Here is a 68,159-nt window from a genome sequence, read left to right on the forward strand (position 1 = left end):
GTTGAAATTTAAAAACTTTAATTGCTGGAAATTACAGCTGCTTATTTTATGATGGATACAGCTTTTCTTCAGATAAGGAGCAAGTTGGTCATGAATGTGAAAATTAATGATATTCCTCTCGAGTCGGTTTTAAAGTGTTTAAACTCACTTAATGTTTTTAATGACTTTAAATTGAACATTGGGCTGTACAGTGACTTGTGACAGCTAACCTGTAGTTATATTTTATGAATGACCGAATAACAATGTATAATTTCATCACATCTGTTAGAATAGTGATCATCAAACCAGCCTTTAAATACCTCAACAAGGCACTTGAGGACACCTAAAAGTGAGGACAGGTGGAAAAAATAGATTTGGTTTATTCATCGGGGCTCAATAATGGGTATCCTTAAAAGTAATGCCAACACATTCCATGAGGACAGGTTTTATGGCAACTGTTAATGAAATATGCATCAGGCTGAAAAATACCAGATTTTTCAAAGAAAATACAAGCTAGTTTAATTCACTGATTGAAAATCACAAATCCACTAAAGTGAACTCACATTAGAACTTGCAAAAAAAAAAATCAGTCACAACTCACCAACAGGACAGCCAAGTGGATATGAGTTGAACAACATCAAAAACTTGGAGATTATTTAACCTGCAAGCTGCCCATGAGTCGTGAATGCTCAGGGTGATGGGAAGTTAAATTGTATATCTTTACCCTATGGGAGTGTGACGAACGCCCTGTACGCTGATTGTCGAGACACCAGAGGTCAAAACAGGGTTCAGTTTAGGGAAGACAGAAGAGATATTTACACACAGAAACATGATAGGATTAGGGGTTTAATCCCATCAACTACCAGACAGCCCGGCACCTCCATACAGTTACATGGACAGCAATGTCCACCTGACAAACTATTTCAGGGTGATCCTGAGGGAGCGGTGTCAATACCGGGGCGGAAACGTCTCCAGGAATAGTTCGCACGGTATTCCCAGGTTCCCAAATGAGCTCCCTCTCCATAACCACGATCGAGTGCTTGCCACCACGAGCATAGTGTAACCACAAAAGAGCGACGTGGTGGGACACAAGGTGTCCTTAGTGATGCAGTTCTAATTGTCGGCCGGCATCTCTGCCGTTTCTAGCCGCTGCACAGTTCCATGGATTTTCAGCTAGGGCCCGGTCAGGTGTATGGAGCGTTTTTCGGCCATGTAAAGCCCTTTGGAGTGTTTCTGTGGGAAGTTTCACCCATTCATCCAGTAGAGCATTTGTAAGGTCAGGCACTGATGTTGGATGAGAAGGTCTGGCTCACAATTTCTGTTCCAGTTCATCCCAAAGGTGTGTGATGGGGTTGAGGTCAGGGCTGTGTATGGGCCAGTCAGGTTCTTCTGCACCAAACTCATCCAACCAAATTTACATTTTTGCAAGTTTTGTGTGAGGACAGACTAGTTTGCATTCAACTTGCTGGCATTGGCTGAAACCTGTCAAACTTAAAGTCGCATGTACTGGCCATAGACAAAATATCTCAAATGATATTGGAAATATTTAGATTAAAAATACTGATTTGCAGTGTTTTTGTTTTTTAAGAATATCATCAGGATTGTGTTGACTTTCCAACAATAGGATTGCTTAATTATTCATATTTAAGATTAATGAATAATTAGCAATTATTAATAACTATAATTACATCAAAATATTGTTAGATTAATATGTGCTTTACGTATAGCATACAGTCATGGGAAGAGGCTTTAGAATGCTTGAACTTACAACTGATCCATCAGCAGATATACCCGAACATACATCAGCGAAACCCAGATGTGTATTCAGATATATCTACTAAAGGCTACTGTGTTTTTCTAGCTACACTAGCTAAACTTATTCAGGAGAATTACTCTATTGATACATGTATAAAATGGGCACTGATAGACACACTCTCTGGTTTATTTCTTAATACAATCCATCAGGGGGGGTACAAGTTTTCCTGAGCCTGGCCAGGTAGGGGGCCCAGTCGCCCAGTTCTATTACCTGAGAGGGCAGGGAGACCAGACCCCCTGCTTGGCTGCAGTGTCCCTACTGCAGCGGGGTCATGTAGTGCATGTTATGGTACCCTATAGTAATAGGGAAACTGCCCTCCACAATGTACCACTAGGCTGTAGTCTGGAGTGTCAGGGATGAGCCAAGGGTTAGTGGTGCCTGGGAGCGAACAAAGGACGAGCAGGAGAAAGAATGTGTGTCTCCGTAGGTGTACGGTGGTTGAGTGAGTGGGTGTTAAAGCGAGTTTGGGTGTTATTATGTATGTGTGTTAGTTATAGGGGACCTTGAAGAAATATTGCACCCAGCCGCCACCAACCCTAAGCTTGCCCCTGTTCTCATAAGGTGTGGGAGGATCTTAAGGCGGAGTGATGGGGGAGCAGTGGGATGGACATGGGATGGACATGGGCAGGTATACGGGAGGGCCATGGGAGCGAAGTACTGGGCCCCAACATTTCTGATGTGGCCCTGTGTACACAAATTTCAAACCTTTACACCCAAACATACATAATTTTCCCTCTAGCACACCTCATACATACTCACACATTCTTATTCAATTGAGATTCCCATAATTAATTTCCATCTATCAAAGACCAAGGTTTGTGTAACACAATAGAATATTATGTCACATTTTCTTTCAAATATGCTAATTTTCTCAATTTAGCCTAAGAATTCACCAAATCTAATTTTATTTTTTAGGACCTCTGAGAAAAAAGTAAATTTAATTTTTTTTTAAAAAAACATTAAGTTTCTTAAGATTGTAAGCAAAAGTATATATTTATAGTAAATAAGTTCAAAAATTATTAGATTAAAATGGGAAACAGTTGGAGAAACAGTTCCTCTAGTTCAGAATATTTATAACATGTGTCATTAAAAAGGCACTGTACAATTTTTCTTTACATAAATCCATAAATAACTTTGGTGTCTTATTTGTATTAATGCTTACTGTATCTAATTTGAAGTCTTACATGCTTGTAGAATTTCTTTCTATTTTTTTGTTGCTAGGCAAGAGCTTATTAAAAATGCATTAAAAATGCATTGCCTTCTACCACAATATCAACGAGAGAAAAATTGAAATGAAAAGTCACATTCCCCATCAAATTCCATATGCTTTAAATTTAGTACATGCACATTGTTATACTTGTATGGCCTTACTGAGTAAAAATGTTTAATTTCATTAATTATCCACTAACTGCAATCTTAATTCATTGATATACATTTGCTTTACATAAATGTAGAACGTTTATCACAAAAAAATATTTTTGGTTGATTCATCATCTTGTATTAAGTATCCTTTATTATTGTCATTATAGTCCCTGTTAAGTATTTTCCTTGTTTCTAACACCTTTACTATTCATGGAACTCCCATTCAGGAACCTGGTGCAAAAATTGCCCCATGGCGCGCCAACTCCACCAAGGAACATGTCCCACAATGCTACCCTTGACCCCAAACAGCTTGTGAGTGCCACCTTTGCCCAAAAGCAGCTTATCAGTGCCATCCTAACCCCAAACAGACAGTTATTGCGATCTTTGCCCCAGCTTGTCAGTGCCCCCAAACAGCTTGTCTGTGCCATATTGTCTCTCCTCCACCATGGACTCTGGAACACATATGTAGACACACTTACACAAATGTACACATGATAACACACTCACGCTCACTAACACACTCCATCTTACACCACTCATGCTAACACACATTCCATCTCACACCACATACATGTTCACACAAAACACTTTTACATATATAGACATCCATGCTCACTTGCCCTTATACATAGACATCCATGCTCACATACCCTTACATCCATGCTGATATACCCTTATATATAGACATCTATGCTCACATACACACTAATGCTCACATACATAAAGACATACATACCCCCTCCCTGTCCAGGCCCTTTCTAGGTGTATACTAGATGTACACTTTCCTGCTACTGAACAAACAATTGGAGCTGCCGCACTACATGAATGTAACATGAATGATCCAGAAACACCCATAAAGTACTTTTAAGGTCGAAGTAACTTACTTAATGTAAGTTAGTGTTCTCTTATTGGAATGCTGCTCGTATTATTCTGTCGCTGAGAGGCTGCGTTGGTCTAAAGTTATCTGCAAGTATTCCGTCAAAGCCATCTTCCAAATCTGCTCCCTTGACATGCATTCTCAGACGTCTAAATTCTTCAATCTGTACATAACAAAAACCAGACAGTCAGCTTAGATACACAAAAACATATTATCATATCTAATGAATGGCAAAACAGATTCGTAGTATTTTGGTGTATGTAACAATAAATTATATTGAACCATCACGCATCAACTGTGGAGTTTTCATGGTATACAAAAGTATCCAACTGCGAAAGGAAAATACTGTATCCAAGCTTATGACAGCAGGTAAAAATGAAATTTCCTACATACCAGCCACTTACCCTTAAATAACATTTCCTTCTTCAGCCATGGGAAATGTTGGGAGTAATACCATGCTACCATGCAGCATTTAAGGTAAAATATCAGGTGTTTCTACATCTTCATCCTTCCTCCTATATTTACGAACATCTAGCTAGCTCCAAATGTCAAAATAAATACTCCCCATGTAAATAAACAGACAAAACGAACACTAAAGTTTTAAAATACTTCTGGAAGACAAAAGATGCTGAAATACTCCAAAACACAGTGAGTCTATCGAGATACAACATGTTGTCTGTACTCCTCACCTCTTAGATCAGTATCAAAGCATGCCTCAGCCAATAGGCTGATAAAGGAAGGGGGACAAGCATACGGTTCTTATTTTTCCAACCCAAATTGAAATTCCTTCTATAAATAGTTAAAAGAAAGACAGCTGATGTCTTTTGCAAAAGGAATGGCTGACTATTAATGACTGAATCGATGTCTGCATGCAGACAAGCCCTGTAGCTCAGATAAAGCAGTACAAGCTGCTTTCTAAAAATCCTTGGTGTATCATAAAATTAAGTTTGATTTCTTTTAACAAAAACAAAGTTATTTTTAAATTAGCTGCATTCAAAGTCACCTGAATCTCAGGGAATTTTGAATACAAAGGGGAACTGTACTAAAAGCCTTGGATTGTCTCGAGTCTGGTAACAGAATGTTGCTTGGATTTATAAATCTATAATAAAGTAATCTGCTTTATTTGCAGGTCTTTTGGGTAATTGGTAATGTTAATTCTTGTCACCAGGATACAGCAATGTATTTTATTTGCATGTCAAGGAAGATGTGTATGTATACAGCTTCAAATATAAAAAGGTTACACATATGAGTCGCCACCCATTATCAAAAAATTATCAAAAAGCTTCAAAACTAGTAGAACGTGTGACGGTTTCTCCTCTCTTGCCGTGTTTCATAAAAACTAACATTGATTGGTTGAATATTCCTATACGTGGAATGAAGAGCCATCGCAAGAGTGTATCGGAGTACATTTAGTTTTAAAAATTCCCGTTACAATAAAATGTCTGCCCTGAAGCTGTGATATTTTATCATTACATTAGATGGCACCACCATGTTGCATTGTGCACCAATTTTCACTACCGCAACACGTGTACAAAAATGTGTAGTCTTTAGAAGTAGGTGATTTATAATATATAGAGTCACATAAGCTTTTACGATCTCTGAAGTCTCTTCTTCAGATAGTATGCTACTTAATCTCTACATCCTACAGTCTTTTTTAAAAACTCAATTTTCTCTTGGACCACTATGGCTACATCTATTTTATCCATTTTCATTATTAAAATGTGTGCGATCATTTGCCTGTTTAGGAGAATACGCTACTATATCTGTTATAAAATTTAAAAAAAACAATCCAGTATATACATAAGTCAATGTCACAGCAAATAATTTAAACATGACTATACACTGCTGAATTTTTTAGAGTATTCTAAGAAAAATATGAAGTTGTTTGCTGCTTATATGAGCCATGTGTTCAGTAAGGATTACAATTTTCTATGACTCTTTCCTTTGCTATGGCCATGAGCAAGTCACAAGGCCAGCTTTTGACCCTGTGAGTATTTATATATATTTTTAAAAAATCCAACTTATTCAAGGATAACTGAATGTTGCATCATCATGTTGCCACTGAAGGCATTCAGATTTGTTTAATGGTTGCAGGATACGTCCAAGAATTTTACACGTGTCAATGATGTGTAATCGAAACAGAATGTAAATATCTGTGTGATTTACAAAAAATAAATATGCAGAAAAATTGGCAAATAGGTGTAAGATAAATAAGTGCAGACCTACAGTATTTGTGATACAACCTAATTTTTCTCCATTGGTGATTAGCCCCAGCATGTGTTCTTTTTAAACATATGTTAAGTGATAATTTTACTGCTATCTCTGAATAACGGGCATACTTAAGGTATTACAGATGAAGTAACACCTACTTATACCCCCTTTACCTAATGTATTGGTTTGTCTGTCTTTGTCAATTCTAGATTTGTTATACACTTTTAATCTATGTACCATAAAATGTGCTATATAAATAAAATCTAATAATAATGATATATACATTATGATAAAATCTAAATGTTTCAGTCCTCTGTAAAGGAGAGTAAATCACAGTTAATATCTAGGTATAGAGACTGTAATATTTAAAGCAATATATGAAAGAGAACCACTGGCATTCTGTAGGCTGTTCTCTAAATGTACATATGAATTGCTTTTGAAGATGGGAAATACGTGTTTTCTTTGAGGAGATGTCAGGTGTGGCATTTTAGTGACCCGATTCATAATCTAGACCATAACCTTTATTTGTTAAAAAATATATCTGCTCAAAGAGAATAAGAGATGAAATGTTTATGTGTAAAGAGCAACATATTTATATGGAGTAAAAGGTTTAGGGCCATTGAATTATGTAGCGGAAAGTGGTTTTTTAGCTTTCTATGTAGACTTTTTTTCCCCAACTTTTTGTTTTTAAATGCAACTCATGTGAAAACACCAAGCTATTATCTCGAAGACCTCACAATCACTAATGAGACGTCTTATGATAGCGCTCAACCATTAACCTTAAGGTCCACAATATACAGATAAACTGAATCTTTATGAGGATTGCATCTACTTCTACTAGAGTTAACTAATGTTCTAAATAAAGAACACGCGGTATAAAAAAAAACACTGGGCATACACATTTTCACCAACCTGTGCCTGAGACACTGTCAGAGGGTATCGGAATAGTATCCAAGTGACACCTTCACTGCATGGTGGCATTGTAAGAGAGCCCTCATATACCCAGTAGTCGCGGAGTAGAGGATCTAGGTCAGAAAGTGTAGATATTTAGGCAATTTCTGCTCTCCATTTTCTATAGGAAAAACACCAGCCCATAAACAGTTGAGATGGCCCTCAATACATAGTTACACTGGCGAAATGAATACCATGGAGAGAAGTATAGAAACACACTGAAAGGTAAAACATATGAGAAAGCAGAGAGACACAGACAGGTAATCACAAGCATACAGATATGAACACAGTAAGTGACTTAAAGTGCTTTTAGGAAAGGAGGTAGTGGTTAATACAGCGAGGCAATTTAAACATGCAATCACCATATTAGAGTTGAGGTTTTTACAGAAGCAAAAAAAAAAAATATCTTATCTGCCATAGAATTTTATGTTTCTATATCAGGCTTTTTAAAGATCAGAACTATATGATTTGACCATCATAGAATTTCATGAAAGAATGCCAGGTCACATCGAGTTTAATGCTCTGTGTCAGGCACCACCAGGATTCAAACCTGCAACCCTGTGGATTCTGGGTTTATCACCTATCCACTACTCCACCAGGTGAATCTTGGACTGCAGTGTCCTTCTACCTCTCCTTGGACCATGCTGTTCCCTAATGCTCTTGAAACACCTGCCCCTCGTTTGGTCAATTAAGGCTTAATATAAACCAGGCATCAGCTTAGCCTCATTGCTAGAGCATTGTGTTCCTGGCCCTGTATACTGAGCTACTGCTTTGCTGCATTTGATCTGTCTCCTGTGTATGACTCTTGGCTACGTCAACGATCCAGTTTTGTGTACCAGACCCCGGCGTGTTCCAGACGTACCTACCTGTCCAGCTGCTTCCAAGCCTTGTGTCCTGCCTGAGGGCTTCCTAGCCGTCTGCCCTGCCAGTGGGCTTCCTAGCAATCTGCCCTGCCAGTGGGCTTCCTAGCCGTCTGCCCTGCCAGTGGGCTTCCTAGCCGTCTGCCCTGCCAGTGGGCTTCCTAGCCGTCTGCCCTGCCAGTTGGCTTCCTAGCCGTCTGCCCTGCCCGTGGGCTTCCAGTTTCCTGCCTGTTTTTCTCCTGCTCTCTCTGAACACCTAAAGATGGCGCCTAATAGAAAATCTAAAGCTAAAGTAGCGCACAGCCCTGAACTGGACACATCAGCCGGCCTACATCCATGTTCTGAACCTGCCCCTGCATTGAGACTCCTACCTGATCCGGCACCGAGTGTCCTGACAGAATGCTCTAGCCATACTATGGAGTCCGCAGGGGTGCTATCAGCTTTAACCCAGTTAACCGAACAGATCATGCTAATGGCAAACTGCATAAAGGAGCAACACAATTTTTTTGTATTGATTTTCAAGGACTTCCAACTCCTAAAATCCATGATTACGTCCACAGTAAAACCTAGCCAAGACAAGCTTCCTAGATCTGCTTCCACCCCTGAATTGAGGTACGTGGCACAACCTTCTGCACCTGCTTTTGAAAAAACCACCCACGGTCCTGGACTATTCACTGAACAAATGCTAGCCCAGCAAAAGAACTTTAAATTACTCCTAAATTAGTTAAAAACGTTGAAGACTATGTTATTGCCTGTTTTGTGTCCCACACAGCAGCCTACACACAGGGTGGCCTCAGCTCCAGAGGGTTGTACCACTATTAAAGCCACTAAGCCCTCTGTGGTGGCAACCATGAACTCTAAGCTACAAGTTTGTCCCGTGCCCGCTTTGGCATCCGTCTCTACAAGGACCCATATTTCCTGGCCCAGAGCACCCCTGTCTGTTGACGAGTGGACCCGAAGACGGGAGCAAAACCTTTGTTTCTATTGTGGGGAGCAGAATCATTATATTAGCTTTTGTCCTATTCGGCCCCCAAGAGCTCAGCCTAACCCTGAATGGAGGAATACATCTCCACAGGAATCGGATCCACGGAGAACACTCTTAGTCCCCAACCAGAAGGACTCCTCAGGTACCTGCATTACCAAGCTGCCTTCAAGTATGGACTGTGTCCATTCATCCTCTGTTCATCAGGACCTTGGGTCCTATACATCCCCAGTAGAGGATGCACCCTGTGTCAAGCATGGTCTACTAACTGGTACCGTTCTGACTTCGCCTCTACAACATGGTGTCCTCACTGCAACCCACAGTAAACCCAGCACAGCTATACAGCAAAATCCATCCACTCCTGTGACCTCAGCTTACGCAGAACCTCTTCAATTATCACCTGATCTCATGGTGGCCTCCAATGGGACCATCATACGGAGGAAAGACCAGGCTATTTTTGAGCAGGCCCTTTGTGCCCAGACACAAGGCCACAAAAAGAAACCACTCTGAAACAAGAGGCTGTCCAGAGGCCAGCCTTTAAGGGAGGGGTTATGTCAGGCACCACCAGGATTAAAACCTGCAACCCTGTGGATTCTGGGTTTATCACCTATCCACTACTCCACCAGGTGAATCTTGGACTGCAGTGTCCTTCTACCTCTCCTTGGACCATGCTGTTCCCTAATGCTCTTGAAACACCTGCCCCTCGTTTGGTCAATTAAGGCTTAATATAAACCAGGCATCAGCTTAGCCTCATTGCTAGAGCATTGTGTTCCTGGCCCTGTATACTGAGCTACTGCTTTGCTGCATTTGATCTGTCTCCTGTGTATGACTCTTGGCTACGTCAACGATCCAGTTTTGTGTACCAGACCCCGGCGTGTTCCAGACGTACCTACCTGTCCAGCTGCTTCCAAGCCTTGTGTCCTGCCTGAGGGCTTCCTAGCCGTCTGCCCTGCCAGTGGGCTTCCTAGCCGTCTGCCCTGCCAGTGGGCTTCCTAGCCGTCTGCCCTGCCAGTGGGCTTCCTAGCCGTCTGCCCTGCCAGTGGGCTTCCTAGCCGTCTGCCCTGCCAGTGGGCTTCCTAGCCGTCTGCCCTGCCAGTTGGCTTCCTAGCCGTCTGCCCTGCCAGTTGGCTTCCTAGCCGTCTGCCCTGCCAGTTGGCTTCCTAGCCGTCTGCCCTGCCCGTGGGCTTCCAGTTTCCTGCCTGTTTTTCTCCTGCTCTCTCTGAACACCTAAAGATGGCGCCTAATAGAAAATCTAAAGCTAAAGTAGCGCACAGCCCTGAACTGGACACATCAGCCGGCCTACATCCATGTTCTGAACCTGCCCCTGCATTGAGACTCCTACCTGATCCGGCACCGAGTGTCCTGACACTCTGCCACTTTATTTCGCCAAACATAGATTATATATTTTAAGAAAAACAAAAGTATATAAAGTTTTTTTTTGTAATAGTTGCCTTTTGTATTATACCCAAGAAATAACAGCACTTACCTGGTAATAAGGTATTAGGATTAAAGCAAGGAATTGTTTTTGTCTTTGCCTGAAACATAAGAACGGTGACAAATTCTAACAAAAAAATTTACGACACATTTCACAAACAGATTAAAGAATAACCAAGCCTTGGAATGAAGGACAATTATCTCCACAGAGTTTCATAATCTAATGCTTTCTTTTCAGCACAGTATTGTTTAGGATTTTTGCATCTGCAAGGACAGAGAATTAATTTATTTGGCTACAATGATGAATAACAAATTCCCTTCTATTCTCCCTACTAATATTCTCTATTTTGTTATGTTGAGGTTATTGTGAAAGAATCATCTGAAAATTATGTCTGTCTGGCTCTCCTATGAAAAATCAGTAATTACTTACAGATACGTAACACAAACAATGCACATACAATTATAATATCATAGGAAGACAGCAGACAGACAAAACTATCTAGTGCCATGTCCTTAATTAAAAACTTATGCTCAATGTTAGATTTACATAATGCTTTGTCATCTTCTGAGAAGATGGAAAGTTTAATCTCATATTATTTATCCATAATGGAGGAATAACCCACGAGTTAACCAAAAAGAAGAACATGGCTGGATATACACAAAGCATAGTGAGGTCTTCTAAGACATCTTACAATTTTAGCCACAGTGGAAACCTTGCGGAGATGTACTTATTCCTACAAAATATTCTTTTATATAACATAATACTTATTTCAGATGAGAATTAAAACTGCCTTCTAACATTTCCCAAAGAAAGCTCTAACAAAACTTTTTATGTGACTTTGTCTTGCTGTTTTCATTAGTGATTTTTATAGGTGTAGATATCATCATGGGGGGAAGAAGGATTAGGGATTTGAGTCACAAAGAAGGACTGTTACTCCTAATTAGCATACCTGGGAACTCATTAAGAACTCATTATACCCATTCGGAAAAGGACTTACTTTATACTGAATATCTTGAAGAATGTCTGTTACAGAATTTAGGCCCACATGTTCTTTTCCTATCTAAAACATAAAGTTGCCATAATTAAGATAGGACATTATAAAACAAAATTACTCTTCAATAAGAATGGATGATGCTTTAAACCTGGGGTCCTCAAACTACGGCCCGCGGGCCACATGCGGCCCGCGGAGCGCATTTACCCGGCCCGCCGGGTGTTTTTGCCTCAGGACATCCATGTGTTCCAAAAGATGCTTTCGGAACACAAGGATGCCTCTGTGAAGTCCCTGCGGCACGCGTTTACTTTAAAAACGCGGGGACCGCCGGGAGCAGGCGCACGCAGCGACGTCACTGACGTCCCATGCGTGCACCCGTGGCAACCGAACGCGGAGGAGCGGAGAAGAAGCAAGGACGCGCGCTGGAGGTAAGTGTTTACCAGCGGCGCGTCCCTTCGGTGTTCTGACCACCGATCCTCCGGTCCTGCTATGGCCGGAACACTGAAATGGGGCAGTACACAGGCATACAGCCTCCAGCCATACTGTATGGCTGGAGGCTGTATGCCTGTGGGGGAACATACTGCCAGCCCCTATAGTCCGGCCCTCCAACGGTCTGAGGACCGTGAACTGGCCCCCTGTTTAAAAAGTTTGAGGACCCCTGCTTTAAACCATATTTATTAACTTATTAACAACATATCTATTAATTTATTAGTAGTAATGGTTTTGAAGTGTTAAGACCTATCTTAGATAAGAACACAAGCATACCTCCCAGCATTACATACAGTAGGTTGAACCAGTGGTTTGGCTAGGGGTTTGGGCTTTATCATGACTTTTTATGTACTACCTTGACCTATCAACAGTTATTGTGTACTTGAACTGGAAATGTATAAGAGAAAGAAGTTACTTCATTTATCCAAATAATTTCTAAACATTTTTTTTGTCACACACTGTAGCAGGGCTGTACTAGCCATGTCGACGCAGCGCTGGCACCTTAAGTCCGGCAGCTGGACATGCATGTTTTTATATGATTTTTAAGCTCATGTAGTGTGCAACGGGGCATATCCACCCATCTACCGAACACTGCTGCATCTGATCTGCCGCTGGGTAAGTATGGGGTAATGACGGCCAGCAACCCACCGAGCATTTACGATATGGCCTGTTTGAATCTGCATTATAGCAATTTAAAGGCTATAGAGCACTGCGATACAGTCGGATGCTTCAATCATGCTAAGCTTCCCCAACATAGGAGAGAAAAGAAGAATAAAGGGACATTGGCCCCAAAGAGGGACTGGCCTTCCTAAGGACGTACACTGGGAGTTATGTCATTTTTCCTTTCTTAATTAGAGAAGAAAGAATTTGACTAAACTATATTAACATTAATACAAAATATTCTTTTGTGACCCAAATACTGTTGCTCTTTCATTTTGGGGGGTTTCAGTACATAAGGACACGAGCATATTTGGCGGTAAAATCAAGTGTTATCATCACCTAAATGTACAATTAAAGGTGTTCATATTGCAAACATTTTACTTTTTCAAGGAGGGTTTATTGTTTATAATCTTTAAAAGTTTCTGATTAAAAGCATTACCTGTACAAACAAGGAGATAATCACAATCCCATGTACTTGGCCTATGGCTTCATCAATATTTCTGTATAAAGTTGCGTTCCAGTGAATCAGGTGCAGCTAAAATTATTAACACACAAAGTCACTAAACTATTATACAACAAAACTGTAAACCATTCAAGGATACTTTTATTGAACATGATAAAATGGAATTATATATAATAATATTTCTCTCGTAAAAGCTTGCAAAAGTCACTCCTTGCGCACCTCTGTCTGTGACAAAGGGCATAAATAAGCAACTAAAATTGACCTTTATAAGATCACTTTATAATAGAATTAGCCACTGTATTTCTTCTGCCTTTAGTGTTCTGGCGCCCTGTGCGGACTACTCCTCTGGCGCCCCCCCATCCCCCAAAAAAGAAAGGAAAAAAATCTCCCCCCTCTGCCCCTTCTCACTATCTACCACCTCTGCCCCTTCTCACTGCCTTTCCCCCTCTGCCCCTTGTCACTGCCTCCCCCCCTGCCCCTTCTCACTGCCTCCCCCCCTGCCCCTTCTCACCATCTACCCCCCTATCCCTTATCACTATCTACCCCCTCTCCCTATCCTTACTTACCTTGTTGCCGGAGTCCTGCGGTGGGAGCAGGAGGTGACAGAGTCACGGAGAGTGAGGGGCGCCGAGCGGTTGCTGAAAACTTCATGAGCAACCGCTCGGCGCCCCTGCCCGGGACTTAAATGAAAACACCGTTTTTTTTGTTTAACTTTATTTAACATCCTCCATGTTAAATAAAGTTAAAAAAACTTTATTTAACATGGAGGATGTTAAATAAAGTTACAAAAAAAACCAACAATGTTTTACTTTAAGTCCCAGACGGCGCCCCTGTTGCCATGGCGCCCTGTGCGGCGGCACTGGTCGCACACCCTTAAGGCCGGCCCTGTGCTCATATATATATATATATATATACATATATATATATATATATATATATATATTTCCCGTGCCCATTTATTTTGTGGTATATGAGTACTAAGAATCATGGTAAAAGTTGAATATTGCACCAATATTTATAAATCTCTCCTACTAAGAGTGCGGGTGTCCCCTCCACCTTAGTGCAACATCAGGCATCATCTTGAGAGTCTGACATCTTGAGAGAAGTTAGAAAGATCAGGACTACTCTGCTTTGGGAGCATACATCACTATATCAACACCATTGTCTCAAGAGAGTTAGCAAAGAACACAGTTACATAGGTATAAATATAAGAGGCTGCACTATTTTGGCACTGTGGATAACATTCAATGGGGCACATAAAGGAAAATATACAATAAAAATGTTTTGATTGGAAGAAAATAAAAGAAATGGCTACTACTGGCCATTCTACTCTAGTACCATTTTCGTCTAGCCAATAGTTATATACAGTAGAACTACAAAGTGCAAAATGTATAGTATATCAGGTATATACACCATGGTACTAGAAACAGCATATGTTTTAGAATAATCTTTAAATAAATAAGTTAAAATCCTGTTAACCCCGTATTAACCCCTTCTACAAAAAAACTGCAAAAATCAAAGAAAAAAACCAAACATGAAGAATGTACACGAATATTCGCCCGTACCGAACACAGGAACAGGCGAATATTCGTGGAATACGAAGATTTTTTTCCCCACGAAGACGAACACGAAGAGTTGGCCGGTGCCCAAGTCTACTAATAACCTTCTATAGTAGTTCTTAGAACTGGTTATACTCATATACACGTACCTCCATTGGAAATGCTTTAAAGTTCACTGTGTGCTCAGAGCCCCGCTGATTTTCTTTGCCCCAGTGAAATCTTACTTCATTAAGTTCATATTCATGACCTCGAGGTAGCGGACCACCTGTTAAGACTTGAAAAAAACCATGGTAATTCCAAAACATAATATTAGTTAATTATGCTATGTGGTGTGTACAAGATAACACACATTACTAGATCCAGATTTACATTGTAGGCGACCCTATTGGGTTTTTTTTTAAATAAAGATATATATTGGCAGTGGGGGCTACATTAGAGTATGAAAATAGGCATGTAATCAACCCATACTGAACTAAAAAACCTGTAAATGTGATATATAGTTTATTATAACACGGAGAGAGTTCCTCAAGCAGTTATTTGGATCATGGGGGTCAGAGAGATAAGGAAAAGTCGCATTACATTCTCTAAACAATATTTTTGTGTGTCAATAAAATATTTTTCTGAATTTTTCTTATCTTATTTACACAGAAACAAATTCTGTGCTAGCGAAACGCTCTCCGTGGACAAACGTTGAAGAATACTGCAGTGTAGGAAGTACATAAACCTGGAAGTAATCATGAAATCGAGTTTAGTACTGATTATAAGGGAAAAACAGTAGCGGCGTCAAAACACCCACTCTGAGGAAACCGCATTGGGTGAAACGCGTTAGTGGATTATGACAATATAAAAAACAGATCCCCTCATTTGGCAAAAACAGACCCATACGGACTGATCACATTTGATTCAGATGAACTCTTTTTTTTACATGTTTTATTTCAAATATATCAAAAGTACACTCCAATACTCAGGGCACACTATGATTTTTTTTTTTGTTCTTTTTTTCTTGCACCCTGAGAAAAATAAGATTACTATGTATCTGCAAAAACTTGGATCCATCAAATTGCATGAGATTACAAGGAGCCATTTCTGACCCTTTATTTGTTACACAGTTTAGGACACACTAATAGTATGCACTATTCATTTTGTTTGTTTTTTCTTTTTTACATATACAGAACCACCATCTAAAAAATCAGGTTATTTTGTTTTTACACCAAGCGCACGTGGACAATCGAATTTTGTATTCATTTGAATTTTGAAAGTGTGTTGTGAGGAATGGCACACTAGTCCCTATAGCAGCTAGTGTATTTCACTGGGCTCTCACAATATCTATTTACCGTAATGCAAGTGTGTGTTTGTGTCATCTTCAGCCTGTAGTTACAACTTTGACTTATGAAATCCTCAAGGAAAGTAGTATTATAGAGGGAATGGTGGTGTAGTGATCGTTTGAGAAAAAAGGAAAATATTTTTTTTTAAAAATTCACAATAGGAACGAGATTATAATGAGGGTTGGAATGGGTTGCACCTGAGATTATCCAGGCAAATGATTTGCTAATATGTTGGTAAATTCTTAAACTCGTATATTCCATTTACATGGCATGCAGGTTTTTTATATTTAATCAAAGAATGGTAAACAACAATAGAACAACTTTTTTCCTATTAGGACATCACTGTGAACAATGATTGCAATCCATGTGTCAGGAACCACTTTTTCGCTGCCTGAACCATGGCTTTTTTTATACCTTTGGCGTTTAAATCTGCTACCACTAGTGGCCACCCTCCGCCCTCTGGAGCAGTCAGAACTCATTACTAGGATCAGGTGTGCCTTGTTACCTGGGTTGAGCCCTAGTCAATACATGCAGCTGGGCCTTGTTACCTGGATTACCCTGCCTTTATGAACCTGCCCTGCCCATCATTCAGGGCCTTTGTATTGAAGTCTATGGACCTTTCTGCTGTGGCTCTGCACCTGCACCTTTCCTGGTTCCCTGCTTTGTGCCCTTCCAAGTGGGCTCCCTGCCAAAAGACTGATTACCAGTATTTATTTTGCCATACGTCCGGTTTCTTTCTTAGACTGCATTACCCTAATTTGCTGGTCCTGTTATATACATAAAATACACTGCATTACCTGGATTTCTGCTTGTGGTGTTTTTGTTTGCATAATCATGCACCGTGGGTTACATACTGAACCCCAAGTATCCCCTGCGCATGGGCTCCTACCCGACCTGATCACCCGAGTCCTGACAGAATACAAAGGCCATTACAAGGAGTCAGCGGGGTTACTTTCAGTCATCAAAGTGATAGGAGAATGCTTGCTTGAACTGTGCAAATCATTAATGCAAATCTGGGACTCCAACTCAAATCACTCTCATGAAGACCATTCACCTACACCTGTTACATCACCTAAGAAATCCAACAAGCCTGTTACCGGTATTAAAAAGGCATCTCCTAGGAAATGTGAACCCCTTACCAAAACCGAATTGCAACAATGGCGTGATGATGAATCTTGCTTTTACTGTGGCAAAAAGGGACACTGGATCACCCAATGTCCTCTGAAACCTCCTAAACCCTCTGTACCGATTGAGCAGTCTACGTCACAACCACAGAGCTCTCCTAAAAGGGGAAGTAGCTTTATTCCCCAGGACAGTGAACCCATGCAGTATATACCAACCCTGGTGATTCCTGGTGCTTCTCAAACTCCAGTGGATGTCCAGCTAGAGCCTGATGACTGTTCTGTGATGGAATGCAGCGTCTGTGATCCTACAGTCTGTGGCAGTGTGGGTTCCTCCCATATGGATGAACTTCCTATTGCTTTCTGTTAAGCCATGATTGCAACTCCTATCACTCCTTCCTCAGCAAAGCGTGATACAGCGGAGACTACCGTACCCCCCTAATATCCCCTCTGGACTGATAGCAAAGATACATGACCCTATTCCATCTCTGAGGAAGAAGGGGCCTTCCATCAGTGCTTCCCTTACCACGTCTGCCACTCCAGTTTTGAACCAGTGCAGTTCTGGTACTACCCCCTGCCCCAGAAGTGCCCACTTCTTGGGGAGGGGGTACTGTCAGGAACCACTTTTTCGCTGCCTGAACCATGGCTTTTTTTTATACCTGTGGCGTTTAAATCTGCTACCACTAGTGGCCACCCTCTGCCCTCTGGAGCAGTCAGAACTCATTACTAGGATCAGGTGTGCCTTGTTACCTGGGTTGAGCCCTAGTCAATACATGCAGCTGGGCCTTGTTACCTGGATTACCCTGCCTTTATGAACCTACCCTGCCCTTCATTCAGGGCGTTTGTATTGAAGTCTATGGACCTTTCTGCTGTGGCCCTGCACCTGCACCTGCACCTGCACCTGCACCTGCACCTGGTTCCCTGCTTTGTGTCCTTCCAAGCGGGCTGTGTGCCTTTCGTGCCCTTCCCAGCGGGCTCTCTGCCTTTCGTGCCCTTCCCAGCGGGCTCTCTGCCTTTCGTGCCCTTCCCAGCGGGCTCTCTGCCTTTCGTGCCCTTCCCAGCGGGCTCTCTGCCAAATGTGGTCCTGTTGCCCCTGAACAGCCAGGCAAAATCATTCATGTGGGGTATCACTGCGCTCAGGAGATGTTGCTGAACACATATTGGGGTGTTTTGTGATAGTGACATATACGAGAATTTTAATTCATACCTGAAGTAAAATGTGTGTGACAAAACAAATGCAAAAAAATGACTACCACAAAGTTTGACAAAGACTGGTGGTAGATATGGTGCATGGAAAGAGTTAAAATACTAGCATTTGAAATACCCTGGGGTGTCTAGTTTTCAAAAATATATAGCTTTATTGGGCATACTGAAATGGCCCGGCTCAAAGATGTACCAAATAGGGCATGGGCAGTGGATCCCCAAATGCCAAAGTTCAACATTGAAAAATGTGCATGCCCCAAATGTGGCCCTTTTGCCCCCAAACAGCCAGGCAAAATCATTCATGTGAGGTATCGCTGTACTCAGGAGATGTTGCTAAACACATATTGGGGTGTTTTATGATAGTGACATATACCAGAACCTGTTTATTCATACCTAAAGTAAAATGTGTGTGAAAAAACAAATGCAAAAAAATTACTACCATAAAGTTTGACAAAGGCTGATGGTAGAATAAGTGCTTGGAAAGGGTTAAAATACCAGCATTTGCAATACCCTGGGCTGTCTAGTTTTCAAAAATATATGATTTGATGGGGTAAATTGCATTGGCCGGCTTCAAAGATACCCGAAATGGCACATGGGGGGAAGAAATGGCTTTGAAATAGCAAAACGCTACCTGTACTTATTGCTCCATAACGTGCAGAAAAAAGCAAAAAAACATAAAAACATTGGGTATTTCTAAACTCAGGACAAATAGTAGAATCTATTTAGCAGGTTTTTTTATTACCTTTTATAGCTGAGTAAAAGATTTTTCAACTAAAAGTTAGAAACAGTCATTTTTTTCTAAATTTTTCACCATATTTTATACTTTTTTTAATAGTAAATAATATGATACAATCAAAATGTCATCTAAAGAAAGCCCTTCTTGTCCTGAAAAAAACAATATATAATGTGTGTGGGTTCAGTAAACGGGAAAGAAGAAAATTACAGCTAAACACGAGCAGCGCAGAAATGTTAAAACGGCCATTGTCACGAAGGGTACAAAAAGTAAAATCAGCCTTTGTCACGAAGGGGTTAAAGACATGTTCAAGGGTTAAGACTGTAACATTTCACTGCCAACACAGGCGTTTACAAATGGACCCCAAACACTGACTCTCCGAGAAGGCAGCAGCGAATGAAATGTGATTTGCATTCAAATCAGGAAAAGTCCTCTACAAGACCTCCCCCGGGTTAGCCCCCCCATATTAAATTTTTTTACAAAAGATCATGGCATTTGTTAGATCATTGTTAGATCAGGTTTGATCAACTGTTTTTTTCGTTAGATCTACTCTAAAATAGGCAATATTAACAATCTTTTTCAGGGGGGGCTAACCCGTAGCCAGCCCCCCCTCAACAAAATGTTACTGATTATGATAGCTCTACGTTAGATCAGGTTTGATCAGACAAAATTTTTGTTAGATCTAGTCTAATTACTGAGATATTGCATATTTAATGAGGGGGGGCTGGCCCCCCCTCAACTGAAATTTGGATTTTTTTTAATGGATCTTGGTAGATATTCGTTAGATCAGGTTAGATCAACTGTTTTTTTCGTTAGATCTACCACGCAGGAGGCGGTATTCACAATCCTATTTTGTGTGCGGGGGATGGGTACACATACGGTCTGGCCCCCCCTCAACTGAAATTTTGATTTTTTTTTAATGGATCTTGGTAGATATTCGTTAGATCAGGTTAGATCAACAGTTTTTTTCGTTAGATCTATCACACAGGAGGCGATATTCACAATCCTATTTTGTGTGCGGGGGATGGGTATACATACGGTCTGGCCCCCCTCAACTGAAATTTGGATTTTTTTTAATGGATCTTGGTAGATATTCATTAGATCAGGTTAGATCAACAGTTTTTTTCGTTAGATCTATCACACAGGAGGCGATATTCACAATCCTATTTTGTGTGCGGGTAATGGGTATACATAGGGGCTGGCCCCCCCCTCAACTGAAATTTGGATTTTTTTTAATGGATCTTGGTAGATATTCGTTAGATCAGGTTAGATCAACATTTTTTTTCGTTAGATCTACCACGCAGGAGGCGGTATTCACAATCCTATTTTGTGTGCGGGGGATGGGTACACATACGGTCTGGCCCCCCCTCAACTGAAATTTGGATTTTTTTTAATGGATCTTGGTAGATATTCGTTAGATCAGGTTAGATCAACAGTTTTTTTCGTTAGATCTATCACACAGGAGGCGATATTCACAATCCTATTTTGTGTGCGGGTAATGGGTATACATAGGGGCTGGCCCCCCCTCAACTGAAATTTGGATTTTTTTTAATGGATCTTGGTAGATATTCGTTAGATCAGGTTAGATCAACAGTTTTTTTTGTTAGATCTACCACGCAGGAGGCGGTATTCACAATCCTATTTTGTGTGCGGGGGATGGGTACACATACGGTCTGGCCCCCCCTCAACTGAAATTTGGATTTTTTTTAATGGATCTTGGTAGATATTCGTTAGATCAGGTTAGATCAACTGTTTTTTTTGTTAGATCTACCACGCAGGAGGCGGTATTCACAATCCTATTTTGTGTGCGGGGGATGGGTACACATACGGTCTGGCCCCCCCTCAACTGAAATTTGGATTTTTTTTAATGGATCTTGGTAGATATTCGTTACATCAGGTTAGATCAACTGTTTTTTTCGTTAGATCTACCACGCAGGAGGCGGTATTCACAATCCTTTTTTGTGTGCGGGGGATGGGTACACATACGGTCTGGCCCCCCCTCAACTGAAATTTGGATTTTTTTTAATGGATTTTGGTAGATATTCGTTAGATCCGGTTAGATCAACTGTTTTTTTCGTTAGATCTACCACGCAGGAGGCGGTATTCACAATCCTATTTTATGTGCGGGGGGATGGGTATACATACGGGCTGGCCCCCCCTCAACTGAAATTTGGAAAAACAATTATGGATTTTGGTAGATATTCGTTAGATCTGGTTAGATCAACAGTTTGTTTCGGTTGGAGGGACAACCCATATGTATTCCCATCCCCCCGCACACTATATAGGATTGTCAATACCCCCTCTTGTGTGATAGATCTAACAAAAAAAACAGTTGATCTAACCGGATCTAATGAATATCTACCAAAATACATGAAAAAAATTCCAAATTTCAGTTGAGGGGAGGCCAACCCGTATGTATACCCACCCCCCGCACAAAAAATAGGATTGTGAATACCGCCTCCTGCGTGGTAGATCTAACGAAAAAAACTATTGATCTTACCAGATCTAAAGAATATCTACCAAAATCCATTAAACAAATTCCAAATTTCAGTTGAGGGGGGGCCAACCCGTATGTATTGCCATCCCCCGCACACAAAATAGGATTGTGAATACAGCCTACTGGGTGATAGATCTAACGAAACAAACTGTTGATCTAACCAGATCTAACGAATATCTACCAAAATCCATAATTTTTTTTCCAAATTTCAGTTAAGGGGGGGCCAGCCCGTATGTATACCCATCCCCTGCACATAAAATAGGATTGTAATTACCGCCTCCTGTGTGATAGATCTAACGAAAAAAACAGTTGATCTAACCGGATCTAACGAATATCTACCAAAATCCATTAAAAAAAATCCAAATTTCAGTTGGGGGGGCCAACTCGTATGTATACCCATCCCCCGCACACAAAATAGGATTGTGAATACCGCCTCCTGCGTGGTAGATCTAACGAAAAAAACTGTTGATCTAACCTGATCTAACGAATATCTACCAAGATCCATTAAAAAAAATCCAAATTTCAGTTGAGGGGGGGCCAGCCCCTATGTATACCCATCCCCCGCACACAAAATAGGATTGTGAATATCGCCTCCTGTGTGATAGATCTAACGAAAAAAACTGTTGATCTAACCTGATCTAACGAATATCTACCAAGATCCATTAAAAAAAATCCAAATTTCAGTTGAGGGGGGGCCAGCCCCTATGTATACCCATCCCCCGCACACAAAATAGGATTGTGAATATCGCCTCCTGTGTGATAGATCTAACGAAAAAAACTGTTGATCTAACCTGATCTAACGAATATCTACCAAGATCCATTAAAAAAAAAATCAAAATTTCAGTTGAGGGGGGGCCAGACCGTATGTGTACCCATCCCCCGCACACAAAATAGGATTGTGAATACCGCCTCCTGCGTGGTAGATCTAACGAAAAAAACAGTTGATCTAACCTGATCTAACGAATATCTACCAAGATCCATTAAAAAAAATCAAAATTTCAGTTGAGGGGGGGCCAGCCCCCCCTCATTAAATATGCAATATCTCAGTAATTAGACTAGATCTAACAAAAATTTTGTCTGATCAAACCTGATCTAACGTAGAGCTATCATAATCAGTAACATTTTGTTGAAATTTTTGTTGAGGGGGGGCTGGCTACGGGTTAGCCCCCCCTGAAAAAGATTGTTAATATTGCCTATTTTAGAGTAGATCTAACGAAAAAAAACAGTTGATCAAACCTGATCTAACAATGATCTAACAAATGCCATGATCTTTTGTAAAAAAATTTAATATGGGGGGGCTAACCCGGGGGAGGTCTCTACAAGTGCCAGGTACTTAATCACAGTCGCTTCACTGATTTTATTCATACATATTTAGAAACTGCTAACATCACAAAAAATTGTTTTGGAAAAGTCATACTTGATATCTGATTGATTAATCTTGGTCAACAGCTAGGATAATTTACACACAGAATGCTGGTACACATGCATAACTTATTTTTGCTCATTTAGTTCACTTTGCTTTACTTAGGTAAAAGAAAAAGCTCTAAATGGGCAAGGATTTTATACATTTTCACAGTAAACTAACTATATCTACGCTCTTTTCTGGACACTTTTCAAAATATTTTGAAGGCTAAAAAGCGGTGAGAAAGCGTCACCATTTCAGTTGGCAAAAGTACAACACAGGAAAGCAATAAAAGATTCTTTGTTTGGTGCCGAACTCTGTTGCCATGCATACTCACTGAGCACTCTTCTAATTCTCTTTTCTCGCCTTAAAGGTTAGAGTCTACTGCTTAAAGTTTACTTTCAATGCTGCATCAGACCCTTAAACAGCAAAATAGCTAATTTCCGCTTTTCAAATGTCTTTTCATCGTGAAAAAATGCTGAATAATGGTACTACACTGGAATGGTTAACATACTCCCCAACATTTTAGGCATAAGCTGGCAGCCGGGAGGCATGTCCATGCACTTACCATTCGCAAAAGCAGAGGTTTCCATTTTTAGTTCACCTCCATGGGCCAGTCAAGGGAGATCTCCCCGACTGGCCTATGGTCACAACTGCCCACAAAAGTGACTAGAAAGTGCAATTTGTCAATAGAGACCTTGTTGCGCTATTTTTATTTTGATAAGTTTAGAATAAAATAAACTTTGTCAGGTCTCTAATAGGTGCAGGCAGCAGGTAAATTGGCTTTGAATAAGGCCTATTAAACGTAAGAGTCAATTTTTACAACTTTGGAAGTCTGTTTTTAACGCATTACACTATTCTTTTTCTATTTTTATTTTTTTCATGTTTATATCCGGCATACCATTTTGGAGTCTTTTATGCTATATCCTGTTGGTAGTGTATATATACATTTACACTTTGTTTTTCACACTTATTTGGTGTCACCGGTGTATGCCTTTTTTTCTGTTTTATATTTTGTGAAACAATATTGGGGTTTGTTTTTTACGGTGGACCGGCAGCATTTTTCATGTTTGTTTGGTTTAGTTCATTTATTTATATCTATATTTAATTTTTACTTTATTTTTTGTGCATCACTCATTTTTTAAGTAGCAGGTAAATGGCAACTGCTTTCAGATGAGATTATAATCCTATTGAGTGCATGTAGGGCAGGAAGCTTTTTATATGTTTTGACGCAATACTGTGGGGCTTCTCTCAGGACTGATTGTTGAGAACATGTATTGTGACATATATTCAATTGTTTCATACCCTGGTTTTTACATTTAAATAACATGGTTTTCTTTTATAATATTTTTCGGTAAATTCATAGATTTAACATAGCTATAACTTGTATTACTGTACATGAACGAGAAAATACATGCATACAACAACAATTATGTTAACACGCCATACCTGATTTGGACTTCATCATAATTTGAACAACATGGCCATCGTTAATAACTTCACAGTCACGGCACACAACATAATTTGGTGACAGCCGTACTTCTAGCAGTGAGGGGTCATATACAGCTTCTCTTGAATTAATGTTGATTGGAGACTGATAATCTCCATTTGCTTCTGGATAAAGCAGACCCCACTCGACACCTCCAAACAAAAAAAAAAGATATGTTTAATGCAATGCAATTATTATTATAATTGTGTGTATACATTCTGCTTTTGCAATTGCTCTGGGGTTTATTCACTAAAAGAAGAGTTGCCAGGAGTGTTTGCAGAAGTGTTGTGGTTTCAATGTCCTCACTTCATGAGTAGATTTCTCCACCAAGAAAGGCTGAACTGGTCCTGTATAATCTATAGTTTAATGGGTCTAAACAATCTCACCAATGTCACTATACATTATACAGGTTTATCCATGCTCTTCATGTAGCAGAAGCTCACTGGACATATCTCTCGTTTCTTTATAGGAACCTCAAGGAGATTAAATCATAACCCTCCTTCAAACCCTCCATTTAGTGAATAAACCCATCTGTGTTTACCCAAGAATAGAAAGTATCACTGGCCCTACTAGTTACTTTATTAGGTATAAGTAGAAAATAAATAACCAATTAGAGTATAGTACAGTATTCTAGTTTTTTTTTATTCTTCCAAGTCTTTGTATCAATCACAGCCCAAGATAACATAACAGTAAATAAGAAAAGTGAATTTTTAGTGACATGTCTAATTTAAACACTGTCCATAAAATATATTACATGTAAGTATATTGTTTTTTTATTACTAATGCATGTTTTATGTTAATAATAGTTCCAATAATTAGACTTTGTTTGTATTTTATTTTTGCGAAAGTATTTTGCAATGTTTAAGTCTCATCTTAATGGGCCCGTATAGACAATTTCTATATAAACTATTCTAAACGTGTTGCTTTCTGCTTTGTTTTTTATTTACACTAACCACATCTCAAGTGTATATATAACTTGTAAATTGCTGTTTCACTGTACTGTAGTTAGAACAATTATAATTTTTTTTTTATAAATAACATATCCCTCTTGCAGCTCTTCATATAGTTAACAGAGTGAGATGACATGGTTTTTTTTCTCTGAATGTTAGTGTGATTATAAGTATGTTACTGTTTGTGTGATTAGTTTGGCGGGTCCCAACCATATGTCTTGCAGGGGGCCCTTACATTGTTTGTTATGCCGCTAATAGAGAAGTGTGTGAGAGTGGTGTGAGTCAGTATGTTAATACTGTAAAGTGCAGGTGTTATTATATGTTATATATTTTTATATACACACTGGCTCTAGCTCTACACTGTATATAAACACACACTATATATATATATATATATATATATATATATCTCTGTAAAGAAGAGTGGGCCAGAGTGTTAAGCAAATAAATCTTAGCAGATCTTTTAATGTTTTCTTCCCTTAAGGGTTAAACACATAAAAACAACACAAAGTTTTAGGCAACTTTTTCAGTTTCAATGATGGGAATAAACGTTTTTTGTCACTGCTTTTGTTTCTGGCAAAAATTACGAAGAACAAATTTAACATTTTGAGAAGGGTTTGGGTATTCAACGGTGGTAGGAATACTACTGTGTGGTCCTAACTATTATAAAATACTACTCTCTAATTACATATACAATAATAACTATTACAACAATTATTATTGAAATACACACTTCACTATCACAGATAATGGAAAATACATAGGTAATAATATGATATTGCAATAGGTAAATTCTTAATGGCATACACAATTACTTTAAGGCTTGCCCTGGACATTTCTAAAAATATTGGTCTGACTCATCTAAAAACAAGCTAAAATCAGAAAAGAGATTCTTCAGGATCTCCTATGACCACCCTAGTGGCTGACTACTGTTACAGAGATCATGAATGCGAGACTATAGAGCCCTGCTTTCTGACCACTCTGAAGGTTTCTCCTTGTTCAAAAAAGAAGGGATTAGCTAAAAAATAACAATAAAATGAAAAATACATAAATAATTGCCCATCTCCCAGGAAAGTCAAAGTCAATGTCAACATCATAAGTGCTACCAACTGGTTAAAAGAGGGATCTAGAAGGTCTATAAAGACCCCAAAGGGGGAGTGTTTATATAATTTGTGTGTTATTATGCTGACTATGAAGAAGGAGCGTAATGGTCAAATCAGTACAAATCTCCTGCCAATAGAGTGGGAAATACCCTGGTCATAAAGGGGATACAAAAACCTTAAAAATAATTAGATCTTATTTCTTTGCAAATATTTTTCTATATAAATGATATATTCTGCTGTACATATCCTTCTGTTTCCATGTGACCATTATTTATTTAAAGGGAGGCGGTGTTTTGATAACAGCTATAGAAGCAATCTATTAAGCAGGCCTGCACTCAATAGTAAATAATTAACAAGACCACAGACACCATGACCAATAACACCGATACATCAGTAGAATTTCTTACATGTTTGATAACATTATCTGCTAAACATTACATTGTTTGTGCACAGTTTCTTAGACCTGGGTCTTTGAGTGCGACAAATTCCGCACAGAACACATTTTTCTTTTGAATTTTGTAATCAGTAATATTTATATGAGCAATATCTGCACTTTCAGAAAAAAACGCCCTATGATGACCTTGAGCATCTAATGAAAACTTAAACAGGCAAGAATTCAAACAAAGTTATATATATATATATATATAATGTTAAGGCTAATTGCATTAGCCGGTAGCTGTGGGAGGGGCTGTGGTTATTTAACCAATGCCTGGTCCTCCCACAGCTATGTTGCAGCGTCTCACGGTTGCCCTCCCTTTCTTTAATTTCTTTAACTCGGGGGCCCTCTTCTAGGCCTACCTGGTACATCGGTTTAGGTATAGCTCAGACCGAATGGACCCTTTTAATCTATATTTCTCTGTTCCCCTAATCCTACTTGCCCTACCACAAATATATATATATATATATATATATATTTTTTTTTTTTATTATTATTTTTTTTTCTGTATTAGCATATGTCCAGAAATAATCAGCCTAGGTATTGTTACTCTTGTGCATTTAGCCAAAATGTACACATGCATGACTTGAGTGGCCCTGACTCTTTAAAGGGACAGTATAATGTGCCAGACAGCCTCACCAAAAATAATTCATATCAAAGTACTTTATAAGTAGTAAAAACAGTTAAGTATTTACCTTAGGGAGATGCTGGAGCTCCCATCTTCCATGGGCCAACTATTCCTGCCATTGAAACCATTTGCAGCACTTTCTATGTATGTACACAGGAGGTCTCATTAGACCACACCACAATGTTCATCGAGCCAGTGCTGGAATTGATGGTGGGTACTGTATTCTCACAGGTATAGACTGCTCTTTCCTCCCCCTAATTTAAAGCTAACTAGGAGTGCAGCCTATAATCGGGGCTTCCTACCTTTGACACAGACAGCTACCATGCCCTGTCACCTTTCCTGAAGCTCTGCCTCTTCTTGTTCTTCTGTCTTTGTCTGCTTCTTCTTGGTGTCAGGAACCACGGCACCTGAACCAGCGACCATGAGCATTACCAAAAATACCATCTGAAAATAAATTATATGACCGAGTGACAAAAAAACTAGCCAGAAACTGAGACTGAGCAGGTGCCACGCACAGAGGGAAGTTCTACGTTTCCCTGCCAAGGAACCAAAGCAATATCCAGCTACATAATGCACAAAAATGACACGTTCGAATAAGACTAAAAATCTTGTTAAGAGTCAATGGCAGGCCATGTCAGTAAACATATGTGTTAATAGTGATCAAAATGCTCTCCTTAATTTATAAGAATGGACAAAAGAAAAACGGAAAAAAAGTATAGACACTAATCTATCTGAGTATTTCCTTTACATTATCATTTATGTCCCCTTGCAAATCCATGCAGTGGATTCATTGGAATTCATCAGCACCGTTTCTCCTGCTCCCCAACTCCTTGGCTTTCAGGGGAAGTTGTTCTCCTTTACACATCTCCTTCTTAATATGCATTCTTTGTATGTGAGGGTGCATAGGACAAGTAAACAGGTGGGGTAAAGTACTATGATGTCTGTCTTTTCTTGCTCTTACTGTCTATGAAGATGAGGCACTAAATGATTATTCCATTGGGATTGTGCATCTTCAGCATTACCCCTACCCTGGCTTCCTATAAAACAACACATCACCTTCTTAGCTTTAGCTCTCATCCTCCTGCTATGTTTCATCTCTAATATCCCTCCGTATATCCGCAATGCCCTCTGTGCCCCAAATGCAGCAGCTGTCTTTCTGCTCCCACATGTGTCCAGAGCAGGGGCCAAAATGGAGACCTTGCTATCACCCTACCTATGTCCCTTATCAGTAGACCTGCACCAAGCTTTGACTTCAAACTACAGAAACAACTTTTTATTTTAACATTATAGTAACTTGTTTTAACCTATACGTCAAAACTCCGGTTAATTGCACAATTACCCACAATTGTCCACCCTTTCCCTAGTACTACTTATTATTTAATAATTTATATAATGCCACCATATTCCGCAGAGCTGTACTATGGGTAAACAGGACAATACAAATAGTGTATCACATGTTTATTATACTGTGCAAAGCACTATGTTAATGCTATATATATATATATGTCCATGCTTGGTACACACATAAAATATTTTTTTAAAGGAACCTGTCACTAGTTTCATATACTGTATCTACAATGTTTGTACAGGGAGGACAGATACAGAGGGGGCAAGGTGCGACACAACTGATGGGGTTCACTATAGATGATTTAAGTAATGAACACAATACGCACCTTTGTTTTTTTTATATTAATTTGCATTAATAAAGAATGATTAACTTTGTTTCTATCCTTTTTCCATTCTTTGCTAGGGTGTTTAATAGCTCATTGATCTCTTTGCATGATGGCACCAGCTATAGATGAAAAGGACAGTTAGCCTGTATCTGTGATCAGCTCCTCCACCTATCATGCCCTCTCCTCCTCCGGGGGCTCCAGTCTTTGGAATATGTTTTTTTCCAGCCGCATATTGTATAAAGTTGCAAAATCCCTAATTCCACTTCTAAAGACAGGAAAGCTTTCAGGAGGGTTGTGGTTTTTAACAAGCTTACTTATAATGTATAGTGAAGGGTTAATTCAAACAGAAAGGACACAGTTGACTAAGTAACCAACTAACCCTTTAAAGTTACAAAAGGATGAGCCCTGCATTCCAGTATCACTAAAAGTATACACTTTCTTGTGTTTACTAACTTTCCTAAAGTAGGAGAGTGGGGAGTATTCTACATTGTCTGCAAATAAATCCACATTGACACAGAGCTTTGGCTTTAGGCACTATGCCACTTCCACAATATAGAAATGTGTATATGGTTTAAAGGTAATTTGGGTACATTTGCATAAATAACAGAAAATAATAATGTCAACAGGTGAGCACATGTGTTCCAGATCACAAACATACTCCATTCGAAACATTAAGTCTACTCTTGTCTAAGCAACAGTCCTGATTTCCCAATAAGTTTGCAGAAACACTATGTTTAGAACAAGCTGGGATCACTAACAAGACATTCAATACAAAGTCGCAGTGCAAAAGCCAGTGGTGATAGGAGTTGAAGTCTTCATCAGCTCCAGTATCGATAACCTTATGTGTAGCAGTGCATAGCAGAAATCCACTGACCTTCCTCATAGCCCCACTCCTGGTTCTCTTTGTCGGTAGGTTCTGTAGACCCATCAATATACGGTTTGCCTGCCATGCCAGGCTGCTGCTGCTGCTGCTGCGCTGTGCTTGCTTCCCTCTGGTTCCTTAACAGGATGTGTGAATCTGGGCAAGCACTGAGTTGTGAGTGTGAAGCAAGGCAGACATAATATGGCAAATACAAGTCTTATTCCCAGAGGCTCCAGGATCTGTCAGTCCAGTGTTTGCACAGCCTAGAGGAGGAGGTGAAAGTGTACTTAACTTATGCATATGGGAGGATGTCATTATACAGAAACTCCTAGCATAGTATTAATAGTGCAGCTCCAAAGAGGTGCTGTTTGTATATCTGGATCTCTGTAAGGTTACAGGAAAAAAGGCAAAAGTAATAATACGCAGTCCAGAATTCTGGTACAATTTCTCCTCTGGCTCAAATTTTCTCTATCATTTGTTTCTTTGTGTCTAAGGCAACTAGGAGCAGTGGCCTTTGTTGTTATACTCTATAGTCCGGAACCTCTGAAATGCCACCACTGATTTTTTTTAAACAGCCGCAGACTAAGGACAACCGGCTGTGGAATATGATGGAGATTTAGTGCAGAAACAAGGGAGAATCTTTAAAGGGGAAGTCCCAATAACTGTCTTTTATCTGCAGAGCTTGAGGCTACCATTGTTGTCGTGTGCTCTTCTTTATAACTCCCACTGCTTAAACACCACACTGAGGTGATTCTTTATGGCAATGCTAATGAAGTCCTTTCCTCCATAGACTTTTATTAGTCAGGGTTTTCACCTGGGTGATTAAGACTGAGCTATTTCACTGTTTACCACAGAAAGTATTATAAGTCATCAGGGTTTTTGACTAGTAGATAACACAGCATAAGCATACAAATGGCTAATATGCAGCCTTCTGAGAACATTCTATACTGCAAAAACTAGAACTTATTAGAACTTATTTTTAATCTGATATGGGTAATCGAAAACTTTTTTTAAAGACAAATCTAGTCTAGCTGCTTCTTAGTCTTATCTTTTATTACAGAATTGAGAAGTGCTGTCAATTATTCTTAAAGTTAATGAACACTGAATATTTAAAAACCTCAATTTTTCATACAATTGTAGTTTTATTTTGTAATTAAAATCAACAACTGATAATGTGAATTTGCATAAGCACTGTCTATTGTATTGGCGTACTGTTTGATATTGAAAACCATTATTAAAAAAAATATAATCTGTATCCTTCTTCGAAGGAAAAGTTATTTCATTTCTGAACAAGCCATTTAATTATCTGTATAATTCATCATGTCCCATAACCAGAATGAACTTATATTTATATCTAGGGGTTAAAGAGCTGAACTCCACCCAGGCTGAACAGAAAAACAGGATGGATGCAATTCCAGCTAGAACAAAGAACCACATTAACAGAGATTGCAGCTGTACCTTATCTGTTCTAGAATCATCCTTGTCATAGTCAAGAAAATTAACACTTCTATGAAGAACAATGCATGAAAGTACTTTAGTAATCATGAATTATCTGATTACCAGAAGATAAAACATGGCTAACAAAATGTATTATAAAGTTAACTGATGCTCATACTTAAGCTGATCAGACATTCATTTATTTTTTTAACATTAAATCCATATTTTTTATGCATACATGCATACATGCATTACTTTCCATGTTGCTCTGTGGTCTTGAAAGTCTATGACTCTACATAAGTGCTGCACAACACATCTGAACATTGGTCGTTAAAAATTAAAATATACAATTTGGCAATACAATTAACATAAATTAAGACATAAGGTACAGAAGGAGAAGAAGGTTTTGCTCCTGAAAAGGTATATTCTATTAGGTCCACTAAAAGGAATCATTAACTTCTTTGGACTATTTGCTTTGGGGTCTATATGACAATGTCAGTTTAATATTATTATGATGATTTATTGTTTTGTATAGCACCATCAGATTCTGCAGCGCTGTACAAAAGGTAGATAGGACATAACAACTAGTATATAACATAACAAGATGACATACCGAAACAGATTAGGAGGGCCCTGCTCAAAAGAACTTACAATCTAGAGGATAGTTTATGCATAAAACATAAACTATGGGTAGTCTGCTTTAAACTTGTCATGTTTTCAACAGGTGCAAAGTATGAGTCCCCTCTGCCCCTTTCTCTGTTATACAGTTTATAACATATATGATATTGGACAGAACATGGTATGACTTGTATTATTATATTATTATAATTTTCTGTTAATTGGCATCACTTTTAATTGGTCACATTGAAAAAAATGTATTTGTTTAACCAAACACTGGACTTTTACAGTATGTGGATTTAATATAAATAAATATATAGGGATGGAATTTTCCTCTAGTCCTTCCAGAAAAGGTAAAAAGACTCATTTAATGCCATATGCCATATTGCTTGGACTAGCAACTTTTTTCCAGTGGCTACTAAATTTTCTTTTGGTGGTTGGTAAAGCTTAGTGTGTTTCCATATTTCATCTAACTTATTCTTGTTTTTTTATGATGTTTTGTGTCTCATGAAGTCCAGGACACCAAACTACAAAATGTACCTATAAGACAGCATTGTTATAATTTGTATTGATTGATGATCCACCTACTGTAGTCATAAGAGGAAACAGTCCATTGTCTGTCTATATCAGCTTCCTTCTTATGGTCACAGGTCAGATGATCTGAGGTACTTGACCTGATGTGACACATGTGTTGATTGCACGCAGACACAGATACCACACATGCTAAATATAAATGACAAAGTAACCCAGCTGACTTTCATAATGTTCCAAAATGAAAAGAAAGAAAAGAAAGTTGTCTTTTCTTAATGAACACCATGCACAGAAAATCTGGATACCATTAGTGTTTTAATATTTAGAATATTATTTACCAACTAAAGGTTTAAGCAAACTCATGAAAGGGAGAGTCGACAGGAGAGTTTGCAGGAGAGTTGTGATTTCAACTCATTGACTTCAATATTCATTATGAAGGTGGAACACCAGTGAGCATCTTCTACAGGAAGAGCTTGGCCGGTCCTGTATAATGTATAGTTAAATTAGTGAGATTTATTTAACGTATGGGATTACTGGGTTCCTTGTCATTGTCAAGAAAATGAACGCTTCCATAAAGAACAATAAATAAATCACTGAATTATATGATTCCAAGAACATGCAAACTGGCTAAATTGTATTATAAAGTTAACTGAGGTTCATAATTGCTCCTAACTCATTGAATTATAGAGGGCCAGATCAGCCCTTCTTACTGGTGAAACTTGCCAGTGTGGGCCCTACGTAATAAATAGTGAAATTAGGGAATTGAAACCACAACTCTCCATTTAGTTTATAACTTCCACTGAATTAAGGTCATAGTCCATGGTTTTTGTCTTGGATCAGTCATTGTTTTAACTAATTTAATCTCTTTTGTAGTTTTTTTAAACTAACTTCTAAAATAAATACCAGCACAGCCACCCAGTGTTGGTTTAATATGTTGTACAATCAAGAATTGCACTGTAATGTTACTGATTTGTTTCATAGGGCCAAATAATCCAAAATATGCCAAAATAATATTAATATAGTTGCCAAATGTCGACACACACTGTATGCTGAACCTGTAACTAGGTAAACATCTACTAAGTAAACATCTCTACCATTTTAGCTTTTGGATCTTGGACATATTCAAAAACTTATTTTGTTTAGGTATTATGTGAATAGAAGAAAAACAGGTAGAGCATCTTCATACAAATGGAAGTATCATTATAGTAAACTCTTTAGTGCTGCTGCTTGTTAAAAAAAACTATCCAGGTACTACTTTGACTGTATAAGGACCTCAAAGCCATAAGCATTTCACTTCAAGGTATATTAATTCAAACTGCCTACTGAGGAGTTGGTACCAAAATTGCCTTGTAACCTTTAAACAGTTTTCTTTGAACATAATGTCAACAAAAAAATGGATTTAATGTGCATAAATGTTGCCCAGGAAGTAATAATATTTGAACAAGCTGATACATTTTGAAAAGTTAAAATGGATGTAAAAAATGTATTCAGTAGGTGTGTATGTTCTGTAAACTACAATGACTATACAGCAGATTTAATGCGGGCATTAAAGAAATGGTGGGATCAGCAAACACAGAAAAAGCTAAACCACAACATGGTGTGACATATACATTGAAAAATAGTAGCTTGAGAGTGGTGTGTACAAATGCCCTGAGTTTAGGGAATAAAATCCCTGCACTTACTGCCTTGGTAAAAAGTTATAATGTGGATTTAGTGGGGTTTAGACCTGGTACAATGAGCAAATTGATTGGGATGTTGTCATACAAGGACACATGTTTTATAGAAAGGGTAGAGATGGCAGAAAAGGAAATAAATAGCTTAAAGGCTAATCTTATACAAAGTAAGGAGGATAACCTAGAAACAGTATGGTTAACTTTGGTAACAAAGTGGTTGTTGGCATTGGACACACAGAGGAGCTCAACCATCTGCTATATGAAGAAATGACCAAGATGTCAACAAAAGGTGAGGCCATCATTATGGGGGACTTTAATCTCCCTGATGTAGACTGGAAAAAAACAAACATCTTTGTATGCCAGGAGTAGATAAATCCTAAATTTCTTATAGGGATTGTTTTAGGCAATTGGTAGAGGAGCCAGCAAGGAAGGAGGCTGCGAAATGGAGACTCGATTTTGGATGTCACTGTAGGATGAATCTGTAAATAAAATTTTAAAGTCGATATATCCAAAGTAATTACACTTGGTGAAAAACAAAAAGCAAACGTTATAGGTAGTTTTAATACAAACATATCAGTCAACTATTCCCACTTAAAGTATCTACACAAGCTGGCAATTGAAATCCTTCCATATTTCACCAGTGGTCAATTCTCTATTTCAAATTATGAGACTTCTTTTAGCATCTTGGTTAAAAATCATAAATGATTGGTATCTCACATGATCCTTAAAATGTAGACAGACTCTTATTCTAAACAGAAGATATAAAAAATGTCCTTTTTACAGAGTCTGTCTAAAAAGATTTCTAACACATACAATTTACACTATGTTGAATTTGGATAAATTAATATTTCATACACAATTTATTTAACCTAAAGCAAAACATAAAGTCTTAACATGTGAAAGAAAATCAAAGATTATATCTTATTTCAATATAGAAATACATTTCATTATTGGAAATATTCTTATAGCTTGAACCACAGTCATCTATGTTACTAACATAACAGATTAATGGCTGGTTTTATTCTCATATGACTCAGAATTAAATGGGCTGCAATGTTCTATCCTTCATCAGTATCCTAAAATAGAATCTTATCAGTAGTAGTAGATAAAAAAATAGAAACTCCAAGGTTTAAAGTAAAATATCTGTCTCAATTTGAATTAGATCTACCATTATTAATAAAAAAATGTTTCCAGTTATAAATAATGCTAAATGTCCTATTGAAGTAGATCAACAAACAAATAAAAAGTGAATGCATTTAAAGTGAATTTTATGGTAAAATACTTTTCAAAGGGAGCTTAGTAGGATTAAGAGGATAAAATGCCTTGAGATTTTTGAAATCCTTACATGTAATCTTAATACATGGGATTTGATTTTCTTAAGAGAAACTGTTTATTTAAAAAATGTTACATAATTATATAGTAAATGTGAAAAAGCCATAAATCACTCAAAATCTAACTTTTCAGGATATCCTTAATTATACAGAGAAAGGCAGTCCTTTTATGATCGCACGCCCATTTTTTCCCAGAAGAGGGATCTTCTTGTAACTCCTATTTATATTGAAAAGTGTTCTGATGAATATTCTTGCCTCCCAAAAAAGGGATCCTATTAAAATTTTAACATAGTTACATAGTAACTGTATCCACCACCTCCAGAGGCACTGCATTCCAGAACTTTACAACCTGTGATCAACAGACTTCTGTGTTTATACAGTAACAGCAGCGGTTTTACCTGTAAAAAGTGTTTTTACTGGAAAAAATAAGTCACAGGGCAAAATTTGGTTACATTTTTGCAACATGGGCTTCACCACAAATTGTGTACATTTACTAGATATCTGGGCATCTACTGAATATATATCTTTGCCCCATTCCCAGATTAGCATTACAAATGAAATCATTTAATAAAATAATTTTATTGGCCACATCAATTTAAAAAACTCTAGCCATTTTCATATATCACACGAGCACATATCAAATTTTTTCATATAATTTACAGGAAATAGTGGTTCTATGCAAATATAATGTTCTGTACTAGAAATACTATATAAAGTAGCGGCACACAGCTATTTTAATGATCTGTAATCATACCAGGCAACCTCTCGGGGTAGGCTACCCACTCCTAGAGTAGTCGCTTCATTAAGAGGCAAGGCTAGTCGTGTGTACAACAGAACTAGTAACACAGTTGGGGTAGGGCTAGCCTCAGATAGCCTTTGCTGGGGAGGTTGGGAAGGGAATGTCCAAAAGCACTCCCCTCCCTGGAGATAGAAGGAACTGATTCTTTTTTGTATGCACATATAACTGTAAAGAATCAATTTTTCACTGCCTGAACCATGGCTTTTTTTATACCTGTGGCGTTTACATCTGCGACCACTAGTGGCCACCCTCCACCCTCCACCCTCTGGAGCACTCAGAACTCAGGTGTGCCTTGTTACCTGGGTTGAGCCCTAGTCTACATCCAGCTGGGCCTTGTTACCTGGATTGCCCTGCCTTTATGAACCTGCCCTGCCCTTCAGTCAGGGCCTTTGTATTGAAGTCTATGGACCGTCCTGCTGTGGCTCTGCACCTGTACTGTTCCTGGTTCCCTGCTTTGTGTCCTGTTCAAGTGGACTCCCTGCTATTGTGTCCTGTTCAAGTGGACTCCCTGCTATTGTGTCCTGTTCAAGTGGACTCCCTGCTATTGTGTCCTGTTCAAGTGGACTCCCTGCTATTGTGTCCTTCCAAGTGGACTCCCTGCAATTGTGTCCTTTCAAGTGGACTCCCTGCTATTGTGTCCTTTCAAGTGGACTCCCTGCTATTGTGTCCTTCCAAGTGGACTCCCTGCTATTGTGTCCTTCCAAGTGGACTCCCTGCTATTGTGTCCTTCCAAGTGGGCTGTGTGCCTTTTGTACCCTTCCAAGTGGACTCCCTGCTATTGTGTCCTTCCAAGCGGGCTGTGTGCCTTTTGTACCCTTCCAAGCGGGCTGTGTGCCTTTTGTACCCTTCCAAGCGGGCTGTGTGCCTTTTGTACCCTTCCAAGCGGGCTGTGTGCCTTTTGTACCCTTCCAAGCGGGCTGTGTGCCTTTTGTGCCCTTCCAAGCGGGCTGTGTGCCTTTTGTGCCCTTCCAAGCGGGCTGTGTGCCTTTCGTGCCCTTCCAAGCGGGTTCTCTGTCTGTCGCGCCCTTCCAAGCGGGCTCCCTGCCAAAAGACTTATTACCTGTATTTTATTTTGCCATACGTCTGGTTACTTGCTTAGACTATATTACCCTTATTTGCTGGTCCTGTTATATACATGAAATACACTGCATTAGCTGGATTTCTGTTTGTGGTGTCTTTGTTTGCATAATCATGCACCGTGGGTTACATACTGAACCCCAAGTATCCCCTGCGCATGGGCTCCTACCTGACCTGATCACCCGAGTCCTGACAATAACTTAAGTGATCATGGAGAGCATCACAAAGATTAAATTAAATAATTGCTGCAGAACACTGTGAACACTGGAATACACTCACACACAGAAAACATTGTAAGCTCTTAGAAAGGATGTACTTTAGAAGAGTAATGATAGGCACAGGGATTTGGGTCCAAATAGAGCAATCTGTCCTTAGTAAAGCAGCCCAAGGGCTTTAACCCATATAGAACTATCTCTCTAGAAAAGATATGGCAATTTATGGTGCCCCTGGCGTCATGTCCAGTTCTGAAAAGGCCCAGACTGGCCATCTGGCACATCAAGCAAATGACTGGTGAGCTGCTGGCTACTGGTGAGCTGCTGGCTACAACACACTCATACTTACACTATCAGGTGGTCAGTGGCCGTAAAGTGCCATAGCCACATCATGGCCAGTCCGGCCCTGGCCCAGAATATTCTGTATGCAAATACAAATAATAAGCTTAAGAAAGGCAATTAGAAAAGCACTGCCTAATATATTGCATTTTTTTTCATTTTTATACAGTACATACAAACTCGGGTTTACATTTTAAGTGTATTACTTACATAATCCAGATATTTCCTTGTCAACTTATCTTGACAAATATTTATTTCTAACAATAACCTAGTGTATATCAGTCCAAGAAAAACACTCTTTCTGGGATGTTGAAAGAAGGTTTTAAACTATTCCTTAGTTAGGACCAGTTCTTGGCTGGCACCAGTAGCTATGCTTCCTCTATGCACAGATACCTGTAAACAAGAAGCATTTTAGCATTGGATTGATTGAATTCCAACAAAAAAGTACACTTCATTTTAAGTAAAGGTACTCAAAGCCAACTATTTTCTTTTATGAAATGAGTAGGAGCCATAAATCAAACTGTCTTGAGAAAAACATTCAGAGCCCAGTCTATTTCATTAAATACAGGTATATCCAGTTTTTATACATATGCATTTAAATTGCTTGCTAGATTAAATATAATAAGGTTCATATATAAGCTTTCCTTGGAACAGACTTAAATTCCAAAGGGAACAATAAGCCAATGTGCACTCCAAAGTAATATTAACAGTATACTAGTGTCACTACAATTTGATTATAACATCATAAAGCTGAGCCCATTACAATACACAAATATTTCAGGGCACAATGCCCTTCTCAATGTGACTTTTGTGACTTTTGTCATTTGGTTGTCTAAACATGCACTTTGCATTCATGCACTCTCAAAGCATGAGGGAGGCTAGACAGGCTAAAATGTGTTTGAATGAAAATGGGAGGAGAGTCCTATCCAATGATATTGTGGAAAAAAAGTGTTAATATGGATCCTTGTATGAAGAACTACCCAGTTACACTTCTGTATTACTGTTATATCTGAAATATACGTATTGATGATGTTTGAATACGTTTGTTTATTTAAACATTGTATTCTCAAATTGCATTCATGACAAGCAGGAGTGTTGATCCTCAGGCCTCAAGGGCCACTGAGAGACCGGGAATTCTGTGACCTATGGACACAAGGGATTTAATTAGTTTCAGCATTTTTCATTGATTTCTCTAGTTCAAGCATATCTAAAACCTGGTGTGCAGTCCTTGTGATCCGAAGTCCAGTGCCTCTCATGTAAAGGGACTGTGGTCATAACAGATTTCCTGAAAACACATCAGTTCAACTAGGTTTCCTAATGTATCCATTGGGAAAATAATGTTTTGGATATATTATGAAGCCAATACGGAACAATCATTATAAAAAGGATGGTTCAGGTTATTTGGAATAATGCATTCCATTACAAGTAATGTAACAGAAGAATTTAAAGACAATAATGTGAAAAGTATTTAGAAACTGAATAACAATTATAAACAAAGTAGCCAGTCATTGTATCTACTAAATTATGTCTACAAATGTGTAAGGAGACTTAATGCACAATGTATGTGATGTTAGTTTAAATGCTACTCTTTGCAACCCTCAGAAGCATTCTAAATGCTTGCTTTATAATGACATACAATATCTTGGACAAACACATTATTTGGCTGGCACCCCTTCATCCCAAAGAGCTTAAGTGCTCCCCTGGAGGCATCTACTTACATTACTTAGAGGCTTTGTTTTCACCCCACCCAAATAATGTTACAGTTGCCTTATGAAATCATGTTATACACAGTGTTACTATTGGAAGCTTTGGGTCAATAACCACTATAGCTGACTTTAATTGTTACTCAAAAAACAAATCATGTTATTGAAACGATTATCGTGTTTGTTTCATTGAATGCATGTCCAATGTTCCAAAGACTCAAATTTCCCCAGGAGCTACTGATAAATGTACTCCTAGCCTTGGAAACAGCAAATTTCACACATATATATATATTTTTTATTTATTTCTTTATTTTTTTCTTTATTTTTTTTAATTATTATTTATTTTATTTATATATTGTTTATATTTTAGAAAATGACAATCAATTAATACATTTCAATTAATAAACTATATTAAAAACTGATTATCTTTAATGTAAAAATCACTCTATATGCAAACTGGAAAACTGTTAAATCAAAAGTATACACATAATAAAACAGAATATTACCTAGTAGTGACATCATGTAGATAAATGTACTATTTTACTGTGGGTTTTCTTTAACTATAATGTTATATTAGCGTACTGTTCTATTTAATATGTTCTGCCCAAACACCTGTTATTATTTCTGTTTACGTTTGTACCCTATGATTAAATTGCAAGGGTTTTAATGATAGGATAATAGGATAAGCTTTATTCAAACACATAGGTGGTAATTAGGTTTTTGGCTAATTAAGCCTTCTGCAATTTTTTTACAGACTTAGTAAATATTTTCACTGAATGGTAGGTTTAGGTTAGTGTTCAGTAAAGATTTGTAGGAGAAAGCTAATACATAGTCAACCAGTCACTAGGGCTGTGTTTGGAAAAAATAATGCACAATAAAGATCTGCATTAAAATAATTTGATGCATTTTTCAGGGGTTTGTCTATAGTCTTGTTTAGACTATAGTTCCAAAGTATACATCTAAAAAACAAAACAGTGTTTTCATTTACTGCTGATTCTTGAAAATAATGACTACTCTCATGCCATAATTCATCAAAAAGGACTTAGAAACAAAGCTATTATTAAGAGTTGACTTGAGGATATGTGACCAGCACCATTGCACATCTGTGTGATTTTTTTATTGGTTTTAGAAGTGGTCCAAAATACCATAGATAGGAGTGGATTTAGATGTTTTCCTCAAATACCCATTGTAAATATCAAATGGTAGATTTAGAATAATTCATAATCCACTGACAATCTGATATCTGATATAATTGTATTTTTCTGTCATTGTTTTGTTGAATATATTTATTATTTATGGAATGAAAGTGTATTCTAGATAAACATTCACAGTATTTCCAAATAATGTAAACAATCTTTAAGTTTTGCTTTGGGACTAAATTGCACAAAAAAAAAACAAAAAAAAACAAACAGGACGTCGTGGGTATACAAATACATAAAAGGGCATCCTCTTATGAAACTGTTTTACTTCTGTAGAATGAGGCAAGATGTTTAAACAATGAATTATATTTGCATTACAGTAGAAAGTAAGATATGGCAAGACAGGATGTTGACGAACTACAATAACAACTGCGTATAGTATTTCAATGGGAAAAAAGTATAAACAGTCTCTGAAGGAAATATAATTATTTATTATCTGAACATTTAAAAGTTACACGGTAAACAAGAACTACAGCAATGGGCTTACAAAAAGAACCATAACAAGGCACAGTGGTCAACCTTGTAGTAATATATTGACAAACTCAGACTTTGGAAGTGAAGACTGGCAGCTGATCAGCAAGCAGTTCCAAAATATTGAGTTAAATCTCTCACTTTTATCAGCAAGCCAGCCAAATAATTGACACTAAAAGTGCTGACTCCCTTACTGCCCCATGCTCCAGCCGCCTGTCCCCAAGGATCTTGGTTCAACAGAATGGTAGGAGTGCAAGCCGGATCTGAGAAAGCTAAAACACCTTATACCTTTCTGTATCTGGCAAGCAATCGGGGCCTGGTGTTTGGCTTGGCTTTGGCTCAGCTGAAAACAAGTCACTGGCTGTCTTTCCTGCCTCTAAGGCAACCAATGGATATTGCTTTATTGACAACAACCTAATTTATCTTAAGGCCTCTTGGCCACTTAGCGCCCGCCAACACAAAACGTAGGGGTGTTGCCATCCCACTACAAAGAAAGCATTGCAAGTAATATCACTTTCATTTTTTCATCCAAGTCTGGATGACCTAGTCCTGCTGAATAATTTTATAATTCATCTGATGAGATCATTGGGAATTCAGCAAATTAATACAGTTTTGGCCCTGCCTTCAAGTGGACCAACCTCTGTGAACATCCATGGCTTTAACCCACGCCTAGTACCCCTCCTTTGGATAAAAATCTCATTATCACTTTTCTAACTCTGTATTAGTATATCAGAGTGTTCTGCCACTTAACAATGGTACAAAGAAATGTGTCTATAAAATTCACACACAAAAAGTCTTGAAAAAGTATGTAACTATGCAAAACCCTACTCCTGACACTTCTAAAAATGTCCATATTTAGTAAATAAAAATGTTGGAAGATATGTCAATCTGCGCTTTACCGTCTTGAAAGATATATGAAATAAGTGTCCTTTTATATCTAGAAGCATGAAACCTGTTTCACTGCTCCTAAAGTAGAGCTATTCCCTGGCAGGAATTTTGTTTAAGAATCTTCAGATAACAATGTCTTCCTCACATTTACTATTAAAAGCAGATCACCAGCTTCTATATGAACATAAAAATCCAAAGAAAGTGATAATTCCATGGAACAGACAGCCTAATATGGCTGCTTGCTACTAGTGTTATTAATCTTATTATATTACAAAAATGTTTACGTGTGAGATCAGCTGGTAGACATGCTGCAAAAAAAGCCTAGTCCTTGATAAGATGCAGTGATCAGTGACTGTGGCATCATAGCTGTTCCCCTCTTAAATAATCCTCCTCAGAACAAAGTCTTTTTTTAAAGCAAGAATAGGTTGGTTACCTATTTTGGATTACAGATCTAGAAAATAGGTGCACTACAGTGTGGCATACTAGTGGTAATGTGTATTTTCTACCACATATATATGCTAAGAAGGGTGGGGGCTTTAAAAATTTTTTGTTTACTTTAACTATTTGGCTTGACATATTTCAGGGAAAATATATGTGTATATGTTTCTCTAGGTAATGTGCAAGCTATTTAGCAGATTGTCTCCTAAATATTACTATTCAAAATAGTTCTGGCCTTCCATGAGGAAAAAATGGGCCCTGGCTCATGGCACTGAAAGGGTTAAAACATCATGTAATATGGCAATATAATGTCACATACGTGTATGGGCTCCTGTTCCGTAAGTAAATGAAAGGATGCACAGAAAGGTCAACATCAATAGCATTTCATGTTGAAGGGATGCCAAATTAAATGTCATCAAGCATTGGACGTAAAAACACTGCTCTACGTTTTTACTAAATAAAAGCTACCAGTGGCCAAGAATCACTGTAAACATTTTATAAGAAAAAATGGGAATGTGTAATGTATTTTGATAACTTACATCAGGGTTCCTAAGCAGGTTCTGCCTCTGTTTGGCAAAGAACTTGTATATGTTGGTGACAATGCACATTTCATTTAGTCCGCCAGATCTTGTTACACTGTACATTGGCAAAACAAAACTCTAATTTTCCAGTAGGATCGTTTTAATTATGGTTAGTGAGTAAAAGAGTTAACAGGAACGTACTATTAACCTGATACAGAAAAGCGGGTTGTTAAAGTCAATATTACATAATCTGGGAACTTTTTCCTTGGAATGTCCCCTTTAATGATATGTCTTTTATTCTGCTTCTTTAGTGTAACAGGAGCAGGACTCCTTCATATGTCACTCAGCTTTGGGATGGAAAAATCTAGGAATGTCTGGAAGAACAGATTTAAACTGAGGATAGCAATTTAAGGGTTATAGTAAACCATAAGCACACCACAATGTATATTACAACCATATTAGACCAGGAACCTGGGATCTTTTCCATTCCTGCTTCCTGCCTCAGATGCCATGATGACTAGGTACAGCTCGGTCCTGGAGACCAAGTAATCCTCTGCGATTCCCAGAGCCCCCCAGGGAAAATGCAGAGAGTTCTCTTTTCGCTATTCTATATCAAGGCTATTCATTTGGGAAAAAAAGGACACTTACAAATTCCACGCATTCTAGGATGGTTGCTGCCTGCACACACTGTGTTCACTGCACACATTATTTTAATTAACAAATAAGCAAGCAAAGAGCAGGAAGGAGACGATGGCATCCATGGATGTCAAGAGGAGTCACTTGTCCCCATATAAATTCCCTGACAATGCCCCGCAATCCTGCTTGGGCTTCCCTGGAAACATTTCTGTGGATGCTTATGAGTGCCCGGTCACTGACGATTGACTATACTTATCACACATTTTCAGTGCATTAAACGCTGTGCGGATGTATTACTCCTTATCTTTTTTCTGTCCAGCAGTGACCTACAGCTTGAGACAGACCATTAGGAGCTAAACCTAACTCATTAGTTTTTATGATCTATTGGGACAACATCTTGTTAGTGAGCAATTTAATGGAGCCAAGGGTCTTGATAGAGAAGGCTCTTCATTATTGTATTTTACAGAATTATGTGATTTTATGACTAGCTGCTTTGGTTTTCAATCAAATTAATATGTAGCCGTAGGGAAAATGCATAAAGTTGGACTGTAACAGTGTTCTCTTGTTTGATGTTCTAAACTTTTATATGACCTAAATCATTTTTTTAACATATTAAAGATAATTTGTCCTTAAACATTGCACAGAGTTTGGGGAAATACTAAAAAGTACTGTTGGGTGCCTGTCTGCAACTCCTGGGCACCTCTTATTTATAAATCATCAACATCTATATTAGCTGTGTTATAATAGGAAGCAGCAATACACAAAATTCAAATTTGGTTATGTGTTTAGGGTCAGTGGCTTCTCTTGTTTTCCTAGAGATTTCCCTAATCTAAATTGAAATCAGATCAATATTTGGTGTGACCACCCTTTACCTTTAAAACAGCATAACTGTTTCTTGGTACACTTGCACACAATGTTTAAGGAACTTGGAGAACAAGCTACAGTTCTTCTGTGGATTTAGGCAGCATCAGTTGCTTCTTCCTCTTAATGTAATCCCATGCAGTCTCAATGATGTTGAGATCAGGGCTCTGTGGGGGCCATGCCATGACTTCCAGCACTTCATACACCTAACTATATACCTACAAAATCCCTGACTGTGCAAGTGTACCTAGAAGAATTGATGTGGTTTTGAAGGCAAATGCTGGTCACACCAAATGTTGATTTGATTTAGATTTTTATTCTGATCACGTAAAATGATATAAAAAAAAAATAAACTATTACATTTTCTATTTACCTGAAAGACTGAAGCACTGTCTGACCACCTGTGACACTTATACTCACACTTCTGAAGACTGAGTCAGAGCCCATACATCCCACCTTAGACGCTGGCGGCACACGTGCGCACAGTGCACCATCCGAATATGTATTCATATATTCTGCCAGCTTGCCGCCATCAGCAGTTTTGGGGGTTCTTAGAAAACAAATGGTCTGGGCCCCCTACCCACATGACCCCCCTCCACACGCCAAGTTTTTTTTTTATATACTTTTTTGCTGGCAATCCGTTTAAGTTCAAGTATTGGGCATACAAGCCATTTAGGGGCATACAAGCCATTTAGGGGCACAGATGCCATGGAGGTGTCACAGGAGATTAGAGATGCCGCTACTAGTGAGAGCTAGGGTGGCCACATTTTATTTCTGACATTAAGGGACACAGTATGGAACTGAGGAGATTACACACTCAGGTGTATATTATATATTAAACTTGTGCACAGGGCCCAAAATTTGTTGCCCCCAAAAAATGTCACTCAGTCCTGTCGGTTACTCTTCCCCTATCTTGTATCTGCCCCCTCCCCCACCTGCTCACTTACTTTCTCCACCCATTTTCTGGTCTCCTCTGATCTCTCTCTGCAGAAGCAGAGACCATGCTGACAAGAGATGTGGGAGAAAAGAGTAAGGAGAGGGGGGGTAGGAGGTCAGTATGTCGGAGAGGTGTAGTGTACTCAGTGCCTGCAAATAGAAGCTGCTCTAAATTATAATATAACCCTTGCTTGTCTGTAGAGGTAAATTCTTACAGGCACTGAAATCATAAATTGTCATTCGCGTATTAATTATGCTCCCCTGAGATTTTCACGTTTATTAAATGTAATAAAGTAAGCAGCACCTCTTACATTCATTGGACCAACTTTGAACCCAAGCCACATTTTCTGGGAAAGCTGCCAAAAATAATCACAGCTTATTTAAGCCTGCCTGACTCATCATGGCAACCGTCCCACAAAGTGTGTGAGTCCCTACTGCACAAAAAATCCTTATGCAGGCACCAGCTTCAAAGCATTTATTACAGGCTGTGCTGGTAAAATACTGGCGGGGTGGCAACCCTAGGGCCAATGAGAGTACCCATTGACAGTTTTGGGAGGCCAGGCCCTGTTACTTGCTAGGGCAACATTCACGAGTACTGGTTGTACCCCCCACCCTGATAGCAGCCCTGGCTGTAGGGCTGGTAATGCTCACTTTAAGTAAACTAAGCTCTAATGCTTGAATGACACGTACAGTATTTGTCAATTGTTCCCTTTTTCCCATGTCATCAATATTTTGTAGTTAAGGACAAGACTGAGATAAGCATCACCAGATGAACCAATTCCGCTGGTAAGTTATTTATTAAGCGATAGTACACATTTATTTGCACTTTAACAAACAATTCTCCAGCTGGTGTGTAAAATAAAGCATGCATCATCATTTGATGATATCATTATATAGATTTGAAAGTTTATACTGGCAAATTTACTATAAATATTTTTTTACTATATTGTTCATGGAGATATCCTAATATGTTTAACTTGATGTTTGTAAAGTGTGCATATTTTTTCAAATAAAATTGTAAAATTGTAAATGATCTTTATCGACTGACTTCCAGAGTGAGTCTGTGTAAACAAGACTCTAACTCTTGGCTACTGCTAAGACATAAGCAAATACAGGTGTTACAGGGATATCAAAAATATATTCCATATCTTACAGAAGGTTCAGTATAAATGTATAGATTAAACAGGCATAGCAATGTGTCAGGCAATGGCCTACACATACTATAGGCAACTATAGCCTATTGCACCTACGTTGTTATGGTTAAATGCCTTATGCTGGGAAAGCTCTAGCTATGATAAATGGAACAGCCTTAAATCTGAAGTGGTAGAGGCTAATACAGTGTTACAAATGTATGCGATATTCAGAAAAATATGCTGAATATAAGGCAAGACAAAGGACTGATTAAGACCTGAGTCTTACATAAGGAAAAAACAGCAGACTAGATGGACCTAATGGTTCTTACCTGCCGTCAAATCGTATGTTTCTATGAAAAAGAATTTATGTTTATTAAAAGAGGAACAGAACCTGCCATCCTCCTTTTCCATCTCACTACTCTAGTAATAATAACCCCTATTTCACAAAAATTTACATTGTCATTTCAGTAAGTTAACGCTAACTCTTAAGAATATGCAACATTTTCTTAAGCATATCTATCACGTTGTATGATAGCTGAGTGTCACCTTTATTTTTTTCCACTTGCAAATGTATGAGACTCATCAGAATATATATTTTTGCACTGTTTCTTGGCCCCAGCTCCTTGACTTGCAGGGTGATTAGCTGCTTCAAGCACTAAACATAGATAGCAGAGGTGGGCAAAACAATAAAGCTCTGGAGCTGCAGCTTCTTCTAAGATGTTATTTGTCACAGGAAAATAATTTTTCTATTAAAATAAAATAGAAAGGTTCAGGGATATCATCCTCCCTCATGATTCTACTCAAATGGTACCTTAACCCCCCTCCTTGCCAGCAACCTCCTTCGACCGTTTTAGTCTTTTCACCATTGACAAGGTTTCTGATGTCCTCTTATCTTCCTGTCTTACTAGTTGCCCACTTACACCTACCTTCTCTTTCCAGTCTCAACAAGTAACAAGTACACTCAGATTTAAAATAGGTTTCAATTGGTGAAACTATTTAGTAATTACCAAAAATGTACAAAATATTGCAACACTTTCTTGGTGGAATATATGGCTCTTGGCTCCTCTTAAAGTAGAATTGGTAGTCTCCAAATATTCTCATCTCCAACCATTTGCCTCACTATAACTGGTAATTGGAAAATCCACCATGTACATAAAAGTATTTCTATTGCGTTGTTATACACCAGCAAATATCTAAGCAAATATGGATCTCATAATTGAATGTCTTATATCTGAACAAGTAAAACCATACTGTAATACTTTTGTAAATTATGTTTATTATGTATCTGGAAAGGGTTGTCAAATTATGATAGTTTCTGTATAATGCTTAAACATAATAACAAAAACAACAAAATGCATAATGCTGTCAATGTTTAGTTTTATTTAGAGTAGTTTTACTGTTAAAAAATGTGATGTAAGCCTGCCATCTAGTGGAAGTTAAGCCAAAAGACATTTTTCTGAGGTCCAAACCTAGCGTACTGTATTCTCTATGCATATGACCAGATCTTTTCCCCTATTGAATCATGCATTATCGATGGTGAGATTGGTCCTTCTTAATAGAGAAACTTGACAAGTGTAGAACCTTCACAATAAATGGTGAAGTGAGTGAGTTGAAAGAGTATCAATTCCGGAAAACTATCCCTTTAGTTAATAAATCCCCCTGGTGTAGGATAAGCCATCTTTACTCTACTGCTGTATTAATTATGCTGGACATACACAAAGATCTATATCTGTTTGGTAAAGCCCTCGTTTTATTGGTTAACGTGTTACAGTGTTGAAATGTTTCAAGAATTACGTACAGGTTGTAGCAATCAAGGTCACAGGTTGTTTGCCACTTTTAAAGCCATTAGCTGCAGGTAATATTATGAGTATGTATGCATGCATGTATGTAACAGTGAATGTGCATGTGTTAGCATGTGTGTACGTGTGTTAGAGGGAATGTGAGCATGACTGTGTATGTGTAGATGTGTGTTGTTATAAGTGTCTGTCTTAGCAGGACTATGTATGTGTAAGCATCTGTTATTATGAGTTTCTGTCTACAGAACTATGTATGTGTAAGTCTGTGTATATTAGCATGAGTGTGTAAGTGTGTGTTTTAAGTATATAGTGTCTTATATAAAGAAACTGTATGCAGCGACAAGCAGGAGATGTGTCTGGCTAAATACATCTAGTGCAAGCCAAGTAGCTGAGGGGTGGAAAAGGAGGGCACATGCATAGGGGAGGGTTCTGCTGAATCTCTTTATGCATTAAAGAGAATATGATGGCTGGGGTGTAACCTATTCCTTAGCACATTAAAAAGGGGTTTCAAAATAAAGTTTTGCAATATTTTTGCAGTAAAATCCATTTAAAAACAACCTATGCTAGGCAGCCACGGTAAAAAGGGTTTAAAAATAATCTTGCAATACATCCACCATAAAAAAGGGTTTAAAGATAAACCATACAAAGCTACTACAGAATAAAAAGGTGTTTTATTGATAACACATGCAACGTTGGAAACTTTTTAACGTAATCTGCCAATAGAAGACTTAAACAATATGTGTTAAAGTGTATTGAGTGTTTAGTTTACCTTTTAACAGTGTGTTAAAATACATTATAAAAAGTAGTTTTTGTTCACCAAGAAAATCTGTCTAAATTGAATCGATGTAGAGTAAGTACTAAATCGCTTGAGTTCAGAAGTTTCAATTAGCTTTATTTGTAGCATTTTAGTGCTCATTGTCTAGTTCTTATGCTTGAGGATTTGTTTTTAGACAGGTCTTCCAATCATACATCATGCATTATTCAACTTAATTAAAAACAAATAAGATTTAAACAGGGCACTGAATTGGTCTCAAGGTTTCTAATACTAGAGATGTACATGAGACAACGTAATGTACTGTATATAAACTAGACTTGTGCATTCGTATTCGAACGAACATGAGAACAAACACAAAGGGTGCGTTTTTGTTGTTCAGCCCAAGTATGAAAGAAATGAATATGGCGGTGGCAAAAGGTACACAAAGACGCACAACACGAAGAATCTTTGTGTTCCTCTTCGTTAATATCTCCTAACTAATCTCCCTGGTCCCTTCCTCTCTAGCTCTACCCTGTCTACGCATCATCGCAGGGGTTAACGGGAGTGGGAATACATAGGATTGCGCAAGGAGGTAAAGGCCCAAGTTCCGCCGACAGGAGATAAAAGTCTGTACAAGCGACTCTACTGGTCGCTGGCAGGGGTCTCCTCTACTATCAACCAATAGAGTCACTTGCACGGATCTTTACCTCTTGACTCCTTCGCTGTCAGGAGTTAAAGGTCAGTACAAGCGATTCTATTGGTCGCTGGCAGGGAGCTCCTCTGCCAGAGGAGCCACAGGAAGAGTTGGAAGGAAGGTCTGATATAAACCTTTAAGGCCTAAAGACAGGACATTCACAGGAACATTAAATATTCCATCTCTGTTGACAGCCAGCTGATCTTATATTTAAACATAAAAAATATATACAGTATATGGACAAAAGTATTGGGACACCTGACCAATACACCAACAGGGACTTTTATGACACTGTTTTCTCATTTTTTAGACATTAATATGAAGTTGTGCCCCCCACCCCCTGCAGCTATAACATCTTCCACAAGATTTTGGCGTGTTTCTGTGGGAATATTTGCCCATTCATCCAGCAGAGCATTTGTGAGGTCTGTCTTAATGTGTGTTCATTTTATTATGACTTCTGTACATTGTCAATTATTTTTGTTTATTGTTTACATTGACTGTTTCCTATTGTGATAGTGCTGCAAAATCTGCTATAATATAAATAATATTTTGTAAAATCCAGTCCCCCCTGGCCCCTGGCAAGTTGTGTTATAGGGCCCCTCGCCATGTGTGTATGCTATTTTGTTACCAATTGTGAAGATAGCTCTTACTCATGTATACTTATATTATGCTCAAAATATCAGCCACTGGTTTCTTAGCCTTGTGTATGCTCAGTAATAAAATATTATGAGCAGCAGATTAGGGCCCGTTATCAATGGGGCTCCGTTGCCTTAGGGGCTCCGTATGAACTGGGGGACCCTGATATCTGCCAGCCCTCTGGCAGCCTGCACAGGCTGGATATCCTATCCCTGCCCTATGCATTGTGTGTATCTTTACGGACTGAATGATTTATACCAGGGAAAAGAAACTCATTCTTTTAAAAAGGCACCTTGGCCTAGATCCATCCATCAGGCCAGGAAAGACGTATATCGTACCCAGTTTCACTATTTAAGAATTGATGTCTATATCATTTTAGAGGCTGGTAACACATGTTTTAATATGTTGTAAAAACCTTGTGCTTTTCTTCCCAATGTTTGGAGCAGCGTGGATTTTCCTACAGATCACTGCGGCATTAAAGGGTTAAGAGGATATTTATGATTGTTTAACGCAGAGTAAGCATGCACAAATATTTAACATACCGTGTTTTCCTATTATTTACGCTATGTACAAAATCCCCAGTTGTGTGAATGCAGGTTTTACTATAGGCACTGGCAAGTATAGAAATATTTCATTTAGAATTAGTAACAAGAAAACCATTTTAACAATTTAAAATATTCTTCTGTACTAATATATCATTTTTCACTGAATAACTGTCCTTTAATCAGAACATCTTTCCTATTAGGTGTATACCCAAAACTGCATAATATAAAATTGAATAGAGATCTTGACTTAACCCCTTCAATCCCAGGGGTTTTTGGTACCTCAAAGCCCAGAGCAATTTTGCCATTTTTGGGGTATGTCGGTTCAGCGATTATTCTCTTTTCCTGTGAGTAGTGTACCCATGTAAACTATATATTGTTTTTTCAAGGAGAGATAGAGCTTTCGTTTGATACCATAGTTGGATGATTATCTGAAAATGTAGAATGAGAAATTTAGTAAAAACTAGCGAAGATTAGAAAAATAAACTAATTCTTTTTTACATTTTCCCTCTGAATCCTCACAAAATTAGGTAAAGTAATGGAAAATCCCCTCCATGTTTATCAATTCAGGTGTCCTGATTTCAGAAATACCTAATTTATATAGATTTTCCAGACTTCCCCAGCACCAGGGAGCATACTATTAGGTGTACAATTTTGTATAATTTTTATGCCTATGGCTTAACGGGTTTGGGGGTTGTGAACAGGGGCAGGAGGGTTATACTGGCTAGATGTTATGCTATGGCAATGGGACGTAAGGTTTTTTAAGAATTTTTTATTATATTTTTTTATATTTTTTTTAAAAAAAAATTTATTTACATTTTTTTTAATTTTTTTTTATTTTTTATATATATTTTTTTACACAGTAATGGTTAGAGGTCCTCCTAGGGACCTCCTGAACATGCCAGTGATGTCACAATGACATCACAGCTCACATTATAAATTTTTTTTGTATTATTTATATTGATATTTTAATGATTTATTTAATATTATTTTTAAATGACTAACCGTTTTTTTTTTCCAGCTTTTCTGTTACAGATCGGGAGGGGGAGTGAGAGAGATGGTTTCTCACTCCCCTCCCCGAGATCCCCCTGCACCGATCACACTGTGATCTCTATGCAGGTCCTCACAGACCTCATCGGAGGGCAGGATATCCCCGCAGATGACCTTCCGGGTTACGTCAGCAGTGACGCAACCCGTAAGGGAATGCCCGATCGCGCGTTTGCAACTGCGCGATCGGGCACTTTCAAATGTAACAGCTTAACGGCTTTCATGCCGGAAGCTGTTACAGGACATCGGGCAGCAGAAAGCTGGCGATGCCGGCTTCTGCTGCCAGGGGGGAGTCCAGGCTGTCAAACGACAGCCTGGTCTCCCGTGCAGCGGCAGGGATGCTGCACGAAGGGCTGGACGTACCGGGACGTCCATAGGGGTTTCTTAGTGGGCGTTTTTTGGACGTCCCGGTACGTCTATAGGGGATTGAAGGGGTTAATACAAATTTTATTTGATATGTATAACATTCATATTCTGTTATACACAGTAGATAAACCATACATAAAATCTGGGCTGTGCTGCTTCGTACAAACAAGTTTTTTGTTTTGTTTTTGGTTTCTTGCCCTTTTGGTTTGGATGAAATTCTGAGAGTTTTTTCCCTTTGGAAATTAAAATCATTGCCGCTCACTCTCACTCACCCTCTCTGACACTCTACATGAATGTGTCCCCACCTTCTCCACTGATTGCTTCAGTGTCCATGTCTCCTTTCTCTGCAGCTTGTTCTCGTGGCTCTTCTTGTTCTTTTGTGTTCTTTCTCTTGTCTTCTTTCATTGTCTACTTCCCCCCTGCTATCAGCTCCGTTAACCAGCCCTCCAGGAACACTTCCACAAAAGGGCATTTGAATGAATTAACATAATTGAGGAACTTCATTAAAATTAAAATTTGTACAAATGCGAATGCTAGTTTAGTCCAGTTTATATGTACCTACTGGTTAGTCAAGTGATGAAAAACCCATGCGATTTTCTATAAAATAGATTTTGTATGGAATATGGAGGAGGAGGGAAGTGGAATTGATCTTTCTCATCATGTTCTCCTCAACTCATTACTGTCATCAACTTATCTCTCAATCAAAGATTGTTGTGTGAATAAAATTGCCAGTACGGCAAACAGTGTGTAAGCAGAGTCCATAGGTACAGGGAGTTCACTGCCGGCATCTATACCCAGGGCCGGCCCGACAATGGAGCCGAGTGGGGCAACCACTTTGCCGTCCCAAGCCCTTTTTTTTTTTTTTTTTAAAGCGAAAGAGAGAGAAAGGGGCGCCGAGTGGTTTTCGCTTACCAAGCTGTCAGTACCCGCTGGGCGCCCCTCTCTCTCTCCTCTGCGGCGAGTCTTCCTGTTCGGTCTCGGTGCCGGCTTGTAATGCTGAGTGCCAGAAGATTTCCGGCGCTCAGCATTACGAGCCGGCACCGAGACTGAACAGGGAGAATCGACGCAGGACTGCTGAAAGGTAAGTACAAGGGGGGGGGAGAGGAAGGGTAGATAAGGGGGGGGGCGGCATTTTAAAATTCGCCCGAGGCGGCATTTTGCCTTGGACCGGCCCTGTCTATACCCACCACATGTTTTGCTTCTGTTGGGTTGGGAAGGAAAGGAAATTAAAGTTTTATTCCACTATCCTCTCCGCCACATTCTATCTAAAATTCTGTTATTTATTTATTTTTTTACATCCAGATGCATAGTGGTAAATGTCAAAATCCTCTCCATACATCTGGTGTTTTTCCCTTGTCACCCTACTCTTTGCTTTGGCAATAGAGCCCCTAATCACGACAATTAGGGCCAACCCTGACATTAGAGGCATCAAGGAGGGAACCTCTAACTATAAAGTAAGCTTGTTTGCAGACGATGTTCTTGTGAGTGTGATCTCGTCTGTGATTTATCTTCCTAATCTTTATGCAACACTGGACCAATTTGCATAACTGTCTTCAAAATAAGACATTAAAAATGTGAAGCCTCAAACTTGACACTACCCTACTCCACTATAAAGATAATGAAACTAAACTTTGAATTTAGATGGTGCGCCAAAGTAAATCTTTAGGCGTTTACCTTGTGAGAAAGATATCAGATATGTAATCAGGTAACTATCCCCCACACTTTATTCCAAATTAAATCTATCTATAGCAAAATTCTAGAAAATGGTCTCGTCCCCGAACACATACATAGATGCAAAAATTTGGCAAATCCTCACCATGGAAGAACTGACAGCCTACCTACATGAAACTACACACAGTTATTGAACAATCTGGGAAGTGTGGCTATTCATCCATGCCCCTCTACACAACTTCCCTTTTGACACTGTGAGAGTTCCCCCTTTATACCCTGCTTTTTCTTCTGTACCCCTTTTCCTTTTTTTAATGCTCTTGCTTTTGCAAAAATGCAAATAAACTTTGAATTGACAAAAAAATGTATTTCTAACTTTTCAACCACAATTTAATCCGGATACATATTTTGTTACATAATAAATATGATTCACAACAAAACAAAAAAAAAGTGGGGATACATTAAACCTACTAAAAGGGAATAATGGCAAAATATTGTTATCTATTTCAGACTAAACTAGTTCAATTCACCAGTTACATAGGGCAATTGTTTCATTAATACAGAACATGTGAACTACAATACTTGGACAGAGAGAGATTTTTTTAAATCCATTAACAATAAATCCATTTTGTTGCTCCTACTAGGAGTTTAAATAAGGTTTATTAGCAGTGATGTTTTTGTCAGAATATTTCTGTTTGCACATCTTGCCAGAGGCGACTTAATACTCTTATAATCACAGATTTACAAGGACATCTGTGTGTGAGTGCAGATAAAGGTATCTCAAACTGTCAGGGACTCCAGGGGAATACCAAATTGGAATACAATCAAGTCTACAACAGTTGTATTGGATAAACATGTATCATTCAGCAAATGTTGTTACTTTAATTAAATAACCAATTTACACTAATTTTATTTTTATATATATTTTCCATATAATTATAATATTCTCGTTCATTAACCATTTCAATATTTGCATATTTGACACCTTTATTCCAAATGTATACAATGGTTACTGGAATATTCTGTTACGAAGCTTTTTAATATTTTTTTTATTTTTGATGGTGCAATGATGGAACACATATAGCCTTCCAATGTATTTTTTTATATTATAATATCCTGGAAAATAAAACAAAAATATTTGACTGTAGGGACAATGAGACTAATTATATCCAATATGTTGCTGATTCTTTCAGTGCCTTTTTTCAAGTGATTTGAATATACAAAATTTAAAAAGTAATACAGAAAAGGGTTGTCATCATATATTGCAATATTATTGGAAACTAATTCTGAGAGTGTTGTAAAATCAGCAGATAGGATTTAAAGTCATCTCCATGGGAGGGCTGGCATGTAGCAGGCAGGTAAACCTGAGGGGCCCCTTGCCACCCCCAGTCCTGGTAGCTGACATACACACTAACACAGACACTTGCTCTAACACACTCAATGTAACTTTATGAAACTTCACATATTTACCTTGCTCATGCTTTCTTTATAGCTCCTTGCACACCTGCTTGAAGAATTTGAACCAGCCCAGCCCCGAGTCTGTCCACCCTTGGTCATTACCTATCTTGACTCCTGCAACTCAGTCTTAGCATGTCTCCCTCACAAGCATCTTGCTCCTTAGAATCATAAATGATGCTTATGTAAGGCTTTTTTGGTTTATCCATTGCTCTACAACACCTTTCTGTCAGTCTCTTCACTGGCTGCTTCTACACTTCAAGAATTTAAGATCCACGCTCACCTATAAAGCTCTTCTTAGCACTTCCCTTATCTATATAGCACTAATTTATATACCTATTCAGTTTGTCTGCTCATCTAATGTTAAACTATGGAATACCCTACCTCATATTACCTGACTCTCCCCTAGTCTCTAGGACTTCAAAGATCCCTTAAGACTCATTTCTTCAGGGACGTCTATGAACTACCACCGACGTCACCTACCACTGCCTCACTTTTCCTATTCTTACTGCCTCTGACGGATGTCTCCTACCATACTTTTTTACTCTTTGGTTAGTCTATACCCATACCTGCGAACTCTGCATTTCTCCAGGTCCTGATACGCCCCACTACCCGCCCATTTCCTTCATAAATGCCATGTTTCCCGCAATGTCAGCGGGAAAGCCCGAGATGTCGGCATGAACATCCAGTGACATCAGCGGGAACACCTGCGGCTCAAATTCTTGAGGGAAACATGTTTCAATCTTCCAGAGATTTGAGACTGGAGAATGACCTTAAGAATACTGCTAAAGCAACACTCGAGTGGTTTAATGGTAAACATTTAAATGTTTTGGAAAGGCCTAGCCAAAGCCCAGACTTCAATCCAATTGAGAATCTGTGGTATGACTTAAAGATTGTCGTGCATCAGCGGAACCTGGAAGGTCTGAAGTGACAGACCTCGCGTTCCCACCACAGGATGCAGGATACAGGATACAGGATGGAGGCAGAAGGAAGAAGGATGGTGGAAGAGGTAAGAGATGGGGAGAAAGGGGTGTAAGGGCAGTGTATGTGTTTGTAAGCTTGTGTGTGTAAGAGCAGTATAGGTATTTGTTAGCTGGTGTGTAAGGACAGTGTATGTGTATATATGTGTGCGTAAGGGCAGTGTACATGTGTGTGTTAAAGGCAGTGTACATGTATATGTGTGTGTGTAAGGGCAGTGTACATGTATATGTGTGTATAAGGGCAGGTGTGTGTAAAGGCAGTGTGTAAGGGTCCTGGGAGGGATGCTAACATTAGCCTTTTTTAATTTAAAAAAATCTCTGCTGCTGTGGACTACTCTTCCAATGATGCTGAGAATCATGGGAATTTTAGTTCACAGCTAGCATCTGCAGCTTTACTGTTTCTGCACTTCCCATGACGCTCAGCCAGCATCATGGAAGTAGTATGTCTGGCTGAGCCTTATAGGAATTCAATTCAATGTGTTGGTTATTTTTAATACGCATGACTGTGCTGAAAAAAACGAAGCGTTTTAAGTGGCGATGCAAGTGCGACATTGTAAAGTGCAATTGCTTGTGTCGGTAAGTTCTGAGAGATTTTAAAAAAAAAGTGTCCCTCTTTCACATTTTTAAATGTTGGGAGGTATGCAGGGGGTTATGATTTGTTAAAAGTACCTAAAGCATTTGCTTTTTGTCTTGTTTGGCAGAGATTTAAGTTGAATGGAGGGGTTCCATGCACCTTGCGTTGGTGGGAGGAGGCAGCGTTTTCTACGGCACTGTAGCATAAGAATTTGCAATCGTGTCAAGCATCACAACCAATAAGATGGTGGCTGCCACGGTGGACGGCGACACTTGCCAGAAGGCGTCTGTTAGGTAGGCGCGTATTGCGGTGATAATGCCACTAAACAGCACTTTTTACAATAGAGCCGAGGGCTGGGCATGCGCGCTCGTGTCCGTTTGCGAATGGTGTCGGAAACGAGCCCGTGCTTGCGTCATTACGGCCGTGTGAAGCAGTGACGAGCACAGAGGGATCCGGACATGGCGTACGCTTACCTTTTTAAGTACATTATCATCGGCGATACCGGTAAGAAGCCGCCTTAACTTTGCGCAGCCTGATAGCGCGGAGCATCGACTTTAATAGATCCGGGGGCTGTGTGCCAATCAGGGGAAGGGAAGGCACATTATTCTCTGGCTGCTGGGCCGGTGCGGGCGGGGCCGGCCGGTCCTTCCATTTCCGCAGTGTTGGAGTCGTTGACGTGGTGGATAAGAGGAGCGCTAGGGCCCGGTGGGGGTATACTGGGGGGCCTGCATTGTTCCTGGGGGTTAATGTTGTGCTCGGTATGTTCGGGGTACAACAGCCCATCACTGCTGCCGCCGCCGCCGCCTCGGGCTCAGCCAGCTGTTCTTCCGCCCCAGCATCCCTGCATCAGCACAGCGCCAGGTACATCATGTCACCGGCACGGCTTTCCATAAGGCAGCACACCGGGTGATGGTTTGGTCCGTGGCAGCCAGAGGCCTGCGTGCTGTGTGAGAGGGGAGTGCAGTCCTAGGACGAGGCCCGGCATCGCTCTGATTGATTTTACATGCTGGTGTCTTCTTTGGACACGACTTACATTACAGCCGATAATAAAGAGCTCTAAGGCCGGCCCTGTATACTGTGTACTGTAGCTCGGGGAGAACTCTGACCTTTCAGGAAACCCCAGGCTGCGGATCATGTGCGGGGCTTTTTACTGCCCTACTGACTGTAAGAAGTGCTCTCTGGCAGGGCTTTAATCAGGGATCTGGTAAGCCTGACACTCTGTGGGTCCTGAGCTGCCAGATAAATCCATACGTTTTAGAATATGTACTCTACTCTTGGAAGATTTTTCATGCACTAGATATGTAGTAGTCTTATAGATCATGAGTAGTAAATAAGTGTATAGTGAATCTTGCAGGTAACCCTTGGCGCTCATTTGTACTTTTTTTTGTGTGTGTGTGTGTGTGTGTGTGTATATATATATATATATTACTATTATTATTCTTTTATTTACATAGCACAAACAATTTATCCAGCACTTCTTCCAATACATATATTCAAGGGGTATGATAAGACTCGAATTGACAGACTTAGACAAAGTGATACATTAGGTGGAGAGAGCCCGGCTCACAAGCTTACACACACACACAACACACACTTCAATAGCCTGGATAAAGACTGCAAACAAAAGTTATGTTTAAGAGATTCAGAGGTATAGAGTTCTTTAGAATACTGATGTACATACACTCTGCACTGCATCCATCAGGCAAGTAATCAGCGGGATTTCCAGGTGAAATTGCTGCTCATGAAGTGCTATGCACTCCCTTTCCAAACTTCAACAATTCTCAGTCTCGTATATTTATACACACAATATTGTAAAGTCCTGCAAAGTGTCGTCCTTTTTTTTTTTGTTGTTGAAGCAGGAAGGAACCAGATTATGATATGAATATTTGTTTTATATATTGCGCTTCTTACAGTGCAGAGACAAACCGGTTCATTAGGTAAATCTAGAGGGTATGGGCTCGAGGGAATGAATGGGTACCCAGGAGGGCAAAGCCGGTTTGTTTAAAGGTGCCGTCGGATTCTGCACATTACCTTCCAGCCCTCATCCCCCTGTCCTAGGACTTGCCCATCCTAACATAGGTGTGAGATCGCATCCTTTCAAATAGTTTCGCATGTTTAAACGTTTTTCTTCACACCTTGACCTTTGGAATTTCATAGAATATTATTGTGTACCTTGGTTGGCAAGCATATATAATTGTTAAATAGGAAATTGGAATCTGTCTCCTTTTTGATAGAGCATTGTACGTGTTTATGCTTTCTTTTGCATGTATGTTTCTACTAAAATAAAGAAATCAAACTGCTGTAACGTTTAACGTTGGTAAGTTTTTGCAGGCTGCGCTTTGATTACACGCTTTGTCATCTGGGTTTGTGCGTTTCTCCATATTTCAACTAGCATCGATACGTCAGTAAAGCAACCTGTACATGATTCACTGTCTGAGGCTTGATTACTTCTGACATCATAGGTTTAGTTAATGAACCCTTTTTTTTTTTTTTTTTTTTTAAGGAAGGGTGAGCCAGCCAAAGGGCTGCTTTCCTTCAGCAGGCATAAGGCCCTTCAAATTTTCAGTGGTGGGTGGGTGTTTGGTGGGTATACTATGTCCTATTCATGTCTGTCATCTTCATGCCTAAGGCCCACCTACTTATAACACAAGGGGAGCCCACTGAAGGGGATTTCCTGATGAAACATTGTGCACTGGCACTACACTAATAATTATTATCTTCAGTTTAATTCTAACCAAAGTTAAATGGAAACATATGGATACACTTAAATATACATGAAATGCATAGTTCTACTTTAATCTGATGTAGGTTTCGGCGGGGATGATGTGACCTTGTTATGTTCTTGACCAGAACTAACTTGGACACAAGGTCACCTCTTAGTAATATACATTGTATACTTCTGGTAGATCATTTTTGGCCATGCAGCTATAAAGCATTCAGTTGTAACAGACACTGTATCAACATAAAAGTGTCGGAGGAAAGGCATCAACAATCCTGCCTATAGTCCTTCAATGTATGTCATTATTATAATTATTTTACATATAGTAAGGGGAATGCATCTGCATCCATGATGCACCTTCTTGTTCCCATAAGGCATTCCTCACTTTCACCGTTTATCGTTCCGTTCTAAGACTACATGGTTTGTTTTTTTTTTATGAATTTATCAGCAATCGGCGGTAGATCTTTGTTTTTTTTCTTCTTCTTAACTAGCATTGAGCAGGTTGTGGCATCAGTTACGATGAGTGGTGCCTTGTTGGACAGGCACATACAGCCCATCCTCGTCGAAATCCATTCAATCACTCAAATGTTTTCATCCCTGCAATCCTGGTAGATCCTATTTCTGCTTTAAAATGCAGTCAAATAATTATTCACTTATAAATCCACTTAAAAGTAAGTAGTACTACCTATTTAACCCTTCCCCCCTTGATTATTCCCCAAGGGCAGGGCTGGACAAATTCCAGGTAGCCATGGCTCCTAAATCTTTACTGGATGCACTTCTCTGTGGATTTACTAATATTTTTTAATGTCAGATTGGCTCCTAAATTGGGCCAACCCCAATTTTTTACTCTTGGTAATAAAACAAAACTAGGTTTCTATTCACTATTTTTATATAAGGTAAAGATGGTTGAATTAATTGGCAGAGGCCGTTTGCAGCCCTTGCTATGGAAAAGTTGCTCCCAGTTCTGAATTTTGATCTTATAGTTGACATGACAAGGCTACTAAAAGATGGAGGATGGGTATATAGAGAAAATGTAACGCATTGTGACATCTATCGCGTGGCATATTCTTGCGCACACGTTGAACAGATCCCATAGAAAGCTTCTGGTTAGACTGGATTTATGGATGGATGAACGTCTTTCTTGCCCGGTTTTCTCTTATGGAGCTGGAGGTGTGTTTGCAGACCATTTTGCTTAATATTACGCAGGACCCGACAAATTTGTTTTGAATCTAGGAGCCAGCTAAAAAAGTTAGGAGCCAGGATTTTTTTTTATTTTAAGCTAACAGTTTTATTTTCAACGACAAAAATTAATGTCCCAAGGGAAACCCCCTTCCCATAAATATAGGTCTACTTTTCTCGAACCCCTAACTATATATATGTTTTTTTTTAACACGTTTTCACTTATTTTTTCCCTGCTCTCCCCCGAAGTGAAGACCCCCCCGTAACGAGGAACTCTTCTGTGAGCCCCGCCCCTAGAGTGTCACGCCTTGAAAGGGGCGGGACGAAGAGCCCCACTGAGGCGCTGCCACTCAGCAGCATGGTGTGTGCAAGCCGGCCGCCTAAAAAAAATTTAAGCGGCCGGCATGCACACAGGACGGTCTTACTACCTGCCGGGTGTGCACGCCGGCCGCTTTATTTTTATTAGGTGGCCTGCTTGCACACACTGTGCTGCCCTGTGAGCAGGGCCAGTCCAACCCTGCTCCCGCGGGCCGCACATTGAAGGCCGGCGGACCTCATGTGCACCCCTGACATAGGCGCCAGGACAAAATTAAGGACAGAATACAAAGTGACTAAACCCGGAAATGCGTAGGGCAAGATCAGGTGTAGCCCCGACGGAAGTCTGAATCCACTGTACTGCTGCTCAATAATCCAATACCCTTCTGTGTGTTTAGTTAACCTGCCGTGTAATTGTCAAGGCACCTGTTTAAAAGGCACGCTCCAGCCATCATATGCACTTTATGATGTCCCTTTAAATTTACATGGTGTCTGCCTTGAAAATGCATGGGGGATTCTGCAAAGCCCCCCTAGATATTGGCCGTGCGGAAGATATGTTTGATTAATTTTAAAACGACTAAAGCGTGTTGTTTGGTATTATTATGCCTCTCGGACCACTGAACACTTTACTAGCATTGTAAACCAAAGTTATGTATATATTTATGAAATTATGGAAAAATCACATTCTGACTGACACCCCCCCCCCCCCCCGATAGCTTCTGCTTTGGGTGTCGTATCTTTTTAATGCAGCTAAGAATGTTAGGGTGAAACTTTTGGACCTCTTTTGTGAGGTACTTGTAGTGCTTTTTAGCTTAAAAGTGAAGTCGCATAGGGGAAAAACTCACGTGCATAACATACAGTACTCTATATATAGAAATGTTGGTTGGCAATGATAAAAACCTGATTTTGTTCCAAAAAACTGCCTTTTATCAACAATCCTGGAGGGTGCTATTGTCAGTTGTGATGGGTTGGGTGACTTTCCTTGCTCATTCACATAGAAAACAGGGAATTTGACAACAGGTAGGAAAGATTCCGCCAATCTAGTCTGCCACATTCAGTCAATTCTCTATGGCAATGCTAATGAAGTCTGCTCTTCCTCAGACCTTCCTTAGTCGGAGTGTACATCTGGCTCATTAAGACTGAGTCATTCTATTGTTGAACATAGGCTGATAAGGAGTCAGGGTGTTTGGTTAGATCGGGCTACGATAACAGCTAAAACATTTACTAATGGCTGATATGAAGCTGCCTATATTATGCAAAAAAATTTAAAATGGAAACCGCATTGCTTGCGAGATACTAATAAAATTGTGGGAGTCCCTGTTTTAAGAACATTGCGTTTCTCTATCTTGTCATTTAGTGAGCGCACACACTTTCAGAGTTTAGAATGAAAGAATCCTGCATGATTGCAGATTAATGCAGGGGTCAACAAATATTGTTTGGATCTATGAGCCAGCCAAAAAAGTTAGGAGCCAGCTTTTATTTTTTTATTTTTCCTCAATCGTGTTTTTATTTTCATATATTACCGAACCTGGCGCCCAGGGTTTGTCGAGCCTTGCCATACACTAATGTACATTTACACACTCTAACATTAACAGACACACACACTAACGCTCACAAGCACTAACACACTACCGTTACATTATACGCTCATACACACATGCTAACACTATATGCCGATATACACACCCATGCTAATGCCACATTGTAACATAAACACACACAGGCTAGCACTATACATATACAAAAACTGTATCTGGCACTATACATGCACACACACTATAATATATACGCACACTGACCCCAGCACTGTACATACATACATACACGCGCACACACACACTCAGACTGACCCCAGCACTATACGTATACAAACTGATACTACTACAATGTTGAAGAAAGTGATGAGGTGCCCAGCGGGGTCACGGATCTTGCATTATGTGATGTTTGTTCCAAAGCATTTACTTTGCATTATGAAAACTAAAATCTCCAAGAAGGACCGGGTTGCCCTGTGTAATGCATAATTCAATTAGGATATGGAGGTCTTTCGAGCTATTCTTGGATCCTAGGGTCGCTGGGGTGGCCCTTCATAATGTAAAATGAAGTCAATGAGATGAAACTAATCTCCTGTGAACTCTCACCATCTGTTAAGTGAATAAACCCCAAAGTGTTGTTTCTTATATTATATCCTCAGGCTGAGCAAGACACAGAATGGCCATGAACAGTAAATCTTGAATTGCTCCTAGAAGCGTCGGCATATACCTTGGCAACATCCCTAAAGGCCTTATGCTTAGCAACTGTACATGAATGATACAAGGCAGGAGGGACACATGCCATAAACATTGCTAGAGCTTCTGAGCTGGACTGAGAACTGGTATTTACCTGTAGTCATCGTAGAGACCGTTTAACCCTTTAAGCAAAAAAAAAAAAAGCAAAACATTTGTATATATGACGTATGCGTGATTGAACTGTCACACATAATAGTGTTGGGGCCACAGTCCGTATGTACTCTTCTATAATACCTGCTGTGGCCCCTGGCAGTGGTCCACGCGTATCCAGGGCTCTAGGCATTGGCCTTTGTTTTATGGACACTCATTTTGATTCTTAAAGAACAATTTGTATCAAAATGCTATTGATTTTAGAGAAATAGCGCTCCAGCCACTTTACCAATAGTTGGATATAATCGGTACCTTAAATTTGTTTTATATTTCTTCATACAGCTGTATCTACGGTGACAAAAGACGTTACTCCTGCTGTAATTTGATTCTCCGTTGTGAAATAACCTGGCGAAGATGAGCCTTGTAGAGCTGATGAGTACAGAGACATGTGACACAAGGATGTCACATCTCAACTGTTTGTGTGGTCTAGAGACACATTGCACAACCCATATTCATTCCCCTTCCTGGTCATATGTCTTTGTGAATAACATGTTCTATAACAGGCCTTCTGGCGACATACTATATCAGTCGCAAATAATTAGAAGACAACATTGCTTCCAGATAGGGAACGTCGTGTTCAGCAGATCCTTATAAGAGGAAGAAAACATGTAACTGGGGACCTTACAAGTAGCCCTGGAGGTACCCGTAAGAGTAGCCCTGGAAAGGTTAAGTCTGCAGAAAAAGAATGATCTGGGAAATAAATTAAAAATGATCTTGGGGTAAATAAGTAACCCTGTGGCTATTGAATGACCATGCATTTAGCATGGCAGGGACTGGCACGGGGATCTGTTGGCTAAGCCAGTGTTTTTTATCTGCTGTGCTATTGTTCTACCTGTTTTATGAGCTCCCATTTTAGGGTTTTCTTGTGAGTTCTTAGCAACTGTGAAAGTTGTACAATGCCTGCAAAAGCCTTGCTTGTATTATCAGAGACCCGACGAGTAACCTGTGTTTCTAGCTGTAGGTGTGATTATATCTCAGTTTTGATGACCGTTTGTAGTGGCTTTTAGAATTAGTTATATTTGAACCTATGTTTCTACGTTTTCCAATACTTTGTCCTTTAAATATTGTGGACCGCTTCTGTTTGCCTGAAGATGCGGAGCTCTGAGCGCGTAAGAGTATTATAATGGATGCAAGTTTTCTTGATTCTTATTATTCTTCCTTTGGTTATTCTTGGTTATGGTGCAAGTTTTATTTCAAAGAAATGTCCAATTTAATTCAGGAAAATAAAATCTTAGCTGCCAATTTCAGGCAGACTACAGACTTCCTTAATTTCACTGAAACCTTTAATCAGACTCTTAAAATTATATATTTTAAAACCGTGTGAATTGATGCAGTGTAGCTTTAGCTTTAAATGGATAGCAATTTGACTTTTTTTTATCATATTGTCCACATCACCAGATTCGATTAACCTTTCTGAGGGCTACTTTGCAGTTTAGCATTCACAGTTGAAGGTGCTGCCCCACCTGCTCTGCAGAAATTAACACTTTAATCCCTTCAGGACCAGTGGTTTTCTATACCCTGGGATAGTTTGTTCAGGGCAGGTAAGGCCTTTATTTTAGTATCACAGAAATACATAAAGCATAATTATTAATGATAACATGGTAAGAAAAAAACACATACTAAAATGGGAAGCAATACATTGGGAGTTATTTTCGCTAAGAATTCTTTCTACACTGTAAGTGTCACAGCTGAACAGTGACCCAATTTATCATCCTCTTACAGTAATACCCACACACTTATTTTTTACATGTTCAAGAGCAACATCCATTTTATTATCTGGATGTAGTTTTTTATTAAATAATTTTGTACTTGTAGTGGTAGGGCTAAGGGATATTAGGGCACTTTTTTTTAAATAAATATATATATATAAAAATATATATACCGTATTTGCTCGATTATAAGACGACCCTGATTATAAGACGACCCCCCAAAATCTGAATATTAACTTAGGAAAAAAAGAAAAAGCCTGAATATAAGACGACCCTAAAGGAAAAAAGTTTTACCAGTAAATGTTAATTCATGTAAACTATTTTTTTAAATAAAAGCTATGATTGAGAAAAATATTTTTTTTGTTTTTATTTCCTTGTATTTTCCAACCTGTCCCCCAGTTACGCACATCTGCCCCCAGGCTTGCCACACCAATATGGCACTGTGGCCCATGATATGCCTTTTAACCCTCTATATGCCACTGTGCCCCATGGTATGCCTTTTGACCCCCTATGTGCCACTCTGCCTCCAGAAATGCCTTATACCCCTATATCCCATTCTGGCATTTAGGGGGTTAAAATGCATATTATGGGGCAGAGTGGCATATAGGGAGGTATAAGGCATTCCAGGAGGCAGTGGCATTAAGGGAGTTAAAAGGCATTGTATAGAGCACTCTATAAGGCATTTCAGGAGGCAGAGTGCTCTATTAAATGCCCCCTTAACGCCACTCTGCTTCCTGAAATGCCTTATAACTCCCTATATGCCACTCTGCCCCATAATATGCCTTTTAACCCCCCTAAGTGCCAGAGTGGCATATAGGGGTATAAGGCATTCCAGAAATGCCCTATGTCCCCCATTTAACACACACACGCACACACACTTACCGGTGCTTCCAAATTCCTGCTGTATTGCCGGGGCAGCGGGTTGACGTCTCCTTCCGCTGCAGCCGGAAGGAGGTGGAGTTGGCAGCGGGGGGTTGTCTGCGTCCGTCGCGGATACCTTTCCCGGCTGTCAGAGATCAGAGTTCCGGCACCTGTGCGGGGAACTCTGATTTCTGACAGTCGGGGTAGGTATCCGCGACGGACGCAGACAACCCCCGCTGCTAGCCACACCTCCTTCCGGCTGCAGCGGACGTTGTCTACGCGGATCGCGTAGACGTCAACCCGCTGCCCCGGCAATACAGCAGGAAGCACCGGTAAGTAAGTGTGTGGGGGGGGAGACAGGAGGATCCAGGTCCCCTGCAGCGGTGCGGGGGATCTGGATCTTAGTCTCATAATCAGACCTCTATTTGAGGTCTGATTAGAAGACGACCCCGATTAGAAGACGAGGGGTATTTTTCAGAGCATTTGCTCTGAAAAAACCTCGTCTTATAATCGAGCAAATACGGTATATATTTTTTTTTTTTTTGCTCTTCCCAGTGCAGTATGGGTCGACACTACTTTAGGCTCACACATTTTTATTTTGTAAATTTGTTTTTGGAAGCAAAGTTTCTCTCTCTGGTTCTTATGACACTTTGTGATTTGCATTGCTGTTCTCGATACTCAATACCTTGCGCCGAGTGCCTTTACACACGCAATTGGTCAGCAGGAAGCCAATGATCCTTCTTGTGCCAACAAGGGAGAGTGCAGGCTGTCAACAGCCAGCCTGATCTCCTGTGCAGCTGCAACAAAGTCAGGTATGTCGCAAGGGGCAATTTTTTTTAAAAAAAATTTTTTGAGAGGACATGCCTGTATGTCATAAGGGGCATTAATAGGATAATAACTAAATGCAGCATTAGAAACACCATTTCTAGTACTATTAAATGCTCACACTTTTTCAAGAAATAAACTGTTCATGTGAGATTTAGCCTCATTCATGATTTTTTTATGGAAATGCTTAATTCTCATATGACAAAAGCGTGCGCTGAAAAGGTTTTCTAAAAAGTATTATATATATATATATATATATATATATATATACATTTATTATATTGACATATTTCATGGCTCTATGAAATGTAAACACTGCCTTAGTAATAGAAATGAGCAACATATTTTCATAATGAATTTAGTTTTAAATAGTGGTGAAACAAGGGGATGCACAAACAGCAAAGGTTGTTTCAGACAGATAATTTATTTGTAATAATATATGTAGAAAAAATAAGATTGCTAGGATCTGCTTCTTTCTAGTTTATCAAAACTAACATATTGTTAAAGTAATAAACTTTCATATTGTGGAAGCTGGGATCTAAGGCAAAATATGCCATATCCACTGCCACTAACAATATATATCTGCTTTATTGATCCCTGATCTACATCCTATTGTGATGTGATATCTTAACCTTTGGGCTACTGCACTTTTACGTTTCCGGTTTACACCAAGTGATGTTGACGGCCGGGTTGCCTTGTAAATTTAGGGTAATAAGAAGGGATGCATTGCAAAAACACTTGCTC

The 68,159-nt window shown here is 39.2% G+C and overlaps 1 protein-coding gene across 1 annotated transcript; it reads right to left on the reverse strand.

Moving 5' to 3' along the window:
• Positions 1-4,062: 4,062 nt before the first annotated feature.
• LOC149305429 (carbonic anhydrase-related protein-like) lies at positions 4,063-53,100 on the reverse strand. Its single transcript, XM_089477504.1, has 10 exons — positions 53,001-53,100; positions 47,190-47,210; positions 30,070-30,213; positions 24,366-24,557; positions 14,785-14,909; positions 13,053-13,148; positions 11,471-11,533; positions 10,525-10,573; positions 7,158-7,270; positions 4,063-4,197 (listed from the first exon to the last, which is right to left on the reverse strand). The coding sequence occupies exons 1-10, from the start codon at positions 53,098-53,100 to the stop codon at positions 4,063-4,065; spliced, it is 1,038 nt and encodes a 345-aa protein (XP_089333630.1).
• Positions 53,101-68,159: the final 15,059 nt, after the last annotated feature.

Source organism: Sceloporus occidentalis, unplaced genomic scaffold (assembly GCF_023333645.1).
Source record: "Sceloporus occidentalis isolate IW3139 unplaced genomic scaffold, rSceOcc1.0.p SCAF_11, whole genome shotgun sequence".
Classification (NCBI taxonomy): Eukaryota; Metazoa; Chordata; class Lepidosauria; order Squamata; family Phrynosomatidae; genus Sceloporus; species Sceloporus occidentalis.

Bases quoted from the DNA above. Each gene is read 5' to 3' on its own strand.
- LOC149305429 (XM_089477504.1), bottom strand. From the start codon at position 53,100: ATGAAAGAAGACAAGAGAAAGAACACAAAAGAACAAGAAGAGCCACGA. The intron at 24,558-30,069 runs GTCAGTGGATTT...TTTTGTTTGGAG, and splicing joins GGAGTGGGGCTATGAGGAAG to GTGTCGAGTGGGGTCTGCTT. The intron at 10,574-11,470 runs GTAAGTCCTTTT...CTTATGTTTCAG, and splicing joins TTCAAGATATTCAGTATAAA to GCAAAGACAAAAACAATTCC.